Raw genomic sequence first — 71,773 nt, 5'->3', positions numbered from 1 at the left:
ATAAACTATACTTTTTCAGCCACCAAGACTTTCAGTCATGGCAGCCAAGCAAACAGGACAATAAAGGTGTGGGTACCTCCCAGAGTTCGTCATAACAGGCTGTGATAGTACAGAAGATTAGTCGGAGAACAAAATAAACAAATAAACAAAAGAAGAGGCAAATGAGTGCTGATCTTTCATTTCATTTCATTTTATTTTATTTTCAATAAATATGATAGTGGCCTTCTCAATTTACGATTCAAATATGCCATCATGCCCTGTCTGACTTTTTTATATTTTTTATTTATTTTCTGCCACCGGGTCACACCGACTGAAAAGCCAATCTAACTATAACCAATGAACTAATTGATACCTTGCTCTCGGCTCGACTCATTCCCTTGTCAACATTGACACTGACACGTGGGTCCACGTCATTAGTCAATACTGCTTCGAGAATATTTGGACCAAATTACCCTAATTGGTTTGTCACTGAGACGATAATTGCACTGAGGTTTTGGCTGCATCTTTCCAATATCAACTTGAAACCGACCGTCGATGCAACGAACCACCAGGAATTTTTACACACCTCAGAAGAAGGCATGGTGGGTCTTCAGCATCTGCAGGCACCACCACAACCCTTAACAGGGCTTCCAACCTGGGGATGCATCAAACAGAACAGTGCCATTCCGATAGCTTTTTCAGCTCACAGATCAGTTAAGGCCTCAAGGGCTTCACAGGACCAAAACGCCAGGCTCCCTACAAGGATCCTCAAGTAATTTACATGGAATGTCAAATGGTCCCAGCAACACAGTTCTTACGAGTACGAGACGAATGTAAGAAAATGGGCAAGGTGCAGCAGCGCGAACAACGTCATTGGCCCTACAGCCTTCTTTTGGTGGAGATGTTGGGTATAAAATAAAACAAAAAATGCATGGAGATGGAAACGGCTAAGAGTTAGGCAATTCGGTTTGTACAGAGACAACCGCAGCACTTGGCTGCTCCATGCTCTTCAGACGGCCTTCAGCTCAGGCTTGACAGATCTAGTTTTGGTCGCCACACCACTCTTTGGCGACCATTGTACTCTGTTAGCATCTTTAGAAGTCCCAATGCTGTGACGATGTGACCAGGTAGATGTTGCATTGGTATTTTTCCCCTCAGGTGTCTGTGGTGTATCACTGCAGCTCTTTCTCCTTGAACTTGTAAACTTTGGTGATTTGGCACGAGTAGGAGGCACCTTGACAGAACAGAAGGCAAAAATTAAATTCACCACTAGAACCATCGAAAAGTATAATACTTCACACAATGTATTCATGCCGCAAGCAACAATCATGTATTTCTATTTTTGTCAGGAAAAAACGTTCTCAAATACTATTTGCTCAAGGCTCAAACTAATTATAACCACGTCATTATTGGACAATCAGCTTGGTATTAGTGGAACCATGTGTTGTTCAAAAAAGGGGGCACAAAATCTGCCCTTCATTTTAGAATAGTGTGCACATTCCATTCTTGGAATTACTATACCCTCAACAATAACCATGATTATGACATGCAAAAATCAATAAAAGTCTCAGACTCACAACTACACTTTTTTATTGAGAATTAGAAACATGAAACTGGAATTACCTTCTTAAGTTCAGCCTTTGGTGGGGGCCCTTCTTGATAGAAGCTTGGCATGGGTTTCGCTTTAATCACCAATGACTTCCTTAGTTGTTTTAAAGCAACGTCTTGCTCTTCCTACCCAAATAATGAACATTATAAGATTAGTTAATGATAGATAAAGGTAGTATTAGTGCTTTCCATATAGACAGGACTAGAAAACAAAACTAGCACAAACACTTACTAAAGGAAAAGCACAGATGGACACAGTATCAGACTACTGTACAATTTGAAAGAAACAGCATATGGTGGTCAATGGCATCAAATAACAATACCTAACTTAGCCCAACATTAACTAGATCTAGATGCATATGATAGTAGATGTCATTCAACCAATCATATCTAAATGAACACATCATTGATTAGATAATCACAACCAAGTCTTGAATTTCTGTTTTGTCTACAACGTGCAGATATTGCTTGTGTACAACTTGGATTTCATTTGAAAAACTTATTGACATTTCAGATTGAAAGACAGAAAATGATTACAATAGCAGGCAGGAAGATTATATAACAGGTGTACATGTGACGAAACTATATAGATGAAATATGTGAAATTTAATAGATCCCATATTCCAATTGCTTGTAGGAAAGATTGAAAGGCATTTGAAAACTCAACAGTTACATATAAAGGAAAACTGGAAAAAGAACAAAGGAAATGATGAAATAAGACTGGTGCGTAAGTAAAACAGAATGAAGTACTATGTGTTGAGCGAGAATCTTGAGTTTCCATAAATTTTATAAAGAACAGGTAGCATAAAGCTCACTTGTGTGTACCCAGAAACAACTCAATTTGAATACTGTCCTTATTGCTCTTATTTTCAAAGCAATAATTACTATATCGATCAAAAGAATAATATACAAAACTCAAGTGACCTGACCTACAATAGTCTGATTGCAAGAGAGAGATCAGAATTCAGAAGCAAGTTCTTACCTTTTTCCTGGCCTCAGCCTCGTCCTTCTCTGCTTCCAAAGCTTGATGTTTCTCCTCTAATTTTGTGTAGAACTGGGTAATTAACAACACTGTCACTACCAGAACCTTTTTTTGGAATAATAGTGCTTGCTAGTTGTGAATAATCAGCATGAATTAAGCGATCATCTGGAAATAATGCAAGAAACTATATACACACCTCCTTCCTCTTGTCAGCACGGTTAGCACACACAAATGATGGGGCAACGGGAACAGTTGTCTTAGTTCTGCCAGCTCTTGTTGATGTTGTAGTTCTTTACACAAGCTCAGGAAAAGGGCCACATGCAACTCTGAACGCTTGTAAAATTCATGTGTTTCTCAATTTAAACATTTAACTATGAAAATGGGCATCATCTTGAAAAAATATTGAGCATAAGAAAATATTGTAAGTTCAGTGGATACAGAAAAGCACCGTTTAGACGATGCTTTCATGTTCAAAGAAGATAACTGTATGAGTATGAGTGTTCATCATTATTTACTGTGAAACATCAAAGAATTTGGTGCTTAATTTAAGAAAAAAACAGTATGTGATTTTATGGTCATCAATGAACATGAATATTCAAATCTATTATTCCATCCTTACGTAAGTAGGTGTGAAACATCCGAAGCTTATATACCGAAAGTTAAAAAATTAGGTGCATAGCTATGAAACAGCATAAAAAAAGGGATGAGGTGCTCAACAAATCTTAGCACACAGAAAAAGGATACGAGGAAGTCACAGAACAAGAGTCCTCTTCCACAGGGAGAAATGCCTGTTCAGGCTGCAAAGTCTTCCTAGGTGGCATCGGCGTACTCTGAAATAAATAGCCAGAGTAATTCTGTTAGTATAGCCTCCTATTTCACAAAAGTATACCGCAGAATATTTTCAGACAAGAGAATAAATTAGCCATGTTCCCAATTAAATAGAAATGACATGGGTTCAGTTTGTGCAACAATTTTTTAGATGATCCTGTGTGGTAGAAAACTTAAACATGGAAGAAGTCCATGATCAGGTAGCTTCAATGCTTAAGATAGAATATGTATGATCTAGCTAGTAAGAATTAGCCCAAGAAAAACACTTGCTCAATAATAAGAAATAACAGAATCAAAACAAGAGGTAATGATATAGGCAACACCAAAATTTAATGAGAAATGTGCAGAAGGCAATGACCATACCTTCTTTGTCATACTTGCTGGAGAGATGCTACTTTTATCACCAGATTTATCCTTATTTTCTGATGGATTGGTCACACCGCCATTTACTCCAGATGACCTTCTTTGAGTAGAAAGAGAGAATGGTTGGGGAACAACACGTTTAGGCCTCTCCGATCCAGAACTGGCAGTCGCAGACTTTGCTGGGGACTTGGGGGGAGCAGACTTCTCTTGATCAATCAACTTCAGTGAATCTTGATTTACACACTTGTCTTCCTGTGTGTCACCTTCAACATCAGGGTCCTTAATGGAACTAGTTTCCTGGCCTTCTGGGCTATCATAATCATGACTACCACTAATGGTTTCGTCGCATCCATCAGTGTTGCCATTCGGATGGCATATAACAACACCATCTGATTCTTCATCTGTAGACATTTCCACAGCCTCTTTCAACATTGGACTGCAGAAAAGAATATAAAGATTAAATACGCATGTAGTTCTGCAGCTGGAGGCCTAGAGAAATTCAAGTAGAACTGTAGAAGAGAAGAATTGATATACAATACATGGCTTGAGCAACCATCATGGACAAAAAGAACAAATCATAAATATTATTCACAAATACCATGCTCCCTACGTTCGAAATTCTGCAATCACATTCTCACGATAACTGAAGGACCTGCTTCTTTTAGCACATTCTGGCAGCCGATTACCTACGCACATATATTCAACTATAACCATGCCAGCAGTCTTTGAGGTATGTGACTACAAAGGTATACCCGGAAACAAAACTATTTATTATCCAAACTGAACACATTTGAAGAGAATAGCCTTAGGAAAAGTAAACATTAATTAGTATGCTCCAGACATTTTTCAGTGAAATTCAAGGCTAAACAACCATCGGATATGTAAAAAAGGAAAAACATAAGCAAACTCGGCAATCCTAACAGGAAGCTGCAGGTACAATATATTAAATGCCAGGATTTTCGAACATCAAATGAGATACCTAAGGAATGCATGTGAAACATTTCATGTATGCAAGAGTTCAGAATCGCATCCACAATACAACTTTGAAGCACCGTGGAATGATTTCAGCATGTTCAACAAGTTGAGGCATAGAGTGTCCAGATTTGCCTCTTCAAAAGGAAGAAACAGCAGCTCAAGTTCAAATTTCGTGCTTGATAATTCCCAGCAGTTCCACACATTCACATAAATGGAGAAATGTTGCAGAGGCCCCCACTGGGCCACTTGAAGAGCACATTGCTTGGGGAAATACTATGTGTGATAATCTTCTACTAAGATTAGTACAAGCACCGACAGCGATGAGGGACGCAATGCAACATGAACTAAGACACCCAGCTTATAGAGCAACACTCGACCTTTTGTATCCCCGCAAGCTCCAAATCTCCAAGCTCACCAATCTATCTCCTACTAGAGCAACCAAACCCTAACTCGCCAGCCCAGACCAAGTAAAAAAATACCACCAAAAATCACTAAAAACCGTGTGAATCACGGAGACCTCCGCCAGATCTGCCAACAAGCTAAGACGATGAACTCCGACAGCGACATTGCTCCAGGGACTACACCCACACCCATAGCCCACCGAAACAAACTGATAACGAAGGGAATGCAGCTGAAGGCAGTGGCATTACGTGCTCTCGGGCCCATTGTTGGTGAGATCCCAGCGGCGGCGCGCCGCCGCCGGATCCCCGCCGCTGTCGCCGGTGGCCGACATGGAGCGACAGCGCAGCGTGAGCCCGCCCACCCGCCGCGCTCGGCTACGCTAGCAGCTAGCTTCCCCGCGTCTCCCGGCCTCGACCACCCACGGCGCCCGCAGCGCCGTCGGCCGTCGCCTCCTACTCCTCCCTCGCCGCGCAGCCGCAGCCTCGGTGGCCCGAATGCGTGCGTTTTTTTGGTGGGGTGGCTCCCTCGCTGTGTGCGTGGCTCTGTGTGTGGATCCCCCGTGCACGAGGGGTCGTCGGCCGCTTCATCATTCCAGTAGCGGAGCGCAGTGGGGGAGGACCGAGGAGTGTGCCGTGCTCGCCGTTCGGGCCCACGTGTAAGTGGCGGCCGAGGGTACCTGGGTTGGGTTAGGTTAGGTGGTTCAAAATGTGATGCAGTAACGGTAACAGTAAAGTACTCGTTTTCACTGTGCTGGCAGAGGCAGGTGATCAGTCTTGCTCTTGCAAGCTGGAGCTGGAGCCCCTGCCCCGCAGTGCCGCAGAAGATCCGGACCCGTAGAAGCTGGGGAAGGAAGACGACGGCGAGTCGGCGACCGGTCGGTCGGTCACCGCTTCACCAGGGACTGAGGGAGTACCCGATCCGGTCCCCGTTTGCTACTGTACCGTGACCAACATCGGATGCTTGTACCTGACAGTTAGGCCGGTCAACCGTAAGCCTCGCCGCAGCGGCAGCGGCAGCGCCCCCATTCATCGCTGCTTCCGGACGTGCTCCAAGCCTCCAAGTATTTTTATTAATGCCATCATTGCCATGTCTGGTTTGGGCCACCGACGTGTTCGGTAGACGCTCAGCACACCACAGTATGTGGTCGGAGGCTCCGTTCGCGATTGGAACGAGTTTTTTTTTTTTTTGTTGCAAAATTCGTTCTCCTCGAGGAATCAACATGCTTCAGCACGAGCAACTAGCCTGTTTCAGAAATCAGAACGTAAGAAATGTTCAGTCGACAAGGATGTGCTATTAGTAACTCTAAAATCTGGATGTTGACATTTTACTTTTTGTTCCACACCATTGCTCTTCATATAAATATATGTGGATATGGCATTGTACCGTGAAGACGTTGCTTGTATTTGTATATGTTTTCCAGGCTTTACATTGCTCTACAGGTCGATCGAGTCAGGTAGAAGGAAAGCCCATCATGCTTTTTATCAGACCAGTACAGGTGAGGAGTGCCAATTAACCTTTGATGACGGCTTATCTGCTTGGATTATTACAAAAAAGCAACTCTTTACACCAAAGCAAAGCTTATACCAATTTTCCATTCATACTATCTTGTGGTACAATCTAGTGCTAACTTTAGCTTCTTTAAAGCGAGCCGTTTGTGCCGGTATACTGCACGGAGGACCTTGATGGTGAAGCTTGAGCTACCACACAAGGTTATTTCTTGCGTGGCAGTTTTTCTGATTTCGTGGGCAGGTGTTCACCCGTTTCCATAAAATAGGGCTACTACCTCCGTCTCAAAAGTTTTGATGCTTAGTTTTATCCTAAATCAAACTACTTTTAATTTTAATCAAATTTATACATATTATTATTAGACATTTATGATATCAAATAGATATGCTTTGGAAATATGACTTATTATGAATGTAATGATACTTACTCCCTTGGTCCCAAAAAAATACGCTTATTTTTTCAAAAAGTTAAACAATTTCATGTTTTCTCCAAATCTACAAAAATATACTAATATTTATGATGCCAGATAAGTAACATTTATGATACTAGATAAGTACTATTAGATTAATACTAGATATATTTTAATAGTAAACCTTTTTTGAGACATAAATATTGATATTATTTTTTCTATAAATTAGTAAAAGTCAAGTTTAAGAAAAACTGACTTTGTCCAAAACTATATGAGCACACTCTTAGGATGGAGGGAGTATTTGGTAATATAAACTTGGTAGTTTCTTATATAAATTTTGCAAAGTTGAGATAGTTTGATTCAGTTTGAAATAGAATATAATGTTTTTCTTTTGGGTACAGAGGTGATTTGAAGAGTGCCGCTAGCTCCTCACTCAGCTGAGGATACAAACATTAGAAGTGATCAATCACTGACGTCAGACTTCACTGCTTCTGGTACAAATGATAATACACCAGGGAGTGTGCGGTTTCTGCATGGAATATGCACTGCAAGTCCAGCAGCAGCACGGCTCGTATACATGTGACCTTGGTCTGGTTTGTTTTAATCTAAAAAGAACTAGTAGATTTTTACTAATTTCTTTTTTGGAATACATCTAGTTAAACTAGTTTGAAGTTCTGTTACTTTTTTCTAAAATGAAAAAAAGATAAAAAGTTTGAAGTGGTGTTACGTTACAGCGAGTTGTGCCGGTCGCTAGGTCTCACATTGGGTTGGGCCGGCTGAAATGGCAAGCGAGCAAGTGGTGGGCTGGCAATTCTTAGCCGGGGACCAGCTAGGTCCTCCAGGTATTGTCACACACAGCCGGACTAGGCGGCCAGGCCAATCCCAGGCCTGCTATCGTCGGTTTCGGCACTTATTTTGGCTCGACTGATTCGTTGCGAGAGGAAAATAAATGTCCGTTTCATTTTGTTTCTGCAACGCTTTTTCGTCTCCGCCACGCTGACGACTCCCATCAGCCCCGCGGGTGTGGGTCCGTCCATCAACCACCGCGCCGGCCGCCGGCACGGCACCGTCCGCGTCCGTTCGTCAGGTGCTCGCGGGGCTCCCGCGGCTGCGTCCAGATCCACGTTCACCAGCGCCAACTCGCCCAGCTCCGAGTTTGCCACTGAGAGGCTGTTTGGTTGGATGATTTGAGCCCGTCGTCGCTTCGCAGTGTTTGATGTTTGGACAGACCTGCCCGTAATAGATGGCAGCGTAAACGGAAACAGCGCAGTATATCACTGTTACCCCCTCCTATCCCAGCGGTATTCGCTCCGTTCCCGGAGTCAAGGTCAAAGCGACAAAATCAGAGTCACGTTAATCCTTGCTCTGTAACGGTTCGCGCTGGTTTCAGTTTCGATTTACGCCGTTGCCTGCACTGAAACAAACAGCACCTAAATGGTGTGGTCTAGCTCTAGCCTGTGCCTGTATGTAGAGGCCGTCACGTCACGGCAAGCTTTCCGCTCGCACGAGCAGGCGAGCTCGTGCTTCCCGTGCAATGCACCACCGGATGTCTGTAGACTGACAATGTATGAAGGGTAGGTGCAGAAATGCAGCGCTGCCGTATCGTGTAGGATCGGATCGGTCGACTCGTTTCGCCAGCTCGTCGTTTTTTACCTAGTTCCGTGGATTCGTCTGCCCATTCGAGTCAAGACACGACACCGGAGAGGCAGAATCCACATAGGGCTAGTTTGGATGCCAAAATTTTTTGGTAAAACGCTACTGTAGCGTTTTCGTTGTTATTTGACAATTAGTGTCCAATCATAGTCTAATTAGGCTTAAAAGATTCGTCTCGTGGATTTCGTCTAAACTGTGTAATTAGTTTTATTTTTATTTATATTTAATGTTTTATGCATGCGTCTAAAGATTTGATGTGACGGAGAATCTTGAAAAATTTGACGTTTTGGAGGGAAACTCAACAGACCCCTATGCATCCCCTCCGAGTAGCAGTAGGCCAGTACTGCTACTGATAGTAGTGGAAAGATATCCACCTCGACTCCAGCTATCAACAAGCGAGATTGCTAGCTAGGCGCAGCTATGTCAGCCTGGCTCGCCCACTGGACACTCGACCGCGATCAGGTGCGGAAACGGAGATACTCCTAGGAGTATCAGCAGCAGTCCAGTACAGCACTGAGAACGATGTGATGCAGGGAAAGGAGAAGTCGTTCTCGCTGCAGCAAAACCCAAGAAGATGCAAGATGACCGAACAAACAGCGAATAAAAGCAGTACTGTAGCCAGTTTCACAGCAAAAAGAGGCGCACACCCTTCCTAGGGTTAGGGCAGTTACTCCTTGGTGCGTATCTTTACGCTCCAAATCAAAAAAAGAAAAGAGAGAGAGAGAGGGACGACGGCCTGAGAAACCTTGAGCTCTCCCGCCTCAAACCACGCCTACGAGTGGCGTCTAGTACGTGTCAGCCAGCGGCTCGGCCACGCCACCAGACCTGCCTTGGCGCGGGGCGTCAGGACATGCAACGCGCGGCCTGCAAGGGTTTCAACTGTTTTATAAGCCCAGATCAGCTCAGCACATCAAACCATATATAGCTTATCCGAAACGATACGAAAATCACGACAATAATAATAATAATGAAATAAAGATCACTATTACAGCTCATGAAGCCCCGTAGGCTACCAGACGTAGGACGAAAGCAACATACAAATCGTACGTATACAATGGATGCTGTGCATGTTGGTCACGAAATGCACACCGAACGATCCTATTTCAGATCTGGAATTCAGAGGACCCCCCAGCCAAGAACAGTTTGAACATACAAAAACACAACAGTAAATCAGCAAAGGTAGGTAATTCTCGACACAAACTTTATCACCACATAAACCTTAACAACTCAATGAGCACAACTCCATCAGCTACAGAAATACACCCTTCTTCTAGTAATAATAACACAGACTCCTTCGTCATCGTCGCCGTCGCCGTCGCCGTCGCCTCCGCCCTTTCACCATGGGTACCGACTGACCAGTGTACCCCCGCCCCCCATATCAAATTTACAAGCTAAGTACCCCAGACAACCAACTCGACTAAGGGAAGACCAAAAAAGAGTAAACATCTAGCACCAAACGAGAACGAAACCCTAGATTCCTCCGGCGCCGACAGCCGCTCTACTTCTTCGCCTTCCGGGCAGGCACCTTCCGCGCCGGGGCAGCAGACTTCTTCGCCGGAGCGGCCTTCTTGGCAGGGGACTTCTTCGCGGCCGCCGCGGGCTTCTTGGTCGCCGGCGCCTTCTTCCCCGGCGTGCCCTTGGCCGACGTCTTGGCGGCCTTGGCAGGGCGTCCGGCCTTCTTGGCTGCTGGCTTCGGCTTGGCGGCGGCGGCCTTCGGCTTCGGCTTCGCGGCAGCTGGCTTGGCCTTCGGCTTGGCGGCTGCCTTCGGCTTGGCTGCAGCCTTCGGCTTGGCGGCTGCGGCTTTCGGCTTGGCAGCGGGCTTCGTCTTAGCAGGGGCCTTAGGCTTTGCGGCGGGCTTCGCCTTGGAAGGGGCCTTGGGCTTGGGCTTGGGCTTGGCGGCGGCCTTGGGCTTCTTCGCGACGGTCTTGGGCTTCTTCGGGGCGGCCTTGGGCTTGGGCTTCGGCTTGGCGGCGGCGGGGGCGCGTGCGGCCGGCAGCTTGTACGAGTTCTTCACCTTGGTGAGCTTGCCTGCGGCGACGAGCTTCTTGAGCTGCACGAGCAGGAGCTTGCGGAAGTTGGGAGGGAGCTTGTCCTTGTGCTTGTCCTCCACGAACTTGGCGATCGCGTACTGGCTGGACCCCGTCCTCTCCTTCAGCGACGTGATCGCCTCCGAGATCATCTGCGCACCAACCATCCACAATTGCGTCAGATCCAGACGCGACGGAGAGCCAAAGCACGACACGGGAGGAGGAAGCCAACACGGCTAGCAAAGGGTTCAAGGGAGGGCTGCAATTACCTCGGCGTACGGCGGGTGGGTCGGGCTCGTCTTCTTCCTGGGCGCGGCGGCCTTCTTGGCCTTGGCCGGCTTCGCCTCGGCGGCTGGCGCAGCCGGGGCCTCGGCGGGGGCCTCGGGGGCCGCCTCCGCCAACGGCGCGGGAGTCTCAGCCACGTCGGTCGCCATCAATGCAGCACTTGGACCTCGACGAGGAAGGAGAGCGCGGCGAGCTCGGGTGTGCAGAGGAGAGAGAGAAGGAAAGCTCTGCGGTGGTGGGTGAGGAGGTCGGGGAGGAGGAAGCGGTGCTTAAATAGTGGCGACGACACGAAGACGAGGAGAGCCCAACGCCGCGCGCTGATTGGTCCATACGGCCGCGCCTCGGATCGCCCCCATCAGCGCCCCACATTGAACCTTATCCGTTCGATCCTCCCACATCCAACGGTCGTCACACCGCCCCCCGCGGTGCCGCGGATTCCTGCCCCGCAGCCGGCCGCCGAGCGCACGAACTCGGCTCAGAGTGTGCTTCTCCTCCCGATTTGCGATCGAATATCTCTTCGCTTGATCAACCGATCCGTCTCAAACTTCGTATACACGTAGTAACGGAGCATAGATTTCAAAAAAGTGTAAAACCAATGGATTCCGTTGAGTGTACAGAGAGATATTGGCTCGGGAATCCGAACTGGTCCGGCCGGCGCATTTGTGTGAGTTTGGACGGGATTTCCGGCCGGCGACACGGGGTGCACCGGCGAACAATGCCTCTTCCCGGCACGGCCGTGTAGCAGGCTAGCAGAGGAAGCCGGTGAGCCCCGGATCTCGCGAAACCGACGTCGTTTCGACGGGCTACGGCCGGACGGAACGCGACGCAACTGACACACCCCGGAGCAGTCATCCCGGGCGGTGTGTGACCTTCAGCCACCTTTGCGCCGTGCGCCGGCGCGGTCGCCGGCCGTCTCGCCGGAGCGCCGCCGCCCTCCGGCGCGCCCGTCCATGGGGAAGGTGCTCCCGCTGCTGCATTTGCGTTGCCACGCTCTGATCCGGAGCTGATCGCTCGAGAGTGGTCCGAGCTTGCTGCTGCCGTTGGGGGGAGAAAGCATGACGGGTGACACATGCTTCCTCGTTGCACTTGCGAGCCCAGTTTCGTTCGTTCGTGAAATCTTTCGAATTGCTCGACGCACGAATCCGTTCGAATCTGATTTCGCGATGGGGAGATGAACTGGGTGTGTTTCGAAAGTTTTCGTTACGGAGGTCGCGGAGGAATCCGTCCTGGAAGAGGTCAAAGCAGGCAGGGCCGTGGTAGTACTAGTACCCGTCGTGCCTGATGGAAACGGACCGGCCAAATTCACGCTCCAATACGTGGTATACAAGCACAAAACTTTATACTTTTGCTGCGCTCAGATGCGTACAATCTTCAGGCCCAGGTTGGTCAAGGATTCACCGATAAAAATTTGGAAGTTTAAACCGGATGCTAATCCTGTTTTTCACGAAACGGGAGCAGGAGACCGCTGTGCGGGTGTGTGGTCTCGGTTCACCATGAGCCTGGAGGAGAAAGGCTTTGCAACACGGGGATTCGCTGCTCAAAAACGTCACGCGAACGCGCTGCAAAACTGCAGTCGGCGACGGATCGTGAGCCAGATCGAACGAGTGGTCGTGGCAGATGAACGCACGGGATATGGATCATCGTGGACAGATGTATAGGGCTGTGCCGGTGTATCGTCGTCCTCCGTGCACCGAGCTGCGCGCCTTCATCCATGGAGATTAGCCAGGGTCTCGACTCTCGAGCTCGCACAGTAAGTACTAGCTAACTACCGTGGTGAAATGATGGTAATGCCCTTGGATCGATCTGGTTCGTCGGTTTTGGGCGGATATGATGAAGGGAATTGGCCGCTACACAAAAACTGCCTGGTTGACAGTTCCATGCCACTCTAGTTGGCTCGACTCGATTGTTGTTCTACGAAGAGCATCGCTACCTCCTATCTTTTACTATCGGTTTACAATCTTGACGCGAATTGTTGCTGAAGATTACAAAAGGACACGATGAAACGACTAGCTTTCGTACTCGGCTCGGCAATTGCCCAGAATTAGGTGGAGTTGTCATCATCAAAACTCAAAAGGGGCTAGTCGTAGCTACCATTCGGTTCACTGATCGAGCAACCATCTCTGATCCATCTACACCTTCACCCCAGGCGCAGCAGGCCAGTGACGATCGAGGTGAAACTGGCTCGAGTTCACTGTGGCCTGCGATTCCGCGGCGCGACCTGCCTGCCTTTCATTCCCCGGGCCGGGCCTTGGAGTCTTGGATCTATTCTAGATGGCGCCCTTGATGATTTCGACGCGTCTCCCCGTACAAAACGGCAGGGGTTGGACATGCGTAAATCTTGCTGCGCCGCGCCGATGTGTATGTGTACGTCTACGTCACCGGCCTCCGACGATCCGGCGACGGAAATCAACTCGTGTCGGCGTTGCGTTGGGTTCGTTCGCCTTTGGCTCGTCTCGTCGGCGTGTGGCAAGTGAACTGAGCGCCTGAGAGTGAAGCGGCCGGTTCGCCGTGAGCCCTGAGGCGACTTTTGTTGGGTCGGACAAGCACACGAGAACTCACTTGTTGCATACTAGCTCAAACACATGACGCCAACGCTTCCTAGTAAACGGGCCGGCCGGGGATCAGGTAAAACGGTGGACGGCACATCACATGATCATGGATGGCGTGCTCGATCGCCTACTAGCTAGGGGCTGTAAGTACAGGTGTATCCTCATCACAGCAGCGGCTCGTTTTTGTGAACCGTGCTGCATGCACGCCATGGAAGAAGCTTGCTTGCCGGCATCGGCATCCATGGGGTTTGGGGACACTCCAGCTACGCGTGAATAGTTCGCTGGCTATCACTGTGGTGGATTGCTTGTAGTAAGTACCACTCAGCTTTGGGCAGGCCGGATGGGGGAATCTGGCTGCTGGCGCGGACAGCACTTGACCTGGTTGACCGTTCCATACAAACAAAGAGCTAGCGTCATTATTCCCTGCTATTTCTATCCACGGCCACTCATTTTTAGCACGCCAAAATCCAAATGTTACCAAGCAAAACCCGCTCAAACAGCTGGCGTGTTCTGTTCCCGCTCGACTACCAAATTTCGGACGGGAATCTGTTGGAGCGTTTGAGGAGCCAGGCAGCTTTTAGTTTGTTTGTCTCACCGGGCAAGCAACGCCCCGTCGCATGCCGGTCGTGGTACGTGCCGGCGATGAGGTTGTAACCTCACCTGCGACTTGTCGTGAGCTCGGCAGCAGCGAGGACCCTCGTGTTATGTAATTCATTCAGAATCCAGTACGTTTTCTCGTGGAGCGTCGCGGGGGAAAAAAAGATCAGCTAATAATGGATGGATGACGACCACTGACCAGGGGCGGGCACCGGGCACCTGGCGGATGTGTGTGATTGGGCGAAGCAAGTTCACCGTGCGCACGAATGGCCCGGCGCGCGGGCACCCGCTCACTCCATCTGTGGGCGGTGACGAGGACGTCGCAGCGTCGCGGGAGGGGAGGGGATGGATGGATGGACAGGAGGAGCTGTTCCAGGTGCTCTTTAGCTACCCACAGGCCACAGCCCGCGGCACAAGCACAACTTGTGTAGCCCGGCCGCGTCGTGTTTCTACTGGCTTTGGCGGTGCAGGCCCTGTTCGGCTGGCGTGAAAAACGGTTGATGCTGATGTTGATTTATTATAAAAGAAAAATACTGTTATTTTATTGAAACGATACGATCACTAAGTTGAAGCGAACAGGCCGTAGGCGTCAGCGACAGCCTGTGTATCGTCGTCGCCGATAGCTGGTCCGTGCTCTCTCTTTTTTTTTTTTTTTTGAAAGTGGGCTGGTCCGTGCTCAGTTTCGCCTCAACGATCAAGCAGGCAACTCTCCCACATCGTGGATTGGACTCCGGAACCTGTAAGACCAACCTGCACTCCTGGAGCGATCATTTTTCAAGACTTCATCATTTTCCATTCTTCAAAATGGCCCTTCTCCTAATGGAACAAATGGGACAAGGATTCAGCATGCGTGAGGATTTCGGCAAGGAGAGACCTCCTCTGCCGCCCTATATATGTTCATCCTAGACATCGACACCATGCACCATGTACTCTGCTCAGAGGATGTAACGCAAGACTCCGCCTATCGTTATATGCTGACGATGCGGCAGATTCTCCAACTCATCCACAATGTTACTTGTTAAGTGAGTAGTAGCTCACGTCCGATTTGCCGGTCTCGGACTTTTTTTTTCTCGATCACGTAAAAGGTTTACACGTCTTCGTATTAAGGTAGAGAAAAAGTTTGATACAACACGCCATCGGACGTCCTAGGGAGTCAATAAAGATTTACATGAAAGCTTAGATCCTCTCTAGTGTTGTGTAAGCTAGGTTGTTAAATTGGACAGAGGTCGACTTAAATTTGCGGCGCTCGTAAGGGAGCCTATGCCCTAGCTGCCGGGCAGCGCCGCCGCTTGCGCGTGCCTAAGTCGCCGATCGCGGACTTGGATAGTATCCTCGAAAGTTTCCATGGGCAAAGGGTCGGTTTCACAATAATCTCTATATAGGAATCCTGCCTCCAAAAGCAGGCCTGCGGATCGGGCCACGTCGGCCGTTAGCCCATTAGCCGTCCGATCAGGCAGACGAGCAACGTGGTCCGTCCGATGGTGGAGCGGTTTTGGGCCTCTACCCGTTTCTCTGCCCATCCGGCGGCTCGTGAATCTTCACGGCCCGTTGGCTCGTCCTGCTCCTCGGACGGATGAGCGGGGTGCAACAAGGGCGGCGCGGTGATCGGTGAGGAGACGCGAACACGTCTAGCCACACGGACGTTGTCGCCAGTTCAGTTGTGGATCGATCGAGTCCCTCGTCCATCAAGCCAAGACTCCGACCTAAAATCTCTCGAGCCTCATGGAGTCATTGCGCATCGACCTGTTCGCTCGGGTAGAGGGCGGCAGCGCGGGTGCTGCAGTGGCGGTAGCCAGCAGGCCACCGGCGTAGGCGTTCCCCACGGCGAATGCCACTGTGGCCAAGCGACGAGGTGGCCAGGGAGCTCCATTCCTCCCTTCCCCCGGGCAGCACTAGTAGTAGCAGCGCTCCATCAAGCGCAGCAGCAGCAGCACGAACACGCGATCTCCGCCGTCGCGTCTAGGCTCACTGGACGATCGGGGTAGGAACCAACGGATGCGCAGCCACCTCCTTCTGCTGGTAAGCGTCACACCTACTGACCCGCCCTTTCAATGGTGTGCCTTGTGTGAAGTTCAACAAGGGCGTTGCTCTTGATGAGCTATATTCAAGGCCAACAATAAAGTCTACATTCCAAAGATTCAACCTACAAGTGACAAGACAACCAAGACAAAGCAATCCGAGGCCCCCAAGCCACAAGCACCACTTTCACGGTGCTATGCTAGTGACTATATGTGTTGTTGAGGTAAGGATGGCAAGATTGTGGTTAAGTATGTTGGTGCTCAAAAGAGGAAGGAAATTATGAGGAGTGTTTGGGTGCCCAAGTTTTATCTGACTAACCCCCTAGGACCCAAATCCTTTGGGGTACCTAAAACAAAAGCTTGATTTGTCTTTGTAGGAATATTCCTCCGGTAGAACAAGTTGGGTGTTGGATAATGGATGCACCAATCATATGACCGGAGAGAAGAACATGTTCACGTCATTCCAACCAAGTCATGATCAAAGTGGGAATATTGTGTTTGGTGACAATGGAAAAGGAGAAGTTCTCGGTTTGGGTAAAATTGCTATACCAAATGATAATTCTATTTCAAATGTTTTACTTGTGAATTCGTTGAGATACAACTTGTTGTCCGTCTCACAACTTTGTGAGATGTGTTATAATTGTCTCTTTACGGATAAGGGTATGGAAGTCTATAGAAGGGAGGATTCCTCTATTACATTTATAGGTCATTAAAAGGGAAACTCTATATAGTTGATTTCACATCAAATAGAGTAAATCTCAAGACTTGTTTAATATTAAAATCTAGCATGGGTTGGTTATGGCATCGCCGACTTGCCCATGTTGGGATGAGAACTTGGCCAAACTTTAAAAAAGCGAACACATCCTTGGACTAACAAATGTTTCTTTTGAGAAAGATAGGATTTATAGCCCATGCCAAGCGGGAAAATAAGTTGGAGCTAAACATCCCGTCAAGAATGCTGTGACAACCGAAAGGCCATTGGAGTTGCTTCACATGGACATATTTGGATCCATCGCTTATATAAGCATTGGTGGTAACAAATATGGTTTTGTAATTGTTGATGATTATTCTTGTTTTACTTGGATATTCTTTTTGCGTGAAAAGAGCGAAGTCTATGGTATCTTCAAGAAGTTTGCAAGAAGAGCCCAAAATGAGTTTGATGTCAAAATCAAGAGAGTTAGAAGTGACAATGGGACGGAGTTTAAGAACACCAACATTGAATATTTTCTTGATGAAGAAGGAATAAAGCATGAGTTTTCGGTTCCATACACTCCACAACAAAATGGTGTTATGGAGAGGAAGAACCGAACGCTCATAGAAGCCGCAAGAGCAATGTTGGATGAGTACAAGACTCCAACCAACTATTGGGCGGAAGCGGTCAACACGGCATGCTATGCCATCAACCGCTTATATCTTCACAAGAAAAGAGAAAAGACCGCGTACGAACTTCTAACCGGTAAAAAGCCTAAGGTGCACTACTTTAGAGTTTTTGGATCCAAGTGTTTTATACTTAACAAGAAATCCAAAAGCTCTAAGTTTACATCAAAGGTTGATGAAGGCTTCATGCTTGGTTATGGTACTAACGAACATGGATATCGTGTTTTCAATAAAACCACCGGTTTGATTGAAATCGCGGTAGACGTGACTTTTGATGAAACCGACGGCTCTCAAAAGGAGCAAGTCAATGTTGAGTTTGTAGGTAATGAAGAAGCTCCACACAAAGCAATCAAAAAGCTTGTCATTGGTGAAGTAAAGCCCGTCGAAGACAAAAATGAAGACCATGTTGTGCATGTTGATCTTGATCCAACCATTCATCATGTTTCATCCAATGAACATGGTGAAGCTTCCGCAACAAGAAATAATCAAGATGAGAGATCAAATGAAGCACAAGGTCATTCTCATGAAGATGGTGTCAACAATGAGCAAGCTCAACCTCAACTCAACAATGAAGAAAGAAGTGAAGTCAACCCTCCACAAGCTCATGGTGGTGATCCTCCAATCGATCATGACCATGATGATGATGATGATGATGGCCCCATCCAAAGATCAACTCAAGTGCCACATCCTAGAGTGCATCAATCCATTCAACGGAACCATCCCGTTGATAACATATTGGGGAGCATTCGACGAGGGGGTGGAAGAGGCACTCGATGATCCGGATTGGATGATAGCCATGCAAGAGGAGTTGAACAACTTCACTCGGAATGAAGTCTGGTCCTTGATGGAAAGGCCCAAGCAAAATGTGATTTGAACCAAGTGGGTCTTCTGCAACAAGCAAGATAAGCATGGTGTGGTAACAAGGAATAAGGCAAGGTTGGTGGCTCAAGGATTCACTCAAATTGAAGGCTTGGATTTTGGGAAGACCTATGCACCAGTGGCTAGGCTAGAATCAATTCGTATTTTACTTGCCTATGCCGCTCATCATGATTTCAAGCTATATCAAATGGACATAAAGAGTGCATTTCTCAACGGGCCCCTATCCGAGTTGGTGTATATAGAGCAACCACTGGGCTTTGAAGACCTCAAGTATCCAAACCACGTCTACAAGCTCAACAAGGCGCTCTATGGGCTCAAACAAGCCCCTAGAGCTTGGTATGATTGCTTGAAGGATTTTCTAAAGAAGGTTTTGAGATAGGAAAGGCTGATGCTACTTTGTTTACTCGCAAAGTCAATAATGATATCTTTGTTTGCCAAATATATATCGATGTCATAATATTTGGTAGTACTAATGTGGCTTTTTGTGAGGAATTTAGTAGGATTATGATAAATAGGTTCGAGATGTCCATGATGGGAGAGTTGAAGTTCTTCCTTGGATTTCAAATCAAGCAACTCAAGGATGACACGTTCATAAGTTAAACCAAGTACACCAACGACATGTTGAAGAAGTTTAACATGGATAAGGCCAAGCCCATCAAGACACCCATGCCAACCAATAGACATCTTGACCTTGATCAAGGAGGAAAGGACGTCGATCAAAAGGTATATCGCTCCATGATTGGATCCCTTCTTTACCTTTGTGCATCTAGGCCCGATGTTATGCTTAGCGTGTGCATGTGTGCAAGATTTCAAGCTAATCCAAAAGAATGTCATTTGATGGCCGTTAAGAGAATTTTTCGGTATTTAGTGCACACTCCTAATCTTGGCTTGTGGTATCTTAAGGGCTCCACTTTTGAGTTACTTGGCTATTCCGATTCGGATTATGCCGGTTGTAAGGTAACCCAAAAGAGTACTACCGGGACTTGCCAATTTATTGGCCGGTCCTTGGTGTCTTGGAGTTCTAAGAAGCAAAACTCCATTGCTTTGTCCACCGCCAAAGCCGAGTATGTGGCGGCCGGTGCATGCTGTGCCCAACTACTTTGGATGAAGCAAACACTCAAAGACTTTAGATGTGAGTTAACCAAGATTCCACTTTTGTGTGACAACGAGAGTGCCATTAAGTTGACAAACAACCCTGTAAACCACTCTCGAACAAAGCACATAGACATCCGGCATCACTTTTTGAGAGACCACAAAGCCAAAGGAGATATCACCATTCACCATGTGAGCATCGAAAAGCAACTAGCCAATATCTTCACAAAGCCCCTAGATGAGTCAAGATTTTGTGCTTTGAGGAGTGAACTAAATATCATTGATTCTCGTAATGTGGCTTGATGTCTTGTACACACTTTGTTTGATCTAGTTAGGAGAAAAGAATTAAGAAAATATTGTGTGACACTTTCAAAATCTATTTTATAATTTTCATGAGTGACTATTGCTTTATGTTGGTTGAATGAAATCTAGTCACTTGTGAAAATGTTAGTGTCCATCATTTTTTTGCCCCACATGGTATAGTGAGTTCAAGTTTAGGTGTTTTTTCAGTTTCCCTATGTCGGAAGTCCCGACGTAGGTCGAAACTCCCGATGATTGGAAGTCACGACTGGCGTCGGGACTCTTGGCCGCCAGAAGTCTTGGCCCAATGCTAGGAGTCCCGACGCAGATCTGGGTTGTCCATTTTGACCGCACCACATCGTTTGATCTAGGGTTATTATCTCATTTATACCCGGTTCGGCCCGTATTACTGTGGTTACCACACTCCCGTCGCCTCGCAGCTGCCTCCTCATGCCGCCCTCGCTCCTCCTTGCGCTGCCGCGTCGCGCCCCACCCGCGGCTTTGGCCTGCTCTGGGCCAACGGGAGCTCTGCCCCCATCCCTTTTGGTTGCGCCACCGGGGGTCCTATCGACACTCCTGTTCTCTCCGTCCCCTTTCCACCGCCCATGTTTTGGTCTTCTTCCTCGGCTCGGTGGTGGAGATTCTTTTCGTGGAGGTGCTAGTGCTCGTTAATTTGTTCGTGGCCTACGGATTTCGTTTTCCTTCATCTCCTTTCCTCGTTCAAGGTACTACCGTGGCGCCCTAACCCTAATGTCAATGTACCTTATGATTTGCCTCTATTCCTTCTCCCTCTCTACTCCTCTATCCTCCTTGTGCGAATGTGTGTCGAGATTTGAAGCCCCATGAATGGTGTAGTCACCATGTGCGTCGGAAGTCTCAACGATCGTCGGAACTCCCGACGTCGGCCGAAACTACCGGCTGTCGAAACTTCTGACTCTGGTCGGGACTCCCGACCCAATGGTCACCACTCCATTCATGTTTATTCACTTCTCGATATTTGTTCGCTTCTCGTTGTCTTGTTTCTTAGTTCCCCTTCGTGTTTTTCGTAGCCATGGACGGTAGCAGTCCCTCACGTCGCAAGGAGAAGAGGTCCAAGAAGAATCAAGACCCTGCTGCTGTCCCTAGGCCATTTGGCCGCACCAAAGCGACATGTCCCCGTGCTGGTGCTGGTGGTTCCCGTGTTGCCCGTCGTTGTGATGATCAAGGCTCATCTGCTGCCGCTCCTCCTGCTCTTGTCCCTATTGGGGATGTTCCTATTGTTGATGCAGAAGAAGAAGCTCTTGAGCATGCTAGCCGCACCATTGTTGCTCCACCTGTTGAAAGGTCCTAATGGCTAGAGGGGGTGAATAGCCTAATAAAAATTTCTACAACAACACTTAACAAAATGATTAGACAATTAAGAGGCGAAGCAAGTATTACGCTAGCCTACTCAAAATGCAAGCAACCTACCACAATTCTAGTTTAGATAGTATCTATTCACACAATAGCTATGACACTACTCTATGTTAGTGTGCTCTCAAAGGCTAACTAAAGAGCCACACCAACCAAGCATGCAAGTTCTCACAACTAGCTACACTAAAGAGCTTGACAACTAGTTTGCAGTAAAGTAAAGAGAGTGATCAAGAAGATTATACCGCCGCATAGATGAAGGAACCAATCAATCACAAGGATGAATAACAATGAAGACCAATCACCTCGGAATCAATGATGAACACAATAATTTTTACCGAGGTTCACTTGCTTGCCGGCAAGCTAGTCCTCGTTGTGGCGATTCACTCACTTGGAGGTTCACGCGCTAATTGGCTTCACACGCCAAACCCTCAATAGGGTGCTGCACAACCAACACAAGATGAGGATCACATAAGCTACGAGCAATCCACTAGAGTACCTTTTGGCTCTCCGCCGAGGAAAGGTCAAGAACCCCTCACAATCACCACGATCAGAGCTAGAGACAATCACTAACCTCCACTCGACGATCCTCAGTACTCCAAGCCATCTAGGTGGCGGCAACCACCAAGAGTAACAAACAAATCCCATAGTGAAACACGAACACCAAGTGCCTCTAGATGCAATCACTCAAGCAATACACTTAGATTCTCTCCCAATCTCACAAAGATGATGAATCAATGATGGAAATGAGTAGGAGGGCTTTGGCTAAGCTCACAAGGTTGCTATGTCAATGCAAATGGCCAAGAGAGTGAGCTTGAGCTAGCTATGGGGCTTAAATAGAAGCCCCTACGAAATAGAGCCGTTGTACCCCTTCACTGGGCACAAAATGGGCTGACCGGATGCTCCGGTCATGTTGACCGGACGCTGGACCTCAGCGTCTGGTCGCCCGATGACAGCCACGTGTCCCGATCTCAACGGTCACTTGAGTTGACCGGACGTGTCAGTTAGAAAGTGACCGAACGCTAGATCTCAGCGTCCGGTCGTTTCTAGTAAGGTTCGAAACGTGACATTTCACGACCGGACGCGTCCGGTCATGCCCGATCAGACTCACCCAGCGTCCGGTCATTCAACGTCTCCTCTGTGCACCTCACGTCAGCATACGTCAGCACTGACTGAACGCACTCAGCTAGCGTCCGGTCGCAGAGTGACCCAGCGTCCGGTCGTTTGACCGATGCCAGCGTCTTCGCTGATACATCTGACCGGACGCGCCGGTCCAACCGTGGCTAGTGTTTGGTCACTCCCAGTGACCTCCGTCTTTTCTGTCTAGAGCGTCGGTGGCACCGTCGGACTGTCCGTACTCTATGAGTGGACACTCCACCGGTGGAGTTTCTTACCCTTTCCAAACTTCACCACCCTTGATCAAATGTGCCAACCACCAAGTGTATCATCTTGTGCACATGTGTTAGCATATTTTCACAAACATTTTCAAGGGTGTTAGCACTCCACTAGATCCTAAATGCATATGCAATGAGTTAGAGCATCTAGTGGCACTTTGATAACCGTATTCCGATATGAGTTTCACCCCTCTTAATAGTACGGCTATCAATCCTAAATATGATCACACTCTCTAAGTGTCTTGATCACCAAAACAAAATAGCTCCTATGGTTTATACCTTTGCCTTGAGCTTTTTATTTTTCTCTTTCTTCTTTCCAAGTCCAAGCACTTGATCATCATCATGGCATCATCATCATGTAATGATCTTCATTTGCTTCACCACTTGGAGTGTGCTACCTATCTCATGATCACTTGATAAACTAGGTTAGCACTTAGGGTTTCATTAATTTACCAAAACCAAACTAGAGCTTTCACCTGTTCGCACCCCGACTCATGGCCCAGGTTTTGTCAGTGAGCTCGGTCCCTTCTTGGGGTTTTGCCAATCATGCGGGAGCCCACCATGGCTCCTAATCCTGCTGGTGGCTGGACACCTCCTCTACCTATTGACTACCATCATCAGGTTTAAGACATCAGGTCCATGAGAGGCAGAAATCTTTATGCTGGGGAATAGAAGGATCTTTGGCTTGAGTATCGCTTCTGGCAGTCGTTTCACTTTGACTTCTATGATTCTATCATCTTTTGGAAGTTCTGAAGAAGAGGGAGCCACCGATTATTCAGATGAAATGCATTGATGCCTATTCTCTTAGATTTGAAGCCCCATGAATGGCGTAGTCACCATGTGCGTCGGAAGTCCCAGCGACCGTCGTAGGTCCCGACCGTCGAAACTCCTGATGTCAGCCAAAACTCCCGGCTATCAAAACTTCTGACTCTGGTCGGGACTCCCGACCCAATGGTCACCACTCCATTCATGTTTCTTCACTTCTCGATATTCGTTCGATTCTCGTTGTCTTATTTCTTAGTTCCCCTTCGTGTTTTTCGTAGCCATGGACGGTGGTAGTCCCTCGCATCGCAAGGAGAAGAGGTCCAAGAAGAATCAAGACCCTGATGTTGTCCCTAGGCCGTTTGGCCACACCAAAGTGGCATGTCCTCATGCTGGTGCTGGTGGTTCCCATGTTGCCCATTGCCATGATGATCAAGGCTCATCTGCTGTCGCTCCTCCTGCTCTTGCCCCTATTGGGGATGTTCCTATTGTTGATGCAGAAGAAGAAGCTCTTGAGCGTGCTGGCCGCACCATTGCTGCTCCACCTATTTGCACCCTAACTCGTGGCCCGGGTTTCGTTAGTGAGCTCGTTCCCTTCCCTGAGGGTTTTGCCAATCATGCGGGAGCCCACCATGGCTCCTAATCCTACTGGTGTCTAGGACACCTCCTCTACCTATTGACTACCATCATCGGGTTCAGGACATTAGGTTCATGAGGCAAAAATCTTTATGCTGAGGAACAGAAGGATCTTCTGGCTTGAGTATCGCTTCTGGTAGCCATTTCACTTTGACTTCTATGATTCCATCATCTTTCAGAAGTTTCTGAAGAAGAGGGAGCCATCGATTATTTAGATGAAATGCATTGAATGCCTATTCTCTTAGATTGTTCAAAGAGCCCGAGCTAGAGCAGATGGTTCATGATATGCGCTCCCTAGGGCTGTCCTACTTGATGGAATTTAGGAAGCATTGGAACAATGAGATTATCTAGTCAGTTTTATGCTTCCTATCCCATGAGAAAGACCCTACCTAGTGCCATTGATATTATCCATTGGACCACTGAAGCAAAGCACTATAAGGTGGATTTCATTACTTTCTCTCACCTTCTTGGTTTAAGTCACGTCGACCGCACTGCACCTGAACTCACTGAGTATGAGGATGTGGCTTTGGAGGAGTACCAGCATATGTATCTTGATGGACATCCAGCTGATGGACAGACTGTGTATCTGAAGCCCTACTACTATGTTCTCAATAACATTCTGCGACAGATCTTATATCCTGAAGTGAGGTGACTCCACTTTCCTTCATGATGATTCTCAGAAGGTGCTTCAGCGCTTTGGTGATGAGTCGATACATTTGGAACAAGATACATGATGCCACTGAGGATCCTGTGAGGCACCTTCCCTATGCCCCCTACATCATGCATGTGATTGAACAAGTGTCCGACATTCGGTTTCCCATAGACATTCAGCAAAACCTCCTCAAGATCTCCAACAAGACATCTATCATAGCTGTGAAAGAACTAAGGAAGAAGGCTGATGTAGCCAAAGCCAAAGGCAAAGGTGCTTCAGGTTCTCGCTCTCGTCATGGTGCTTCACCACCTGCTACTGCTCACTCTTCTAGTGCTGAGCCACTCTCTTCTTCCTCCTCTTGGTAAGAAGCCCAACAAGTTCAAGTTCCTCATGACCTACATGTTTGGACAATGTTGTGCTAGTGCTCAATGTGAGCATGATATGCAAGAGAGGCTCTATTGTTTGGAACAATAGGCTGGTATTGTGTCTTCTCCTCCATCGTCGTTTGTGCCTCCCCGTGATCCTTTGGCACTCTATGATGAGGCTTGTGTGGACATATGAGGATGCTACTGCTTCTTCGCCCTCATGGCAAGAGCAAGGCTACTGAAGTAGATGAGGACTACATGGAAGATGATGATGCCGACCGACGACGATGGTGGTGATAATGGTGACCAAGATGATGATGAGGACTACTGAGGACGAGTAGTCGGTTCTTCACTGTGGCCTACCCCTTTTGGCACTTGTTGACAAACGGGGGAGTGTTAGGCTTTGATCTATCTTGTAATAAGTTTCTGGGTCACTTAGTTTCGAGACTTTATAACCTTTAGCTTGTATGAACTATGTCATGTGGTGGCTAGTATGTGATGGACAACTATATATATGTGTTTGTGATGCACGAATTGTAGGACAAGTAATGGTTATCTATCTACCTTATTAGCTTGTGCTTGTCTTTACTTGTGATGGTGGATGTATTTTGGATGGCCATGTGTTGCTTCAAGTTTCTACTTTGAAATCTTGGCCATCATATTCTTTTTACTTGTTGTGTGAATATAACATGTCATATTGCATCTCTTTTCATGGATATATATTTGTTAACACACACTTAGTTGCACCCCATAGATTGCAAAATTTAGAGGGAGCTTTTGTCTTTATGTATGCAAATCATGTATAGATGACTCTAATTGAAATTCAAATTCATGCATACATCAAGGGGGAGCTCTTCATAAGTTTTAGGTTTCAAAAGCTTTAAATTCTTTCATTCTTATAAAAGTCTAAGTTGGTTGTCATCAATTACCTAAAAAGGGAGAGATTGAAAGTGCATTTGCCCCCTATGTGGGTTTTAGGTGTATTGATGATATCCAAATTAGGGACTAATGTGATCTTAATGAGATATGTCACAACTATTAGTCCCATGAAAGATTCATAAGAGTTGATAAAGATGAAATGATATCCCTCAATTCTTGAAGTTGTAAAGGCGGACGAACTCAAAGCTGCTCTCTAAGGGTTTTATTCTTGTTTTTGAGTTTAGGATCTGCCACGTACTATAAAGAGGGATGCAAACTTAGTTGGTCTGAGGAAGATAGAGTGCTCAAGCATAAAAATAAAATCAAAAGAGAGACACTCTAGCACTCCACGAGCACTGTAGAATATTTTTTAGTGACTGTTGGTGTCGAAAGTCATGACTCATGCCAGAAGTCCTAATGCCCTAGTCGCTTAGCCTATGCCGTGACTAGTGGCCGTCGGAAGTCCCGACGTAAGCTGGAACTCACGATAGTCAGGAAGTCACGACTCACGCCGTAAGTCCTGATGCCTAGTCACTTTGCCTGCATGGTGACCATGGCCAGTCGAAAGTCCCGAACGTGAGTTGGAACTCTCGACCCAAGTTAGGAGTCCCTGACACCTGGGGTTTTGCTATTCGGTTGACAGCGCCCTGTCGGAAGTCCTCGACAGTACGTCGGGAGTCCTGATGTACGTCGGGAGTCCCTGACAGTCAGAAGTCCCGACTGTTTATCGGGAGTTTCCGACATTGACTTGCTCATGCTGACTTTTACCCTACATGAACAATGTTTTCTGTTAAGGTCGGAAGTCCTCGAGATCTACGTCGGAACTTCTAATGTAGATCTGAACATGTTAGATTTCTACTATGAGTATAAATAGCCCTCTCCTCTCTTCTAACCATTACGGACTCATTCACAGCTCACCAACCTTCGTGTTCAATAGCTCCCAAGCAACAAAGGCACCCCTCACCTCCCTCCTTTAGTTCCAATCTTCGATTCCCCTAGGGTTTTGAGTGAAAGGAGAGTGGATTAAGTGAGAGAATCACTTTGGCAAGTTTGAGCACTTGATTTCTTCATCAAGCTGGTTGGATTTGCATGTCTATTACTCTTGGGGCTTTGCCCTAGCTAGCTAGATGTTGCCCAAGAGCTTCCATCTCATGGAAGAGCCTTAGGCAAGTTTGTATTACCCTTAATTTCTTAGTGGAAAGTTCAAGTGACCTTTGTGGTTACCCTGAGAGAGGCAAGGAGGTGAAAGAGACTCCAACCTTTGTGGTCACCTCAACAATGAGGACATAGGAGCTCCTTTGTGGGGTTGCCGAACCTCAGGATAAATCTTTGTGTCCCATGTGCTTGTTGTTGTGTTTGCTCAAGATTACTTATATTTGTATGTCTCTCTGTCTCGAAACTTCATTTTAGGGTTTGGACTCGATCTACGGTTTGGAGGCATTTCAGCATCAAGGGAAGTGGCCCAACATCTTCACCAAACCATTAGGAAGTGGGGGTATAAGATTATTTATCCGCAAAGTTAAATTTGACACTGCTTTTGTAGTTCATGTAGGCGTTAGGGACTTCTAATGTTTGTGCCAGAACTTCTAACAACGTCGGGAGTTTCGACCCAAACTATTGGGACTTCCTGACATTGATTGACAAATTTGAACTTAGCATTTACAGTTAATTTTTAGATATGCCTATTCATCCCTCTCTAGGCATTGTTAGATCCTTTTAGTACCTAAAGAGGAGGGAACTAATGATCATCAGTACCGATTCACCCGAGCAGTCAAATGCGTGACTACGGCTTCAACCAGCCCCTAGGTGCGTAGGCTCCTGCCTCGCCATGACCACTAAGGTTGAAAGATCCTAATGGCTAGAGGGAGGGGTGAATAGACTATTAAAAATTTCTACAACAACACTTTATAAACCTGGTTAGACAATTATGAGGCGAAGCAAGTATTGCGCTAGCCTACTAAAAAGCAAGCCACCTACCACAATTCTAGTTTATATAGTTTCTATCCACACAATAGCTATGACACTACACTAAGTTAGTGTGCTCTCAAAAGCTAACTAAAGAGACACACTAACCAAACTAACAAGCTCTCACAACTAGCTACACTAAAGAGCTTGACAACTAGTTTGTGGTAAAGTAAAGAGAGTGAGCAAAAAGGTTATACCGCTGTGTCGAGGAAGAAGACAATCAATCACAAGAATGAATAACAATGAAGACCAATCACCTCAGAATCAAATGATGACACAATGATTTTTTACCGAGGTTCACTTGCTTGTCGGTAAGCTACTCCTCGTTGTGGTGATTCACTCACTTGGAGGTTCACAAGCTAATTGGCATCACACACCAAACCCTCAATAGGGTGCCACACAACCAATACAAGATGATGATCACATAAGCCATGAGCAATCAACTAGAGTACCTTTTGGCTCTTCGCCGAAAAAAGGTCAAGAACCCCTCACAATCACCATGATCGGAGCCAGAGACAATCACCACTCTCCGCTCGATGATCCTCGCTGCTCCAAGACGTCTAGATGGCGGCAACCACCAAGAGTAACAAGCAAATCCTGCAGCGAAACACGAACACCAAGTACCTCTAGATGCAAACACTCAAGCAATACACTTGGATTCTCTCCCAATCTCACAAAGATGTTGAATCAATGATGGTGATGAGTGGGAGGGCTTTGGCTAAACTCACAAGGTTGCTATGTCAATACAAATGGCCAAGAGAGTGAGCTTGAGCTGGCTATGGGGCTTAAATAGAAGCCTCCATGAAATAGAGCCATTGTACCCCTTCACTGGGCACAACACGGGGTGACCGGACGCTTCGGTCAAATCAACCGGACGTTGGACCTCAGCGTCCGGTCACACGATGTGTGCCATGTGTCCCCTCTCTTCAAATGTTGATCGCTCGATCTCAACAGTCAAGTGATGACCGGACGTAGCAGCTCAAAGTGATCGGACGCTGAACCCCAGCGTCCGGTCATTTCCCGTAAGCATCCAGAGATGACTTTTCACGACCGGACACGTCCGGTCATGCTCGACCGAACTCACCCAGCGTCTGGTCACTTGGCGTTTCCCCTATGCATGACCATGTCAGTGTGATTGGACACAACCAGCCAACATTCGGTCATTTTAGCACCAGCGTCCGGTCGATGACTGACGCTGCACTTCTTCTGCTGCTACTGACCGGACGCGCTGGTCCTTCAGAGACCAGCGTCCGGTCACTTACAGTGACCATGTTCACCTGAGTTTAGGGCACCGGTGGCACCGTTGGACTGTCCGCACTCTACGGGCGGACACTCCACCAGTGAAGTTCCTAACCCTTGCTCAAATGTGCCAACCACCAAGTGTATCACCTTATGCACATGTGTTAGCATATCTTCACAAAACATTTTTCAAGGGTGTTAGCACTCCACTAGATCCTAAATACATATGCAATGAGTTAAGCATCTAGTGGCACTTTGATAATCGCATTTCGATATGAGTTTCACCCCTCTTAATAGTATGGCTATCGATCCTAAATGTGATTACACTCACTAAGTGTCTCGATCACCAAAACAAAATAGCTCATACCATTTATACCTTTGCCTTGAGCCTTTTGTTTTTCTCTTTCTTCTTTTCAAGTGAAAACACTTGATCATCACCATGGCATCACCATCATCATGTCATGATCTTCATTTGCTTCACCACTTGGAATGTACTACCTATCTCATGATCACTTGATAAACTAGGTTAGCACTTAGGGTTTCATCAATTCACCAAAACCAAACTAGAGCTTTCAAAGGTGTGGGTCTCGCCTCGCCCGACCCTGGGGTGCGGGCTCTGACTTGCTCTACCGTTGGGGTGCAGGCTCTGCCTCGCTCGACCGCTAGGGTATGGGCCCCGCCTCGCCTGACCGCTGGGGCATGGGCTCCGCCTCGCCCGACCCCTGGGGCATGGGCTCTGCCTCGCTCGACCGCTAGGGTGCGGGCCTCGCTTCACCCGATCCCTAGGGCGCAGGCTCCGTCTCACTTGACTAGGGCCCACACCACCTCCAACCACTACGTGTCAGAAGGTACGACCCCAAGGTCAAACTTCTAACACCGGGCAAGAAGCAGGCATGTCTCGATGTGACCCATGGCCTCGACAGGCCATTCTCGGAAGATCACATCGCCAACAATGATGAGTGCGAGGTCACTGCGCTACCTACTCCCCATACGGCCACTGACCAGCACGTCAGTTCGTTGTGTTGTCCGCCGAGACAGGATGGGACACCACGACCAGCTGATGACGTCGGGACATGGCACCAGTGGTGAACAAGAGCCCAGCATGGAGCCATCCCTATCACCATCTACAACATCAGTAGGACTCGCATAAAAGGAGAAGAAGGACCCGGCGGTCCGAGAAGCCTTTTGCTCCCTTGCTTTTCTCTTTCTTTCTCTCTATAACCGACACCTTTCTCTTCACCTATAAAAGGGGGAGCCGGACTCCCCAACTGGGGAGAGGCAAAAAGAAGAAAACACACACACACACATTAGACACTTGGGAACTTCTCCCTCTCTCACCTATTTATAACCCCTACTACAAACTTTTAGTGCCAGTAACACGAGCAGCACCAAACTGGACATAGGGACATTCAGCCTGAACCAGTATAAACCCTTGTGTCTTCCGAGGACACCATCCGAGCCAGACGCACAATCTAGAAATTTACTAGTTGGTGACTCAAAACACCGACAAGGATACTGCTCATCACTCCTTGACACATGAGATCCTGTAGGATTTCTTCAACATGTGCATCTTGGTGAATGATTCGAGCTTCGACCCAAATGATGTGCTTGAGGATGAGACCACCTGAACACTAGAATTCTCTAGTGGGTGCTCGGCGACATTGGCTTACAAGTTCAATCCATGGAGCAGTGTAAGTGTTCGTTCTCAAGGATCACCTAGAACAGGGGTAAAATCTTTTGTGTGGCTGCTCCTTCAAAAACCGCCTCTGGACTGCTAGCGAACTACCCTTGAGAGGTTGGGTAAACAACTATTTCTATCCCCTTTGCCTTAGAAACTTAGAGACAACTGTGCACCAAATCGGTTTTTGTGGAAATACATAACGAGCCCTTGAATTGGCTCTCAACCAGAGCTACGTATCTCTTTGTTGGTTAGTCAATCAAATACGAGTAATAGCTTAATTCTTACTAGTCAGCTAGGCAATCGGCCTAATGTGGCTTAGTCGGCGCATATCGCGCATGTATCCAAATTTTTCTTATTATAATATATGTTAGCATAAACCTTGGATCTACAAAATAGAGCAGTTGAGATCTCTTTATGCTTGGTGGAAGAAACATTGTAAAAGAGTGGTAAAAAACAACCTTACCATTATGATTTACATTTTGTGGAACATTTGGAATGAAAGGAACATAAGAACTTTCCGTTATGAATCGATAGCCCCCGTCTAATCCACTACAATATAGAATTACCACACCAGCCTAGATATGAATGTGATCTCTCAACCTTCATTTACTACCTTTTTCTGGAGAGGTTTCTCTTTTGGTTGGGTTTTTTGTTGTGACTTTTAGTAGTGCTCTTTCTTTCTCGTTGCTCTAGCTATGGTCTGTTAAGGCCCTGATGTTGTACTCTCTCCACTCCTATTACTTTATCATGGCAAAGCTCATGTTGTCTTTTTAGGAAAAACATGATGATCCATGGGACATGAATATGTGACCCAGGAAGCAATATCCGATCTATTCCTAGGCGATGGTGCATCCTATCTGAATGTAGGAAATCACAAAGATGGTATGTATCATAACTCTACTGTTATACCTAGATCAACCATTGGTCAATATTTTTGTTGTACAGAAGAACAAATTTAAATAAACAGAACAACTAATTGAGGATTGAGTGTTTTTAAGGTGCATGAATTCATGATATGTAGATCACACGACCTTACCACGTGATTCATGATTTGTGCTTTAACAATGACTATCTCCTATGATAAAGTTATGAATAGGGTTCCATGTTATGGTGGTAGGGTTTTTCTAGGAAAATGTTTGACTTAGAGGGAGACGGTGACGCAAGGCTAGATCACAATGGCTGTCGACTGCAAGAGGTGAAGGAGATTGGTTGCTAGGGGAGGGGAGCATCACGAGCGTGGGTTAGTGATAATGGGACAGCGGCGATAAATTTGATTTGTAGATACACAGCAGGAGGGTGTGGTGGAGCATTGACCAACAATAGCCTAGGTAGTGGTGGGGAAGATATCAACTGAAGAAAACGGTTGCTAGAAAGTAGATTAGATTGAAGGGTATGTGAGCCATTTGACCTATCCCATCCACCATCCTAAATATTATGTGTTAGATGGGTCCGAGACCGAGAGAGATGGCGAATGCAGGGGTAGGTCAGTAGCGACTATCAACTGTAGGATGTGGAGGAGTCTTGTTGGTAGGGTTAAGAGTGGGGAATCATGACTCAAGTTACAGTAGCAATAGAGTGTACTATGGTGGTGGATCCAATGGCAGATGCAACCAGATACAAGGAAGGCACATAGGAGTTAGTTTTGTCTTTTAGTAGTGTCTTTCTTTCTCGTAGCTCTAGTTGTGTAGTCTGCTGAGGCCATGGAGTTGTACTCTCTCCACTCTTGTTATTTTATCATAGGAAAACTCTTGTTGTCCTTTTGGGTTAAAAGCATTGTGATCCATGGTACATGAATATGGTGACCCAAGAAGTAATAACCTAATCCATTCCTAATTTCCTATGTAATTGGATCTAGCCATTCGGCACATCAGACCTAATGTATGTTTCATAACTTTGTTGCTATCCATGGATCAACCATTTATCAATCTTTTTGTTGTATGTAAGAGCATAGTTAAATAAAGTAACAAAAGAAGTTGCTTGAACACCTAGTGTTTTTGAAGGTGCCTGAATTCATGATTTTAGATTGTACCACGTTACCTTGCGATTCATGCTTTGAAAATGGCTAGCTCCTATGATGAGGTTAGGATTAAGGTTTTAGGTTACGATGGTGGGTATTTTCTAGAAAAATGTCCATCTTAGAGGGAGGCAGTAATGCTAGGGCTAGAGCTAGGATTTGAGCATTTTTGGGGAGAGGGAGGGCGTTGGCAATACCGACGATAATCACATATGATGAAATAAATGTGCACGCACACATATATATTGAATTTGCAAAGAGCATCGATAATAACCAAATTAACATTTGTTTCATGATATAAAATAAAGCTAAAAGTCTAAAATAATATTGAAAACTGTAGAGAAAGGAGAGAAAATTTTAATTAGCCCTAAGTATCTAATCTCTAGCCGACTAATCTAATTCATAGGCAAAAAGTCATAGAAATAGCAGGAGATAAAAGAAAGATAATCCTAAACCATAGAGATGCCATTGGAGATTAATAGGGAGGTAGGAATAATAAGACAAGCATTAATTAACATCATTAGCTAGCTAATACAGCAGTGTATTATGCAGGCCAATTGGGATGTTGTGTAGGAAAACAACCATAACAATAATAACAATAACAAAGTAGAGGAAGAAAATAACATAGATATATATTAGTCATAAATCATATAGATGTCATTAAGAATTAACACAAATAAGAGAGGGCAAATAAATAAATCATTAATTAGCAATTATCATTATTTTAGCTAATCAAAGGTACAATGGAGCATCTAGGGGATTGGGGTGCTAGGCCCCCTCCTTCCTCCCCTGAGTAATACGAGGCCCAACCACAATGGCTGGCCATTGCCCCATTGTGGGTTGTGGAGGTGGAGGAGGTCGTTTTGGGTATGGTAGGGGAGGAAACATCAAGAGTCAGGTTAGTAGTGACTGAGTGGGTGGGTAGATGGGTGTGGTGGATCCAATGGTGGGGTGTTGGTAGATAATGGTAGGAGGGCGTGGTGGAGCATCGACCAACAATAAATTATGTATGGATGGGGCACGGAGCAATTGAAGAAAACAGTTGTCATGAAGTAGGATTTAATTGAAGTGTATATAAGCCATCATATCGATCTTATCCACCACCCAAAACATCAGGTACTTGATGGGCCAAAACCATCAGTTGTGGCGGGGTACAGGACGAAGCAATAATGATTGCCGATTGTGGGAGGCAGAGGGAGCTGACCGGACAGGGTAAGGGTTGGCATCATTATAGTTGCGTTTCACCGGTAGCAAAAGAGTGTATGACTATAGTGGATCCAATAGTGAGTCAGGTTACATTAGTATCAATAGAGTATACTTGGAAGGAGAGAATGAACTATTCATTGATATGTTTATGGGCATGAAGTCCATCGTCCATGTAAGGAAACTAATTAAGAGAATGAACTAATCATAGATATTTTTATGGGCATCCATGCAAGGAAAGAGAGATTAAGAAGTTGGCATGCAACGAAAGGAGAGATATTTAGGGGGGGAGAAAGGAAAGTCCAATCCGCCATGCAAGGAAACTAATCTGGTGGAAGAGGCTAGTTAGAAAATACGTTAGGAACTAGCGCAGTGAGTGAGCGTTGAGTAAAGATTGTGCAGTGGAGTTAGACATGAACATCCCTCGGCTGGATCGGGTTAGGCCAAAAAACCCGACAGAAAATGCTTAGCCCAAGTTTGACCTGTGGCCCCAAAAAACTGTGGAAACATCAACCTGATCCTGCCCTTGGCCTGATCTCACGTCCTGCGGGGCAGCCTGTCGGCCCAAAGACACATGTAATACCTTAGAGTAAAGGAGATTTCACATAGAGTTATAGATTACAGCTCATAGATTCGATAGATGACAGTTTGATAGAGTTAAACTCATACACAACCAGACACATTACCGTTCATAGATGACAAATTTTAGTCTCACACTCATTGTCACAATCACAAACAAACTCTCACATAGACACATGCATCACACGATAACATAAACATATTAAGTCTCTCCAATAACAAAGGCACACAACCATCACATGATAACATAAACATATTAAGTTTCTCCAAATGATATCATCCATATATGTTTTTTGGTTAGCTCATTGAGAGGAATGCAATGATGCAATACATTCTTCCATTTGGGGGAAGTTGATGGTTATGGCTAGGTCAGCTCCTCGAAAAGCTATTTTGTTTGTCCGGGCTCCTAATGATATGACCCAATTATGATTTATGACCGTCTCGACGATATAAATATGATGGCTGAGTCCGTTACGTTCTTTGGACAATTTTAGGTGTCAACCAGGAGGTTCACCGACTACTAGATTGGAAGTCTCCATGCTTGAAATTGGGGATGAAAGCTAGGACAACCTTTTAAGAATGGTATTTATATGGTGACTCAATGGGTCCAATAGGCCTTTTTTGTTGGCTGGCAGGAAGATTGCAGGAGGGATTTTTTTGTCTCTGGCATGATAGGTCGTCCCGTGGGTAAAAAAATTGGTCCAAATCCTATCTGAAAATTATAGTTTGTGAGAGACTTAGATCTAACGTCGACCAACGCGTAGGCCTGGCTGAATCGGGTCAGTTTGTGTTTATCGGGACGGACAGCCTATGAACGGGAGACTATAACAAACCAAGATTCACCGTGTTTGGAAGGCCAAAGCAGAACCAAATTAAAATGCCAGTTCTTTGCATGGACTTTGACGCCTCTTTCGTACATTTTGCAATTAATTAACATCCTCGGGGATTTTGTTGACGCTCAAAAATCTGAGCATCAACCATTTTGCTATTTTACTTGGAAAACCAGGAGAGTGGAGTTGCAATGGCGCTGAGAGACCTACCCCCCCAACTACTGCGGCAGTGCTAGCTCTTCAGAAAGTAAACAATTGTGGCAGTGTTGTGCCACACAACAATTGTGGCAGTCAAGGTGTTCCCTTGATAATACATACCAGCTAGCAGCAATCCTTCAGATATATACCACCACAGCCAGCAAAAATATCAAGAGTTACAAGAGAGTTGTATGATGATATATCCTTCTTTTTTATCTGAACCAGCTAGCTCATCATCACGAATTTGCTTTCCTTTATTCTTGTTGGAAGCACAAGTACCTTCCTTATCAGTGACATGGGTTTAGCCTTGGGTCATTGGGTGGAAGCTGGTTCAAGATCATTCAAAGATAAGCTCAGTTTATCATCTCAAGAAATGAAAGCTGATCTGGCCCAAACACAATGGCCCAACAAGACAAACAATACTGCACCACTAACAGAAGCCAAGCCCAAACTTCGGCCATTGCCACATACACGTACTGAACTATTACCTGCATTCTTCTTCCCTGCTCGTCTCTTCATTAACTTCTCCACGGATCTCTTGCTCATGACATAGAACCTCTCTGATATTTGACGTATAGGCTAATAGGCTTTTGTTGATGACATGTCATCAAGCCTGTAAAACCCTCTTACATTGACTTTTGTCAATTGTAGATGCGCTTTGTTAGATCCATCAGGAGCTCGGATACACCATATCAAGTCCGAATCCGTTTAGAGGATCAGTTGAGATATGTTCATATCCAAGTTCAAATATTCAACATCCGATAATATATCCATATATGAACCCTCAAATCCCATATTTATGATGTCAATATCCATTCGTATCCTATCCGACGTGACTAATACTATCATGTTCGAATTTGAACCCAAATAGAAATACGAAAACACATGTAATAGCAGCGATATTCGTCCGTATTCGATCCATTTGCACCCCTACTGAATTCATCACCAACTAGCATCAACTAGCATCACCAACTAGCATCACCTACGTAATAGAGTACTGGACATTGACGGTCATCAATTCTTTGATGTCACCTAATTAGAATGCTAGACATCATTAGTCTAGAAAACATCAGTTTCATTTGCAGCACTGCCGAGAACAATCTGAAAACCTTTTTTTAAGAATTCTTCAGTGAATTTTCTTGTACATGTCACTACTGGAAACCGGCAATTTGCTGAGTGCCTACGGCACTCGGCAAAGCTTAAAATACACTCGGTAAAGGCTTTGCCGAGTGCCGCACTCGGCAAAGAGCAGTCGGCGAAGAACCCGTCGGCAAAGGTTTCTTTGCAGAGTGCCACATATCGGGCACTCGGTAAAGCCTTTGCCGAGTGTCACGTCAGCACTCGGCAAAAAAAACCCGACGTCAACTCTGACGGCCTCTTTGTCGAGTGCCACCTCAGCGGCACTCGGCAAAGAATTTTTCCTTTTTTTTTTGAAAATTCTTTGCCGAGTGCCATACTCTTGCACTCGGCAAAGAATTTTTTTCTTTTTTAAAAAAAATCTTTGCCAAGTGCCATGGCTCTGGCACTCGGCAAAGCTAGGAAATTGGGTCTCTGCTTCCCAGCTTTGTCAAGTGCCATGGTCACGGCACTCAGCAAAGCCCTCTTTGCCGAGTGTGACACTCGGCAAAGAGGGAAAATGCTATTTTTTTTGTTTTTTGCTTTCCATCAGCACAAACAAAGAAATCACATATATATCAACACACAGCACAGGATATATCACATACACATCCATATTCCATCACATACACATCCATAACCCATCACATACACATCCACCATCCATAATACATCACATACAAATCCATTGTCCATAATCCATCATACATTCGCATCATCCATGACAATATCCATCACAATATATATATGTCTCTAGTAGTAGTCCAACATAAGGCTAAGTCTAACACAAGTCCATGCAACATGAAAAGAAACAAATAAACGATACCTACTGCCAGCCTCCCCACCCGAAGTGTGAACTGCCACCTTGAGGAGGGTTAGTTGTCCACCCGGCCTATGGAGAAGGGCCACCTTGAGGAGTCAGGTTCGAACCCGCCGACTGTTGCTGCACAAAGGAGAAGCGAATTCATGAGTATCTACAGGAGGACCGCACAAGCTAAAGGAATAAACAACCATATATACTCACCGGAGTCCCTACAGGAGGAGGAGGAGCCACAACTAGAGCGAGCAGCGACTGGGGCACGACCACACCTGGCAAGGTCTGAAGACTCGCCATGAAGCTGAACATGTCCTGCAGCCTCTGCGTCTTGGCCGCCCTCTGGGCTTGTACAACCTCCATCTCCAACCTATGGGCCTCCGCCTGGGCCGCCTGCTGGGCCTCCAACCTCCGCAAGTCGGCCTGCAACATTTCATCCGCAATGTTTAAACAATGCAAAGGCAAGGTAGATGTGTAAAAGCAATGAACGACGAATAAAACAGTACTAACCTGGAGTTCCGCCATCTGTTGCTGTGAGCTCTGCTGCCGAGAGCGTATGGGGAGGGAGGAGCTCGTGCTCCTTGCTCGAATCTCGGCGAGGTTGGGAATAGAGGCGGAGTCGACTGTGTTGTCCGCCATCCAGTACCGGCCGTGCTGCTTCCCTCCTCCCAGCCTAATCAGGAGGTCTGTGTCCAGGGGCTAGGTGGCCGGATCGAAGTCCTCCCCATGGCGCTCGTGGGCCGTCGAGGTGTACTCGCTAAGCTTGATGTGGACGCTCGCGCTGGTGTATGCCTCGGGCCCGTCCGCCGGGTTGTAGGTGACTTCTAGGGCCATCGCCTTGCCCTTGTGTGCCAGGGCGTACGCCATGAACTCGTTGCATTCCTGGCCTTGGTGCTCCTGGAACTGCGAGGAAAACACAAATATGATTACAAGTAATGAGAATTGAGCATTAGAATAAATAAATAAAGATGAAAACACAAAGAAGATTACCCATGTCTGGGCGTACGTGCTAAGGCTCCGGTTGCCTTGGTGGTGTGGCACCCCACCCATATGCAGACAGCAGTCCCGACGGATGTTGTGCTTCTTCGCCCACTCCTCCAAGAGCCACTTGTCCACAATGGCCTCCCAGCAGAGGCAGTGCCTGGCGCACCAATCAGGACATTGTTGCATGCCATCAAGTTATTGATATGTTAGAAGATGAAATAAAGCCTACCTATTCTTCATGGAAGGAGTCAGTATTAATGTTTTGTACTTACCAAGAGGTACTGCTCCTTGGTGAGCATCCTGGTCCTGGCATCGGCCTTCCTCACCACCTGACCAAGGACGTCGACGCTGTAGTTGATGATGCACTGGAGCCGCGTCTCGTGGTACAGGTCCGAGAGTCGGGACCTACAAACCTTGTCCTGCACTCGTGCCGCCCGGTCCTCAAACCCTTCGTTGCACCTGAAGAAGTCCTGCATACAGTCATCATGTATCGTTTCATTATTTCAAGAACGACCAATGAATGCGTAGTATTGACCAATTTAGTGCGATGAAGACTCACCCAGAACTCGGCCTTGATCCGCGCTGCAACAGTGCCGAACTCACTATCCTCGGCGGCGTAGAAGTGGTCCCACATCTAGGGCGGCGAAGTCATCGAGGCGTAGGTGGCCATGCCAGGGTAGTGCTGTCGAATCAGAAGGCCCAGGGTGCCATTGATGTGTTGGCCCGTTCCGGACACAACTTCCCAGTTGTTGCAAGAGTCATTAAGAAGAATTGTTAGTCTCCAGTTCGATTTTCAACATGTCATATGAAATAGTAGTGAAACAATACTTACTTATTACCGCTGGGTCGAATCATCGGGCGCCGGTGAAGTGGGATCGGCCGCGCCGGGAGCTATGAGGGCCCGCGCAAGTAGACTCCCGACGAGGTAGAGCCAGAGGCAGTGCTAGTGGAACCCCCTGGTGTCGCTATCGCCGCCTCCCCGTGGTCCGATGAGTCAGAGGAAGTGCCACCCCCTCCTATGTGTAGGCCCACCGCCTAGTCATCCTCGTCCACCGACGGGGTGGTAGCCGGCTACACCCTCGTCCTCGGACGACCACGGGGGCGGCCGCTCCTCGTCCTCCTCGTCGGCGGCTCCAGCAAGGGGTCCTCCTCAGCATGGGGTGGTGAGCGCTCCCTCATGTAGAGGGAGTTGACCCCCCGACGGGCCTGCCTTCCACCCAGCATTTTGTTGAGTGCCTACAATTTCAAAGAGTAAAGCAATTAGCACAGTTAAATTACAAGTACTTATAAAGAGATGCAAAATGAACGAAACATAATTGCAATAATAATAATAATAATAATATAGTATTACATGAATTAGAAATATTCTTCATGATCGGCAGTGGCTGGATCATAGGTGTCGTCATCACTATCAATATTGTCGCCATGTTTGTGCCATGTCATCTGTTTCGCGGACTCCTCTGTCATGTATAGCCGTTGGATCCTCGGTATGACAGGAAGGTACCATAGGACCTTCGTGGGGATACCAAGTTGTTCCTTCTTGCCATCACTAGTGTTGACCTCCAGATACCTAGAGGATTTGCACTTTGGACAGTGCGTTGCTTTCTCGTGATCTTTCCTAAATAGGACACAACCATTCGGACAAGCATGGATGTGCTCATATGGCATCTTAAGGGCACGAAGAAGTTTTTGTGACTCGTACAAGTTCTTCGGTAGAATGTGACCCTCCGGAAGCAGGGATCCAACAACTGCCAACATACCATCGAAGTTGTCTCGACTCATGCTACACCGCGACTTGAACGCCATTAGGCGTCCAATGGCATCTAGTTGCGAAACCATTGTCTTTTCGTGAAGGGGCTTCTGTGCCGAAGACAGCATATCGTAGTACACCTTTGCGGATTCCTCTAGCTCGTCCTCTAATCCTTCACCGAACCGTGCCTCCTGAAAGTCATCCATCGAGTCTGCTACCCCCACATCTCCATCAAAAGCCTCGAGGCATGGTCTCACCACCTCCTCTCTAATACGATCGGCTTCACCATGCTGGATCCAGCAGGTATAGTTTGGCGTGAATCCATACTTGCAAAGATCTTCCCCCACATTCTTCCTATTCTTTCTTACACGGTTGTCACATTTGCTGTAGGGACACGGCATCTGACTCGACCCTCTAGCAGCCTCGCCAAATGAATGCTCCAAGAAAGCATTAGTCTTAGTCATCCATTCTGGGGTCATACTTGCGTGGCCCATGTACATCCAATCACGGTTCTCCATCCTCTGGCATATACATATGTAAGCGAGTAATATAACCATCAATTGCATCTGCACGGCGTTCCTACCATCTAATAGGTGAGGATAGGTCCTAATCCCACCCACGGATGCGTAGATGAGGTCAGTTTCAATGCTCCGCTCCTATCCGAGACAGAATTTTGGTAGCACCTCCCCGATGTTCTCCCGATACACGTCCCGCAAGGGAGAGTGTATCCGGAGAACAACAGGGAGGTGGTGCCGAAAGTCTATCTCGGACCAGAGCGAACCATGGAAACTAACCTCATCTACGCATCCACGGGCTGTCCAAAATACGTGGACAATCCGAAAGAGATACGGTCGTAGATATGCAAAGATCTGCATACCTCCGACCGTATCTTTTTCGAACGGGAGACGCCTAACTGGGCTATGTGACCATATAAAACATGCATGCAAAGGAGGAGGGGGCTATACCTAGGGTGGCGGTGGAGTCAGGCTAGCGGGGCAGTGGCGTGTCGGTGCAGTGGCGAGGCGATGCGGTGCAGGCAGACCAGCAGCGCCGATGAAGACGATCGGGGTCGCCGAGTCCCTCCCACGGGTCATTCTCCTACATAAAAAGGCAATAGGTTAGAATTCATTGAAAATTTCGGCAGCACCTCCCCTGCATGGGGAGGTTTCCAAAACCTGTAAGAAACGTAGGCGCGATGGCCAACAACCACATATATACCAAACATAGGCACGAAGGCCAACAAACATATATATACCAAGACGAGCCATGTACTTTAGTTCTCTTTCCATGCAGATGAAAGTATCAAAGTAGTACAACAACAAGTACTACTACCACTACAACTACTACCAACACTAACACTACTACTACTAACACTACTACTATCACTACTTACTACTAACACTACTAACTACTAACTACTACTACTTACTAACTACTACTAACACTACTAAGTACTACTACTAACTACTACAGGTGTAGGGCATACCTTCACGACGAGAATGGCAGCGACGAGGGTCAGCGACGACGGCGGGGATGACCACAGCGGCGTGAGGGTCGACGGGCCTAGGCCGGCACCTTCCTTCTCCTCTCCTTCTCCTTCTCCTTCTCCTCCTCTCTTCTCCCCTCCTCCTCTCTTCTCTCCTTCTTCTCTCTTCTCCCCTGCCTCCTCCTCCTCTCTTCTGCAGTGGCGCGGTGGCCGGGGCGGGGTGGCGCGGTGGCCGGGGCGGGGTGGCGCGGGGCGGGGTGGCGCGGTGGCCGGGGCGGGGAGGCACGGTGCGGCGGCGGCGGCTGAGGGAGAGAGAGAGGTGAGAGGGAGAGAGAAATGAGAGAGCGAGACAAAGAGCGCGCCGGCCGGGCGCGATTGAAGGAAACGGCGGCTTTGCCGAGTGTCGTGATCTGACACCCGGCGAAGTTTTAAAAAAATTTTAGCAGCTCTTTACCGAGTGCCAACTGGGCGGCACTCGGCAAAGTTATTACTTTGCCAAGTGCCAACCCTAGGCACTCGGCAAAATAAATTTTTTTTGTTTTTTGCCACCAATTTTTTTTGAAGCTTTAGTACACTACCACAAACAACATGTTTAAATTTGGGACATTTTCATTGCCTTTTGGCATATTTCTATAGTTTATTTTGTTTTGTTGAATTTTTCCAGAAAATGTAAGTTTGAACTGCAGGTGCATCGAATAATGGATTACATTCGTTCAAAAAATGTTATCCTTGTTTCTTAGTGTAAATTTAGGCTAAATCCAGGAACTGTCTCGAAATTTCGATCAACGTGCTCACGGGGCAACGCCGCCAACTTGCGTGGGAGTGGTTTTTTAATTGTATAAAATGCGAACGAATTCCGAAAATCATGAAACTTGTCAATTTGTCGCCATATCGTATGCATATGCCGTGGAAAAAATTTGAAAAAGTTTCGAGCACGTTGTCACGTACGATGCTCACAAATCAGGACATCTCCACATGTCATACAGATACACCGTATCAAGTCCGAATCCGTTTAGAGGATCAGTTGAGATCTGTTCATATCAAGTTCGAATATTCAACATCCGATACTATATCCATATATGAACACTCAAATCCCATATTTATGATGTCGATATCCATTCGTATCCTATCCGACGTGACTAATACTATCATGTTCGAATTTGAACCCAAATAGAAATACGAAAACATATGTAATAGCAGCGATATTCGTCCGTATCCGATCCATTTACACCCCTAGTGAATTCATCACCAACTAGCATCACCAACTAGCATCACCTACGTAATAGAGTACTGGACATTGACGGTCATCAATTCTTTGATGTCACCTAATTAGAATGCTAGACATCATTAGTCTAGAAAACATCAGTTTCATTTGCAGCACTGCCGAGAACAATCTGAAAACCTTTTTTTTTAAGAATTCTTCAGTGAATTTTCTTGTACATGTTTTACAAATACTCAACAAAACACATGATGCCTTCTCCATGAATCATCTTCCAATGTCACTGATTGACCAACACCAATATTAAGATCTCGAAGTCTAGCACATTTGTACATATAATAGAACTTCACTTCACACTGTTTTTTGCAGCTGTTTGCCCTTTCCATTTCAATGGTGACTGACTAGACCGTGCTGTGCTGATGGCCGCGTCCTCGCAGCATGTCCCATTTGGCCATTTCGATCCTTTTCTTCTTCTTGCTCTTCACCAATTTTCGATCCTTTGCACATCGGACAGGAGCGCAGCCAGCAGGCAGGCTACTATATAAACAACCGACTCAGCGAGCCATTCGTTAGAACCCGAACAAACGCCAAACCAAACCTCCCCGCCCTCTCCCCTTTCGTCCCCTCCCCGCAACGGCCCAACCGCCATCGCCATGGCGTCTTCCTCCTCCAACCCCTCGTCAACTTCGTCCTCCACCGCTTCAACTCCCTCCGCCGCTCGGCCCAGCCGCCCTCACGCCGGGCGCGGAAGAGGTAGACCCGCTTGGGTCCTCTCCGAGGAGGAGTGGCCTCGGCTCGGCACCGCTCCGCCCACCAACCCCGCCCGCGCGCATCGGAGGGGAGGTCGTAGTCGGAACTCCGCGGGTGTCTCCCAGCCCCGGAACTCGGGCGTGTCCCAGCACGTCTCGCCGTCGCTGCAGTCGGGGTGGGAGAGCGCAGCGCACCCAACGTCCACGTTCGCCTCGGTGACCGAGGGCTCGTCGTCGTCTGCGTCGGCATCGTCCGAGCCCTTTGCCTCGTCGAGCACCATGGCTTCAACCCCTACGGACACCAGGGCCGCCTCCGCCGCCTCGTCGAGCACCACGCCGTCACCCGTCATCACGCTGGTGCCCAACGCGTCAGGCTCCGCGCCCGCCGTGGCGACGAGCGCCGACACCGCGCCGGAGCCGAACGCGTCCACCTCTTCCGCGCCCGACGTGACGAAGATCGCCGACCTCGCGCCGGAGCCGGACGCGTTCACCGCCCCCACCTCTTCCGTGCCCGGCGTGAAGACGAGCGCCGGTCTGGAGCCGGACGCGACCACCTCCACCACCCCTTCTGCGCCCGGCGTGGAAACGATCGTCGACGCCGCGCCGGAGCCGGACGCGTCCGCCTCCACCCTCTCTTCCGCGCCCGGCGTGAAGATGATCGCGGACCCCGCCTCCACCCCCTCTTCCGCGCCCGGCGTGACTACGATCGTCGACCCTTCCGCCACGACTTCTGCACCCGGCGCAGCACGGACCGCCTCCGCCACGACTTCTGCACCCGGCGCAGCACCGACTATCCCCGGCCTTCGAGACAACCGGGTTGCTGAACATTGGGGCGTACCGCCACGGTCCGTGGAGCGTTGTCCCGGGCAGCAAGCGTTCGGCGGCAACGGCATGTCTGCCGTCGAAGCCCTCTATCCGAACCCGTTGTGGGCGTGGCGAGAGGAGGAGGAGGTCCTGCCGCGCGTCTCGTTGTGTTGGGAGTGCCGCCTCCGACCCGCACGGGTCGAGGCTAGACCTTGCGGCCATTTGGCCATCTGCGTCCGGTGCTACTGCTACGCCAACAGCAATAGGTTCGTCTGCCCCTTCTGTGGCTGGCCTATTACCTGGATACTGTAGCGTTCAGATACGTATCGATTCTTGCTGGTAGCATATTGCGAATTGCAAATGCTGTTGCTCTGTGAAACCTATCGATTAGTATAGTTCTAGTTCTGGGCAAAGTTCTTGGCAACATTTGGATAATCTTGGTTCAAAGTTCTTGGCAACATTTGGATAATCTTGGTTCAAAGTTCTTGGCAACATTTGGATAATCTTGGTTCAAAGTTCTTGGTAACATTTGGATAATCTTGGTTCAAAGCCACGTGGGCTGGGATGTTGATCTTTGAAACATCCATAGTAACATTTGGACAATCTTGGTTCAAAGCCACATTGGGTATAACATTTGGTTCAAAGCTTCTTTTCATCGATTGCGTCTCTGGTTCAACGCTTCTTTTCATAAATACTCTCTACTCTCTTGTTCGAGCGCTGTGCTGAGTCTGGTTCACAGCTTTGTTTTCGTCAATGCATCTCTTGTTCGAGCGCTGTGATGTGAGTATGTAATAGCTCAGCCTGGCAGCTTGTTTCACACTTCAGATCATCAGATGCCGTCCATATGCGTTTCACAATTCATATGCGGTCCATAAGCGAGCTTGTGCAGATTAGACTTGGCATTAACGGGCCATTTGAGCGAGCTTGTGCAGGGAATTTGACATTGGCAGCACAAAAGAACTCTCGTTCCAGTAGCATGAACGTGGAACGCGCGATGCAGTTTCAAAAGAGAAGTGAAACTTAGCAACAGGCATTACATGCAATGAGGTATATGGCAATCAAATTGAACGTAAAAAACAACGTAACAGTTAATAATGGTTCACAACCAGTACGCTCATTACATAGTAGTAGGTATACAGAGTTTTAACTTGGCAGCTCAGGCTACATGGAAACAAAAAATCCAACTGATAGAACAGAGGCCCATATTTGGCCCTCACTTTAGAGGAATGAACCGCGAAGAGTGGGTAGCACCGATACCGGGCCTACCGTGCTTGACTGGCTTGTACGAGATGGAGAACTCTGCGAGGTAGTGGCCAATCATCTCCGGCTTGATCTCAACCTGATTGAAGGTCTTGCCGTTGTAGACGCCGACGATGCTCCCAATCATCTCAGGCACAATGATCATGTTGCGGAGGTGGGTCTTCACAGGCTCAGGCTTCTCACCGGCGGGAGCATCCTTTTTCTGCAAGCATGAAAGTCAATGCATCAGTGTCACAGTAGAAACATTATAACAGTGAAAAGGATGACCACAAATACATCTTAAACGTCCACCCGGAAATTCTTCTTGGTACACCTGACAGAAGTGAAGACACAACTGACCATAATGCATATAATAAGAACACATTTCAATACCAAAATCCTTGTTTACACACCAACTTATTTCCCAAAGATTAACTGGACAGAAATGCTAACCTACAAACTGAATCAAGCACTCAAGCTACTAAAACCTTCTACAAAAATGTTTTAAACTAAAAACACAAGCAGCAATAATAACAATAGAAGGGTAGCAAACACACTACAAGCAAAGAAAGATGTGACATATAAAGAAGCAACTGGTAGAACAAATGTAGCTTGCGCACACCAAAATGGTTGCAATTATTCCAGCAAAGTAAGTTGTCTGAGAAGCCAAACTGGACTACCGAGTACATGTAGGACAACAAATTCTTAAGAATACAAAAAAGAAGCAGCAATATCTTGCATACGACAACTCAATAGCTCAATACAAACTAGATTTGGTAACTGAGTTTCCACTAGCTTCAGACAGATGTAGCAAAAGAATAGATAAGTTTCAAGCAAATCTTTATATACCTCAACTGCTCCAACAAAACTAAAAGTCAGGTCATCAACAGTTCTAAGTGATTAGCATCATAACAGAAGGGCATATCAAGTGTTCCAGTGACAATGCGAGATAGTAGGGACAATGTAAGAGCAGAAATTTAACAGCCATGCTTCTGGACAATGGCCTACATAGCCTTATTAAAAATTGCGCATTTCAGTAGGACACACGAATCAATCTTCTAGTACATTATAAAAGAACCTCTGAAGTAACAACTTTAGCGGATCAAAGGAGCACACTAGTTTATTCAGTTTGGTTGAGTAGTCACAAATTCCCAAGAAAACTGAAACGGATAGACAGCAGGCAATAACAGAGTGAAATGCTAAAATGCATCATTCAATGGAAATAAGCAACAAGAAAAATTAGGAGAATTAATCATCCAATGCCTATCTATACAATTTAGCTATCCATCTAAAACATCAATCAGGCAGACATCTATGCTTCTACCTTACTTGAAGCACCAAAAAAATGCTGGATACATTAATATTTATATTAAAGCAGGCATCCACAGGTCTACATTGCGGTTCTAATGATTAGAGACAAGTAACTGGCATATATAGCTCCAAAAACAGGGCTTAGATACAAGTAACTGGTGATTCTAACAATCTGCCCCACAGCTCCAAAAGACATTTCACATCATGGTAAAACATCAATGCATGTATTACCACTGCGGATTTCATTCAAGTAACTGGCATATAACGCTGCTATACCATAATAATAATATAGTAGGTCTTAGCAGATGTGATGTGCCCCGGAGTAAACAATCCAACCTATCTAAGGGTATGTACGAGAGTAAACAAAGAGAAAATTGAGCTCGTGACAAACACAAACAGATCTAGAGAAGCCTAGCACCAAGCAATTCGCAATCCAACTCTAATGAAAGCAAAACAAATCCAGCACCCACCGCTTTGCGGAGCTTCTTGATGAGCGCCATGGGCTTCCTCTTCAGACCCCTCTGGAACCTGCGCGAATCCAACACATCAGATCGGAAGACCAAACCCAAAAAAGTGGCACCACCACGATAAGGTACAGTAGTTACCTCCGCCGTGCGCGCGCGGGGAAGAGCTGGACGAGGTCGTCGGTGGACATGTCGAGCAGCGCGTCGAGGTCCACGCCACGGTAGCTGTACTTGCGGAACGTCCTCTTCTTCGGCCCCGCGGCCGCCACCTCCGTATCCACGTCCACGTCCGCCTGCCACAACGCACACCATGGTCAAGGGGTGGAGATCAAGAATCACCTAGGATTTTCTTGGAAATCCGCTCACCATGGTTGGTCGAAGGGGAGAGCGGGAGCTCGAGACGACGTGTACTGGTAGCGGAGGCGCGCTGCTTGGAGCGGGAGAAAGCGGCGGCGGGTAGGGTTTGGAGTGAGCGTTCGTGGGGGGCTTATATAGTAACCAAGAGTGCCACGTGGCGCACGCGTGGTTGTTTGAGTGGTAAGGTTGCTGGGCCTAAATGAGCCGGCCCGGCCCGTATAAGAATTCCAGAATCCGGAGAAGCCCCTCTTTGTGACACGGTTGCACCATGGGCCGGTAGGGAGCTACTCAGTTACTACTACGTGTACTTGCGTATCCACAATTGCACATTTTCACGTGTGACATACTTGCTATGTTGACTTTTCTCTTACCAAAATACTCGGAGGCGGGCGTCCGTCCGCTCGCGTCTTCCATTCTGCCTCGCCCGTCTCTCTATCTCTTTGCTCCGTCTCGCCCTCTTCATCTATAGGCCCCATCTTCCCCTAAAAAAATCTATAGGCTCCATCTCCACGTCTCTCTCATGTTCGCTGGCAGCAGTAGAGCTCCGCGCCATCACCATTTGTTCCTTCATCCACCCAAGCCGACCATGCAGTCTCCTTCCTCAGTTCACGCAGTGCCTCTCCGGCCTCTTCCCCAACCCAGTGATGTCAGGATGCGTCGCCGCCGCGGGCCACCGCTACCCTGGCGATGGCGGCTGGGCAAGGTGTCGGGGCGCCTCAGGTCGTCTCCAGCCAAGCCAGGGGCACCCATGAGCGCGGCGGGTGCTAGCGGTGCTCGCACGCCGTCGGCTCCCACTCTGGCGGTCGGAATCGACTGGCCTTGTTCTCTCTATCCTATGCTGCAAACGTATGTTTCAATTGTTGCAGATGTTTTAGAGATATGTTGCAAGTGTTTCGTATAGATGTTGCAAAAGTAGATCGGGATTATTGCATATGTTACAATGGCTATACACGTATGTCGCAAGCATCTGTTTTTCAGACATATGTTGCAAGTGTTTTTATTTAGATGTTGCCTATGTTTCACACATATGTTTGCAAGTGTTTTTGTCAGGATATTGCATATGTTTTGAATGGCTTTTCAAGTTTTTAGGTGTTTTCACAAGTGTTGCAGATGCATGTTTTAAGTGTTTCATCTTTCTTTAGACGCATGTTGCAAAAGTTTCATCCGGTTGTTTTAAAAGTAGATCGAATGTTGTACATGTTGCAATGTGACTCACCTATCATAGTCGCCTGCTGCAACTGTTGGGGCATTGTGCATGCGTGTAGGAAGCGCCAAGCCGAGGGATGGAGCGTTGCACGGCTACGGATGCGGGAAGCGGCTCACTGGCGTGCAGCAGCCGCGGGCGTCCGTCCGGACGTCCGGGCGCTAGTACTACCCTTTCTCTTAATATGAAAGTTTCTTACACTGTCTGGCTAGCTTACCAATTGTTACTATAAGTTAGGAGTAATAAGAAAGAATATATATATAAAAACTTAATTTTTGCTTCAACAGCTACACATCGATTTTATCAAAATCTATACAATGATGACCCATCAAATTTTCTTTCGACCACCGGCACAACCCCATAAAGTATGGTGAATAAAGAGATCATGTAAAATACGATCCTACTGAAAAATTCTAGATAAAAATTTGAAATAATAATAATTTGATCTTCAGAAGAATATAAGAATAGTAATAAAAACCCTAATCAATATATATAATCTAGTTATTAAATAACTACATTCAAATTCAGAAAATGCAAAAGATATAGTAGTTTGATGCTAAAACGAAGCTAGAGTAACTTGAGGAGGTGCATATATGGTGAATTTTTGTATCACATTAAGTGTTTTTCATTTTTCAGAACGTGCACTTCCCACCACACACACACGCCAAATACAGTATCTATACGTCTAAAGTGAGGAAGTTTTTTTTAAAAGGCGGCAAAAGCTTTGCCGGATTTTTATTAGACGAGGATAAAAAACAAACACAAAACAAAACGGGATTACAACTTATTTACATGGAGATCATGTTCTCAGCGACTTTGGCACACAAGCCGTGACATAGCACACTACTCAACCAGGTCTAGCAAAAACAAGAAAACAAGTACACTTCGTAAATAGCGCATCTTGCTAATCATCTCCGACGATTGGTCTTGTTGCCATTTGATACTGTTGAATTTCATCCTTGCACAGTAACGCTACTTGGATTGGTTGTAAGGATTTTTGTTGGAATGTTCTTCTTTTTCGCTCCTTCCAAAGGTTCCACCAAAAGTAGATCAAGATGCCATCTATTCTTTTCATTTGTCTTCTATCAAATTTAACTCTACATTTACGCCAGTAACCATGCAGAGATCCGGTCATTCCCACTGAGTCTAGTATGGATAGGTCGAGCCTACTGTTTTAAGTAGGACCAGACGTGCTTTGAGAAGGGGCAGTCCTTGCATAGGTGAGTTGGTGTTTCTGGTTCTACTCCGCATAGTTTGCAGATAGGATCATTCGCCCAATTGTGTTTCATTAAGTTGTTGGCGGCGAGAATCTTCTTGTGAAGGAGTGTCCAAACAAAGAATCGGCATTTTGGTTCCGCTACTGCTTTCCAAATTGGCGTCAGTTTTAATCTAGTGAAAGAGCCTTCGAATTGGATTTTGTATGCACTCTTAGGTTGTGTATTCTCCATCTGGTGTCCATCTCCAATGTATGTTGTCCTCGATGTTCTCTTGTAATCTAATTTCTTGCACTCGTTCCCAAAGTGCCACATATTCCTTTATTTCTTGTGGCATTTGGATTGTAAGTATATGTGAAATCCACCGGTTATCTTGCATTGCCGTTTTGACCGTAATCTTTTTTCTCTTTGCCTTTTGGAATAGCGTCAGTGCCAAACTCTTTGGCAAGCCCCCCTCGATCCATGATGATGTCCAGAAAAGCGCAGTCTTTCCATCTCCAATCGTCACCACTGTGGAAGCGGCAAAAAGATCACGGTCACACCAATTGCACGGCAAATCCAGTCTGTTCCATACTCGTTCTTTGTGTTTCCACTGGAACCATAGCCACTGCAATCGCAGCGCACGAGCAAACCGTTCAAGGTCCAAAATCCCGAGCCCCCCTTTTTCTTTCGCCTGACAGGTTGTTGGCCAATTGACCAGAGAATGGCCCCCGTATACTTTGTCTGGAGTTTCTCCCCTCCATAAAAAGCTTCTTCGTAGCCGATCAATCTTCTGCACTAGCCATTTGTATCACCGGGAAGGCGGTCATGTGGTAGATGGGCTTGTGATGAGAGCACTGTCTTTACTAGCGTTTCCCTACCTGACATGGATAGGAGTCTCCCTTTCCAACCAGGCAATCTTACCCCTATCTTGCCTATCAAAGGTTGGACTTCAATTTTGCGTAGTTTTCGGGTGTGAAGTGGAAGTCCAAGATATTTCCCAGGGAACTTGCAAATTTTCCCAGGGAAATTATGAAGTAAGTGAGGTACAGAGTTGATGTCCACTCTAATAGGGAAAATTTCCGTTTTTGAGATGTTAATTTTCAGCCCTAACCAGTCACTGAAAAAGGTCAATATTTTGTATAACCAATCGAGCTCCTGGACCGATGGGTCCGCAAAAATGGCCGCGTCATCGGCATAGAGGGAGCAACGAAGGTTTGCCGGCTTGGGGAGTATCTGTTTGAGTATGCCTTTCTGAGCTGCCACTTCGATAATGCGCTGCAATGGATCAATTGCCAGGATGAATAATAACGGGGAAAGGGGGTCACCCTGCCTCAAGCCGCGTGCGTGCAAGATCTCCTGGGTTGGCTGGCCGTTAACCAGGACTTTAGATGATGCGGTTCCAAGCAGCGTTGCTATCCAATCTCTCCATTTATTGCTAAATCCCAACGCCTCCATAACCTCTAGTAAAAAACTCCATCCTATAGAATCAAAAGCCTTTGAAACATCTAACTTTATGAACAGAGCTGGTTTCTTTCTTTTGTGGAGGAGTTGTATGACTCTTTGCACATATATAAAATTATCATGTATGCATCGTTTCTTGATGAAGGCATTTTGGGCGATTGACACCAAGGAGTTCATGTGTGGAGAGGCGGTTGGCTAGCAGCTTGGTTATTATTTTGACCATGCTGTTGATTAGGCTGATTGGCCTGTAGTCCGACACTTGTGAGGCTACTTGATTCTTTGGCAATGGTCCATTATTGCTCAAAACTGTTCGACTGAGATTCGACGAACCCAGTCTCTCATGTATACATATAAAGTTAGAGTAGCGTTGAAGCATGAATGCAGAGTCCGATTCCGAAATAAATTGAAATACAAAACGTTTTTATGGTCCACATCTCTCTCTCTCTCCTGTACCCGTATGGGTTAGAGAATTGTGTTTCAGCCATGGTGTGCAGTCCGCCCACATGACACGATTATTAGTTAAATCTCTAAGCCCCTCCGATTAGTATGAATTGGAGCAGCATGCATCTAGACCCAGTATGGAATTCGATGCCAATACGAATTGCAACGTATGATGTGATCGTTGAACATTCATTTCAGAGTCGCAAGTCATTCAGTTGAACACGCAATAAGCTACATGTTCCATTACAATGTACGAATATGTTTACTGGTTAGATGTATAATGTAGGCCAGTCCAATCCAAATCCAAAATAAAGTGAAATACAATGTAGTGGTGTTTGGTTGTCCTTGGCAATGACAAACAAAACGTCCTAAAAAAGATTGTGCCTGGTCATGTACGTATCGCATATTCGCATCGCATGTGGTCACCTCTTTATCCCCGTGGAGGGATTACCGTTCCCCCTCATCGTGCCACTCTCTCTTCTCCGATCCCTTCCCTCGCCGCTGTTCCCCAAACCAGCACTCCAGCGCTTCTGGGGGGACAAAAGCCGCCACCAGCGACCTTCCCTTCTCTCGCTGTGATTAGATTTGGGTGTGGATTAGACTCAGGGCTGGCTGCTCAGTGCTCACCATACAAGGCCTGCTGGCAGCCTGCTATGCATCATCAACGCGACCATGGACGCCGACTACGGTTGAACCGGCCGGCCTGGACGCCGCGCGTGCGGCTCTGTCGTGAGCTGCCCACACCACATCGACGCCACCTCACGGACGGATTCGCCATGCCAATGCCATAGGCCATGGATTTGCATTGTGAGTGCGCGAGGGTCGCGAGTACGGGACTCTGTGTCTGCCTGCGTGTATCACCATTCACCCGAGATGTTTCCTACGGTGCCGCACGTTTATCTGCCATGATCACCTGATGCTAGCTAATTGCCACGGCCGCTTAGGACGCGCGCGCTTACGTGTCAACCGTGTCGAGTTTGGTATCCGCTCTTACTCGTGCAAGCGAATCAAGCGTGTGAGGTTGCGCTAGGTCCCCGACGAGACGAACCGAGGCCACGCCCCGACGAGCGACGACGCGCGTTCGCGGTCTCAGGTGATGCGGCCGGCCGGCACAGGTCACGTTCTTGCCAGTCGCCACCACGCCCAGGCGCCCACGGAGCGAGCCCGGCTGCCCAGGCCGTCGAGTCATCCCTCATCCGTCCAGTAAACTTGCTCGCCCAATCACACAAATGCTTTCACTGCCCGCCCTGCTGGTTACATTTCCGCTGATGTGCCGGGTCGAAGCTCTGCACCGGAGACGACTTGGCTTTTCGCTATGGACGGGGTGGGGGCACGAGGCAGTGCGCTAGCTAATTTTGCCACGAGCCACCCAGTCCACGTACACACACCTCAGCATCGATCTTCTTCGTGCCGCTACACCAGAAAACTGGGTTCAGAGTGAATTACACCCACACGAGATTAGCGTGGCCAGCGCATGTGGTGGGGCGAGGAGCGTTGCTTGCTCGGAGGGTCGGTCACGGTGAGACAAACTCTGTTTTTAACCTGGCTGCCTCCTCAAACACTCCAATAAACTCCATAGCGAAAGCCTTGGATTCGTACTTTGACGTGTCTGTGTGAATCACCCAGATTGGTTCACTGATGTTTTTTTTTTGGGCTAATGGCGCAATGGTCGTCGTCACGTACGTGTGCACGGGCACAGCAAGCTTGAGAGCGTCTGCAATTGAAGCCGGTCTCGCAACATTTCATCCCTCTGCGACTGCGACGTCCTTGTCACTCACCGACGAACGAGCGGGAGCGAGCGAACACCGGCCAGCACCAGCACAGATGCCTGAGTGTGCTCCGGTTCATTCCTCCGACCGACTAGTAGCTTTGCTTCTCAAATCACAAGCCTCATATATCCAGGGTCATGGCCAAACTGGCCATATATATATATATATCCTGCAACCGTTTATTTATTGGAGTGTCTTTGGGCCATTGGGTTTCAAACACATATGGACCTGGTCAACTTTTAGGTTGTTGGATTGGATGAGCCGATGGCATGTAAACTACAGTCTAATCTTTATTTTGTGTCCTTCTTCAATAGATAATGATATAATTAAGATGTTCGGACGGACGGACGCCTCACTCACTCCCTCCCGCACGCGCCGGACACCTCCCGCCGCTCACTCCCGCACGCGCCGCTTGCCCAACGCCCCTATCCGCCCGCCTTGTCCACGCGCGCCCGATGCTCGTTGCGTTGTTTCCTCCATGCGTCGGCGTGCCCATCCACCCACCCCACTCCATCTCGCCTCCACCGGTTCCCTGCAGCGTCGTGCCCCCGCCGCGCCACGCTCCATCCCCTGCGGCCTCCTCTACGCTGCCTCCTCCACGCCGCAATCGCCACCGGGCCCAGTCTGCCTCGCCCCGCCTCCACCGTGCTACCTCCTCACCACAGCCGGCCCGCTCGCCACGACCGCCTCCACTGAGCTGGCGGTGGCCTCCACCAAGCCGGCGAGCCTCCACGATGGATGCTCCAGCAAGTAGGCGAGGTGGACGAGATTTGTGTGACGCCACGCCCGCTGGCGAGTTGCCCGTGCCACTGCCGCACAGAGAGGTACATGCGCTGGCGTCGACCTCCACGCCGGCGTGCCCCCATTTGCCCAAACAAAGCCCACGTTGCAAGAGTATATTTTAAGTGTTTCAGATGTTTCATCTGGATGTTGCAAGTGTTTCATCTCGATATTGCAAAATTAGATTAGAATGTTGCACATGTTGTAGTGGCTATACACATGTTTCAAGTTTATGTTCCCAATGTTTCATCTCGTTTTCCAGACGTATGTTTGCAAGTGTTTCATCTAGATGTTGCATATGTTTTCATACATATGAAGTGTTTTTCATGTGTTTTTTTTTTCAAGTGTTTCATGCGCATGTTTTGAGTGTTTCATGCACATGTTTTGAGTGTTTCAAGTTGTTCTGTACGTATGTTGCAAGTGTTTCATCTGGATTTTTCAAAAGTAGATCGGGTGTTGCAACTAGTGTTTCAGATGCATGTTTCATGTGCTTCATCTGCCTCCAGACGTATGTTGCAAGTGTTGCATCCGGATGTTTCAAAAGTAGATTGGGTGTTGCATCTCTGTCCTTACTTTTTTGCTGCCTCACCTTCGCCTCGGTGTCTCCTCCTTTCCTCCTCCCAGCGCTGGCTGGGGATCCGCTGCCCTTCCCCCCTCTTCTAGATGATGGCGTAGCCACCTGTTGTAGTCACCTACTACAACTGCTGCCCGTGTACATGCGCGTGAGAAGCGGAGGGGGCACGAGAGGGCACTCCCTACATGCTGTCAGGCTACGTGGGCCCCGCGTAAGTGGGCGCGGGATGTAGGTGCGCGGGGGGAGACGAAGTGCAGGCTTGGGCATCCGGACGCGGGCATCTGTCCGAGCGCTAGCACTGTCGTTCTTCGATCGGTCTCTTCCCCGAAACCACCCAAGTTGCTTGTGGGCCGATAGATGCTCCACCTAGACCTGTTCATTGGTCGTTCTACCCGACGAACCCAACCCGACCCCCAAAATTTACCCGGTCTGACCTCGATGTCTTCCCTGCAACCATCAGAGTTGTTGTTGGCCAATGCTCCGTCTAAACCTATGACTTGGATCCCTGTAAGCACTCCTGGTCGTGTCTTAATGATGTTACTTATACTTTGATTTCTTGTCCTTTTTCATATTAATCTCTTATAGCATCTTATATAATTAAAAAGTAGTTTTTTATCGTTTTTCTCTCTCTTTTGTTCCCGCAATAACCCTCTAAGGCCCTCCTTGAAACGCGGGATTTTTTCCCGTTCCTGTGTTTTTTCTGCGATGCCGAGCCGAGGCCACTCCTCCTCGGCGATCGTCGTCACGCCGGGCGCGGAAGAGGTGGACGCGTCCGGCTCCAGCACGGTGTCGGCGCTCGTCGCCATGGCGGGCGCGAAGCCTGACGCGTTGGGCACCAGCATGATGCCGACGTAGGGAAGGGGCTTGGACCATGCCGACGTAGACGGCGACGAGCCCTCGGTGGACAACCTCGACGGAGCGAACGTGGACGTCGGGTCCGCTGCGGTCTGCCACCCCCGCTCCTGCGACGGCTTGCGAGAGACGTGCTGGGATACGCCCACGGAGTTCCAGGGCTGGGAGACACCAGCGGAGTTCCGAGCCCGACCTCCCCTTCCCCTCTGGTGCGCGTGAGCGAAGAAGGTGGGCGGGGGAACGCCTTTGGAGCGGCCCCAGGCGGTGGGGGTGTATGTCGGAGGTCGTTGGATGGAGCGGGAGACGCCGGGCGCGGAGGCGGAGGTGATGGCGTCCGGTGCGACATTGGGCGTGGACGCGGAGGCGATGGCGCTAGGTGCGACGCCGGGAGCGGTGGCGGAGCCGATGGCGCCAGTAGCGACGCCGGGCGCGGTGGCGGAGGCGTTGGCGCTAGGTACGACGCCGAGGGCGGCGCTCGCTGCTGGGGCGGCGGCAGGGTTGGGGAGTCGAGGCCTCATCCTCTCGGAGTCGGAGAGGACCCCAGCGGCGGAGGGAGTTGAAGTGGTGGAGGAGGACGAAGTTGACGAGGGGTTGGAGGAGGAAGACGCCATGGCGGTTGGGCCGTTGCGGGGGCGGGGAGGGGATGAAAGGGGAGGGAGAGAGCGGGAGGTTTGGTTTGGCGTTTGTTTGGGTTCTAGCGAATCGCTCCTGTCTGCTGGCTGTTTATATAGTAGCCTTAGCCTGCCTGCTGGATGCTGCTCCTGTCCGATGTGCAAAAGGAAATTGATGAGGAGCAAGATGAAGAAGAAAAAGATCGAAATGGGACATGCTGCGAGGACCCGGCCATCAGCGCGGTCTAGTAGTATTGGCGTTGATCAATTAGGCACATTGGAAGATGGTTCAAGGAGAAGCCATAATGTGTTTTGTTCAGTACATGTATGAGAAACATGTACAGAAAAATTCATGGAAGAATTCTGCAACAAAGTTTTTCAGATTCTTCTCGGCAGTGCTGCTAATGAAAACTGAGGTTTTCTTGACTAATGACGTCTAGAATCCGATTATAGGTGACATCAAAGAATTCGTCACCGTCAGTGTCCAGTTCTCTAGTTTATGCCACCTGATGATGAATTCAGGGACCAATTTTGTCTTCAAGAATATCAGATACAATGTTCATGACTTTCTGTATATATTAGGCCGAATTTTTTCTCCCAAAAGGGGGCCATGGGATGTACTCATCTACATGGTTGGTAGAAACGTTGGCCTAAAGCCTTATGCTGTATGCCATGTATCGAGTATCCGAGCTCCTGATGGATCTAACAAAGCGCATCCAGAATTGACAAAAGTCAGTGTAAGAGGGGTTTACAGGCCTGATTACATGCCATCAACTAAAACCTATACGTCAAATATCAGAGAGGTTAGCCTGAGCTGAGGATAAATCTTTGTCATGAGCAAGAGAGCGGTGAAGAAGTTACTGAAGAGAAGAACAGGGAAAAAGAATTCAGTGGCTGAAGTCTGGGTTTGGCTTCTGTCAATGGTGCAGCATAGTTTGTCTTGTTGGGCCACGTCAGCTTTCATTTCTTTAGATGATTAACTGATCTTATCTCTGAATGATCTTGAGCCAGCTTCCATCCAGTGCTAAACCCATGTCACTGATAAGGAAGGTAACTTTTGCTTCCAAGAAGAATAAAAGGAAAGCAAATTTGTGATGATGAGCTAGCTGCTTCAGATAAAAAAGAAGGATATACCATCAGACAACCCTCTTGCAACCCTTGATATTTTTGCTGGCTATGGTGGTTTATCTAAAGGATTGCAGCTAGCTGGTATGTACTTGTCATGCATATTTTAGATGGGTTGATGGGAGCACCTTGATTGCTACAGTTGTTTACTTTCTGATCATACAATTCTGAATTCTGTAGGAGCGTTACATACAAAATGGGCAATTGAATATGAAGAGCCTGCCGGGGAAGCATTTGGTGAAAATCACCGATAAGAAACAGTGTTTGTGGAGAACTGCAATGTTATTTTGAAGTATGGCATTTCTTTCTCATGGATATGCTTATCCATGCATCTTGCACTTCAACAGTGTTCGAGTATTGTCGCGCGTGGCAACATTGGATAAGTGTGGTGATGCTGATGATTGCATCTCTACTTCTGAGGCTGCTAAACGAGAATCAAAACCTTCTGATGAGAGATTAGGAATCTGCCTGTGCCTGGCAAAGTAGACTTCATAAATGCCAGGTCTGTTGTTTTTCTCTGACTAGGAAACATTTTATGCTTGTTAGATCTTCTTAATCAATCGCATAACTTCCCCTGTGCACCCTTTCTGCAGGGCTTTCTGGGAAGAACTGATCCAATCGATGTCCCTGGAGCAAGGTAGTGCCAGATGTCCTCGCGTTCCTCTCTTTTGCAGAATACTTCTGCCCCAGAAACTTCAGGAACTTCGTTTCGTTCAAGTATTCAACAAAGGCCAGACCATTAGACTAACACTGGCATCACTCCCAGGAGATGGGTGATGGGATACCAGGTGGTTGCCGTTCTTAAATTCGTAACCATTTCCTATGCTTCGTGAGTGCGGATAAAGAGTTACAGTTTCAGGTATAACAGTAGGTGGTTAAAATGCTCTATCCGTACCTTACTAGATTCGCAACTATTCTAGTTCTAGGATTGCTTGGGAAACTAATCCGGGCCTGGTACGAAACGGCACCAGAGAAAACAGAGCGGCGTAGATCAAAAGAAGGGCTCCAGGACCCGAAGCAAAACGGGCGGAGGGAGTATATAAAAGAAGCCGCATGTGCTTGACCTCCATCATATATCCATCTACAACACGATCGATCTACAATGGCTGACGAGGAAAAACGACCCGACTGGTCCGACCTCCCCACCGATCTCCTGGAGAACATCGGGAGGAGGACCCGCGACGCCGTCACCGGCCTGGCCGCGTTCCGCTCCGTCTGCCGGGCATGGCGCGCTGCGGTAGGGCCAGCGCCGCGCCTGCTGCTTCCCCGTGCGGGGCCGTCAGAGGACGCGCTCGTCTTCCCCTTGTCGCGCGGCTGGTCCATAGTCGTCGACGCCCGCGACGCGTCCTGCCGCCTCTCGCACCTGGCCACGGGCGCGACGGCTGCCCTGCCCAGGCTCAACGCCGTCCGCCGCGCCGGCAGCGACGTTGTCACGCACCGGACATACCTGCGCCGCCCCGACTTCCACACGGCGGTACGCACCTGGATTTTGGGCAGAAACTACCTCCAATTCACTGATTTCTTCCGCTTCGCCGTCCATGTCCCGCCCGGCGCTCCTCCGACGACAGCGGCGGCGGCGGCGAGCATGACGATCATGATGTCCCACATGATGCTGGTGCCACCGGGAGCGGGTATGTTATGCTGCCGCCCCGGAGACGCGGCTTGGACCTTGGTGAACACGCCCGTCCCAGTAAACCTCGCCTACTAGGACTTAGCCTACCACGACGGCAAGATGTTCGGCTTCGACGGCCAGATGACGGTGTTCGACGCCGCGACGCTCCACGCCCTCTGCATCGTGCAGCGTCCACCGGCGACGCCCAACCTTGCCAACAAGATGTACGGCATCTGCACCGAGAAGGAAGAGTTCAATTTCGTCCACCTCGTTGCGTTGCCGAGCAAGCTGGTTTTGGTCAGGACTAGCGTCAAGTCTTCACGGCCGGTGGCCTTCGACGTCTTCGAGTTAGGCTCGACGCCTGACGGGCTCGCCTGGCTCAAGGTGAGAGATGCTGGCAACTACGAACTGTTCCTGGATGGATACCACACAACCTTTAGGGAAAATAGTGGCGCCAACAGCGGAACTCGAATCTACTATGTTCATGACGTTGCTACAGCAGGCTATGTTAACGAGGAGCGCTGGCCTCTTCCTGTGGCCTACTGCTACAGCATGCAGGATAACAAATTGGAGTGCGTCTACATGCCACCGGAGGATATTCATCAGCGCTCAACTAAGCCTAGCTGGTTTGTTCCCTAGCTAGCTAGCTAGTAGTCCCCTCTTAGATTAGATTATTAGATTAAATATATACAGTATTTAGTGTAGTTAGTGGTATTTTAGTTTGTTCTTAGTGTTTGCCGATGAGATGATAATATGTTTCTCTTCCTCAGCAACATGTGTTTTCGGTTTTACAAATTTACTGTAAAATATGCCCATGATTACTATGGACAAAGGCCACATGGATATATTTTGTATTTATAAAATGACTGCAAAGAATGAAGGTTCTCATTTACATTTAGTATAAAAGTTCTAGTATAATAGATGCAAAGAATGAAGGTCCTCTTTTAGATTTAGTATAAAAGTTCTAGTATAATAGATTCTTCAGCACCTAGCTACTATTGTAGAATATTAGTGTAGCACGAGTATACTTCTTCGCAGTGGTGAAGCTAATAGAGCAAATCTATAAGGGGGTGCGCTTGCTATGTAGGTACTTGAATTTGTATTGAAAACATGGCAAAATTTTTGATTTTCGTATTGTGTTTCCTTTTTTATGTGGACGCTTAAGCACCCACAACCCATAACCGTAGCAAGACAATATCGATTGTATCTGCTTTAGCGTTTCCTAAGCAGAGATAGAATAGAATGACCATAATAAATAAAGACTTTCTAGCGCTCGGACGTCCATCTGGGGCGCTAGCGTCCGGACGCTGCAGCGCACGTAACCGCGCTCGCTTGTTTTTGCGCGCCCTGCTTCCCACCCCTACCATCACGCTCGCTCTATTTCACTCGATGACTGTCGCGCCCACACACGGGGAACCCATGTGGGTCTCATTTACCTGCCCTGCCCGCGGATGCACACTACGGAGGCGTCTACTGGCCTCGGGCCCCGCATAGTGAGCCACGGCTGCGCCCCAGTAGAAGCTGCAGGCATCTGCAGAAGGTGGGTCCCATTACAACATGTGCAACATGCCAATCTACTTTTGCAACATCCAGATGAAAACACTTGCAACATACGTCTGAAACAGCTGAAACACTTGCAAAATACGTTTGAAACCCCTGAAAACATTTGAAAGCCATTGCAAAAACATATGCAATATCTAGATCCACTCTTGCAACATCCAGATAAAACACTTGCAACAAACGTATGAAACACATAAAACACTTGAAACGTATGCTTGTAACATGCATGTTATGCAACATCTAGATGAAACACTTGAAACATACATTTGAAACACCTGAAACACATGCTTGCAACATGTATATATAGCCATTGCAACATACGCAACATCTAGATGAAACACTTGAACACATACATTTGAAACACCTGAAACACGGCATCGCCGACGACCATGGCGTACCTTGTGGGGAACTACTGTAGCCAGCAAGCGGCGCTTGAGTGCAGTGGAGAGCGAGGATCCTCGATGGTGCAGGCTCGACGGCGAGTGGCCCCCGTAGTGGAGGCAGTGGCCATGGTCAGGTGGGTGCAGCCTCCCGTAGCTGGAGAAGGTCGCGGTACGCTGGTGCCGTGCCCACAGTGAGGCGCCCCTGCACTGGAGAACGTCGCGGTGAGCGGCACCGCGCTGGAGAAGGTGAGCGATGGGTGACGTGGTGGAATCTACCGTGGCGGTCGATGGCGTAGTGCGGCAGTGAAGAATGCCTCGACGGGCGAGCGATGAGGATTGGGGAATCGGCCTCCAGTAGCTATTTTTTAATAGAGAAGCGTGGGCCTGTTGGGCCAGTCCGTTGCACAGGCCTAGGAAGCCGTCGTCCAGACGGCCGAGCATCCTAAAGGGAGCATTTTCGTAATAAATAAGACGCTTATCAATATATACTCTTGATTCAATGCACTCCCACTCTTTCTTGTTTGGGTGGATCCTGTTACCTCCACTCTAACCATAACAAACCAGTCTTACAATGGCCCCGCTCGCTGGTCTGAATCTTGGCTAAAACTGGCTGAAAACACTGTTCTGGCTGAATTGTTGTGAGAGAAAAACACTGTTCCGGCTAAAAAAACAAGTCGAACAAGCCGAATATGGGGTAAGCCGAGCGGTGCCAATATAATTTTAATCATTGAATTGTTTGTTTCTCTTGTTACAAAATTGGACCGTCGGCTCCTATTCTCTACATATATGTACCCCATTGTATTATATCAGTATTAGAGCAACTCCAAGAGACTCTATGTTCCTTCCTAAATGCTAGGAATAGAGATTTTGGTGAAAAACTATTTTCCAATAGCTTCTCTAAATGGTTATCCAAATATAGCCATCTTCTATTCTGGATTTTTCGCTAGCCAAAAAATAGAATACGAGAATGGCTCTCTAGAGCGTGCATCTCATATAGAAAATCCGTTGGAGAATGTAAAGATATAGATAGCGATTTTTATGCAAATGACTCTCTAAATGATGATTTAGACAGTAAGATTTAGAAAGGCTCTTGAAGATGCTCTTATTACTCCTAAATGGAGCATAAGTGACCCATCTACCTGGTCGTGGTGATGCCGCTACGACTTGGACTTTAACTAACGATTTTAACGTCCTCTTTCCCGCAATAGATTCCTTATAACTCCTTCTCTAAAGTATTCTTGTTGATGATTTTAATGTCCTCTTTCCCACGACAGATTCCTTATAACTCCTCTACAGTATTCTTGTTTTTCCTGAGCTCAAACTCACATCGACTTTCAGTGAGTTGGTTTCACTTAGCCAAGAAGCTCCACCCACAATAGTATATCTATGTTTCATCCTTTTAAGCTAGATAGACACAATGTTTCTACCCCTATAGGATTTAAGCACACGGCTGTACCAGTGCTACTAGATACTTGTCGGGGACTGAATGCTGGGTACCCAAAGAGGTGGAACTAATAAACCATCAAACACTGATGCTTCCGAACAGACGAGAGCGCATCTACACTTCTCGCCCATACGACTGAAGATTGGCTGTGTCTCACCTGACCCCAAAGGGTTGGCTTCGTCTCGCCCGACGTCTAGGGGTTGGCTCTGCCTCACCTGATGAAAGGTCCTAATGGCTAGAGGGGGGTGAATAGCCTGTTAAAAATTTCTACAACAACACTTAACAAACCGGTTAGACAATTTTGAGGCGAAGCAAGTGTTGCGCTAGCCTACTAAAATTGCAAGCCACCTACCACAATTCTAGTTTATATAGTTTCTATCCACACAATAGCTATGTCAGTACACTAAGTTAGTGTGCTCTCAAAGGCTAACTAAAGAGCCACACTAACCAAACTAACAAGCTCTCACAACTAGCTACACTAAAGAGCTTGACAACTAGTTTGCGGTAATGTAAAGAGAGTGAGCAATTTGTTTATACCGCCGTGTCGAGGAAGGAGCCAATCAATCACAAGAATGAATACCAATGAAGACCAATCAAATGATGAACACAATGATTTTTTACCGAGGTTCACTTGCTTGCCGGCAAGCTAGTCCTCGTTTTGGCGATTCACTCACTTGGAGGTTTACGCGCTGATTGGCATCACATGCCAAACCCTCAATAGGGTGCTGCACAACCAACACAAAATGAGGATCACACAAGCCATGAGCAATCCACTAGAGTACCTTTTGGCTCTCCGCCGAGGAAAGGTCAAGAACCCCTCACAATCACCACGATCGGAGTCGGAGACAATCACCAACCTCCGCTCGACGATCCTCACTGCTCCAAGCCGTCTAGGTGGCAGCAACCACCAAGAGTAACAAGCGAATCCCGTAGTGAAACACGAACACCAAGTGCCTCTAGATGCAAACACTCAAGCAATGCACTTGGATTCACTCCCAATCTCACAAAGATGTTGAATCAATGATGGAGATGAGTGGGAGGGCTTTGACTAAGCTCACAAGGTTGCTATGTCAATGCAAATGGCCAAGAGAGTGAGCTTAAGTCGGCCATGGGGCTTAAATATAAGCCCCCACGAAACAGAGCCGTTATACCCCTTCACTGTACAGAACACAGGCCGATCGGACGCACCGGTTAGATCGACCGGACGCTGGACCTTAGCGTCTGGTCACGCAATGCACGCCACGTGTCCCTCTCTTCAAATGTCAATCGCCCGATCTCAATGGTCAATAAGATGACCGGACGCAGTAGCTAACAGTGACCGGACGCTGAACCCCCAGCGTCCGGTTGTTTCCAGTAAGCTTTCAGAAACGATTTTTCCTGACCGGACGCGTCCGGTCATGCTTGACTGGACACAGCCAGCGTCCGGTCACATGGTGTCTTCCTCTGTGCTGCCACGTCAGCATGATCGGATGTAGCCTTCCAGCGTTCGATCGCTGAGCGACCCAGCATCCGGTCAGGAGACCAAAACGCACACCCTCTACTGCCACTGACCGGATACGCCGGTCCAACCGAGACCAACGTCCGGTCACTTATAGTGACCTCCATCTTTTCTATCTAGGGCACCGATGGCACCGTCGGACTGTCTGCACTCTATGAGCGGACACTCCACCGATGAAGTTTCCTACCCTTGCTCAAATGTGCCAACCATCAAGTGTATCACCTTGTGCACATGTGTTAGCATTTTTTCACAAACATTTTTAAGGGTGTTAGCACTCCACTAGATCCTAAATGCATATGCAATGAGTTAGAGCATCTAGTGGCACTTTGATAACCGCATTCCGATACGAGTTTCACTCCTCTTAATAGTATGGCTATCGATCCTAAATGTGATCACACTCACTAAGTGTCTCGATCACCAAAACAAAATGGCTCCTATCATTTATACCTTTGCCTTAAGCCTTTTGTTTTTCTCTTTCTTCTTTTCAATTTCAAGCACTTGATCATCACCATGGCATCGCCATCTTCATGTCATGATCTTCATTTGCTTCACCACTTGGAATGTGCTACCTATCTCATGATCACTTGATAAACTAGGTTAGCACTTAGGGTTTCATCAATTCACCAAAACCAAACTAGAGCTTTCAATCTCCCCCTTTTTGGTAATTGATGACAACCCTTACACAAAGATATAAATTGAAATTCAATTGAATCAATGTTGCTTGTCCAAGCATATTTACCATGTGTAAAAGAATATGGACAAGTTTTATGAACCCCAAATGGTAGCAATTGCTCTCCCTACATATGTGCTAAGAGTTTGGATTATAGCTTGGACATATGCTTAGATAGGAAATATAGAAGACAATGTCTACCAAGTGATGCTAAGGTATAAAAGATGGACCTTTGAAGTGTGATACCAATCGGAGTGCAACATTATACCATCCTTAGCATCATTGTTAGCTCTATACCACTTGGAAACACTTGGAAATGAAATTACTAGATAAACTTATGCATGCTAGATTTTCATTTCATCATTCAAACCTACAACTAGCATACACCACACAAGCATGGATATTAAAATTTAAACCTTGTTCCATGCAAGCAAACATATGAAATGCACATTCAAATGCACCATACAAGTTCATGAGCTTGCTCCCCCTACTTGTGTGCTTAAAATTTTAATTGATTTCATTCCTTTGTCACATCTCTCCCCCTATGTTAAATTTTCCCTCTTTGTTGTCTTTTCACCATCTTAGTACACTAATATATCTTTTGTCTTTCTCCCCATGTACTAATATCTTTGTCATTTCTCCCCCTATCACTTATATCTTTGTTTCTCTCCCTCTTTGTCATCAATGACCACAAAGACTTAAATTATAGATAGGTTAGGATTATCAATGTCAATCAATGTGGTGAGGATCATATTCCCAAATTTGGTTCAAACTAGAATGTTTGCCAAAGATATTTAACTCGGTTTGATCCAAGGACAAGCTTCTTCACACCTCCAAATAAAGGTTATCGTGTACCATGTTGAGTTAAACACTTAGAGCACATTTTCTAAATCAAACACTAGGTTTACAAGCCCACAAACATGTCATATGTTACCACTAGATCAAAATAAGCATAGAAACAATAGTGGTACCATACAATCATCAAATTCATTTGATTTTCATGAATGAGCCTATTAAATGTGAAAGATGTCTAGATGCACTAAACAAGTCCTTAGCAAGGATATATGCCATGCCAACCAACTTTTACCTTGGATTGCTTGAAGGAGAGGCATGTCATATAAGTGGGGGGGGGTACATCAACACATATTTGAGAAATCCAATATGTTCAACTCATTTCTTAGCTTGCAAAACCTTTTCTCATCCAATGGCTTGGTGAATACATTGGCAAGTTGATCTTCAGTGCCTACACTCTCAATGCAAATGTCTCCTTTTTGTTGGTGATCTCTTATGAAATGGTGGCGGACATCAATGTGCTTTATTCTTGCATGTTGAACCGGATTGTTGGTCAACTTGATTGCACTCTCATTGTCACATAGCAACAGCACATTCTTGAACTTGATTCCAAAGTCACTCAAAGTGGCCTTCATCCAAAGAATTTATGTACAACAACTACCGGCGGATATGTATTTAGCTTTGGCGGTTGATAATACAACACTATTTTGCTTCTTCGATGACCATGAAACAAGTGATCTTCCCAACAATTGACATGTGCCCGAGGTGCTCTTCCTTTCAACCTTGCATCCCGCATAATCCGAGTCGGAGTAACCAACTAGCTTAAACTTTGCTCCTTTGGGATACCACAAACTAACATTTGGTGTATGCTTCAAGTACCTCAATATTCTCTTTGTAGCCTTCAAATGACTTTCTCTTAGTGAGGCTTGAAATCTTGCACACATGCATACACTAAACATGACATCCGGTCTTGATGCGGTTACACAGAGTAGGCTTTTAATTATAGACCGATATAATTTTTGATCCACCATATTTCCACTTGCATCACTATCCAAGTTGCCATTTGTTCCCATTGGTGTGCTAATGGCATTACTATCACTCATGCCAAACTTCTTGATCATATCTTTGATATACTTGCCTTGACTCACAAATGTACCATTCTTCAATTGCTTGATTTGAAGACCTAGAAAGTAACTCAACTCTCCAATCATGGACATTTCAAACTCATTAGCCATCATTTTTCCAAACTCATCACAAAAGTCTTGATTGATTGATCCAAATATGATGTCATCAATATAGATTTGCAACACAAATAAATCTTTTCCAATCTTCTTGATGAAAAGAGTGGTGTCTACATTGCCCATCATGAACCCTTTAGAGAGTAAGAAGTCCCTCAATCTCTCATACCATGCTCTAGGTGCTTGCTTCAAGCCATACAATGCCTTCTTCAACTTGTACATATGGTCGGGCTTCTTGTCATCTTCAAAACCGGGAGGTTGCTCAACATATACTTCTTCATTGATGTAACCATTGAGAAATGCACTCTTAACATCCATTTGATAGAGCTTGATGTTGTGGGCATAAGCATAGGCTAGCAAGATTCTAATTGTTTCCAATCTAGCAACCGGGGCATATGTTTCTCTAAAGTCAAGACCTTCAACTTGTGTATAGCCTTATGCTACCAATCTTGCTTTGTTCCTTACTACTATCCCGTCTTGATCTTGCTTGTTTCTAAAGACCCATTTGGTTCCAATCACATTGTGTCCCTTTGGTCTCTCTACTAATTCTCATACTTGATTTCTTGTGAAGTTATTCAATTCTTCATGCATAGCATTCATCCAATCAACATCCTTTAATACTTCATCTATCTTCTTTGGTTCAATGGATGACACAAAGGAGAAATGCTCACAAAATGAAGCCAATCTTGATCTTGTTTGAACACCTCTAGAAATATCACCAATTATAGTGTCCAATGGATGATCCCTTGCAATATTTGTTGGTTGGAGCATTAGAACTTGATTGCTTGCATTTGCTTGATCATTGGGTTGAGATGATGTACTAGCCACTTGATCTTGTTTATTGTCATGAGAGCCACTTGTACTAGCTTGATTTGTATCATATTACACATTTGAGTTAGAGAGCACTTGCACTTGATCATCTTCATCATCATTCACTTGCCTAGGCCTCAATTCACCAATATCCATGTTTTTCATGGCATTTGAAAGTTGAATGCCTCTAACATCTTCCAAGTTCTCATTCTCTACTTGTGAACCCTTGGTTTTTTATCAAATTCAACATCATGAACTTCCTCAAGAGTACCACTATCTAAATTCTAAACTCTATATGCTTTGCTTGAAGTGGAATAACCAAGTAGGAATCCTTCATCACATTTTTTATCAAACTTGCCCAATCTAGTGCATTTCTTTAAAATATAGCATTTGCAACCAAAGACTCGAAAATATGCAATGTTGGGCTTTCTACCATTCAAGAGCTCATATGATGTCTTCTCTTTCAATGGATGACAATAGAGGCGGTTGCTACAATAGCAAGCCATGTTGATAGCTTCGGCCCAAAAAGATTGACTCACATTGTACTCGCTAAGCATAGACCTTGCCATATCAATGAGTGTTCTATTCTTCCTCTCAATAAGGCTATTTAATTATGGAGTGTACTTTGTCGAGAATTGATGTCTAATTCCAAATTCATCACATAACTCATCAATTCTAGTGTTTTTGAACTCACTACCATTGTCACTTCTAACTCTCTTGATGGTTGTTTCAAACTCATTATGAATGCCCTTGACAAATAATTTGAATGTTGCAAACACATCACTTTTGTCCATAAGAAAGAATACCCATGTGTATCTAGTGTAATCTTCCACTATTACAAAGTCATATTTGTTACCACCAATACTAGTGTATTGTGTTGGCCCAAACAAGTCCATGTGCAATAATTCAAATGCTTTACTAGTGCTCATCATGGTTTTCTTAGGATGGGTGTTTCCAACTTGTTTGCCGGCTTGACAAGAGCTACAAAGCTTATCCTTTTCAAACACAACATCTTTCAAGCCTCTAACCAAGTCATGCTTAACTAATCTATTCAATTATTTCATTCCAACATGACCAAGCCTTATATGCCATAACCAACCTATGCTAGACTTAGTGAACAAACATGTAGATAATTTAGCTTCACTAGCATTGAAATCAACCAAGTATAGATTCTCATATCTAAAACCTTTGAAGATAATATTAGAGCCATCTACACTTATGATCTCTACATCATCAACCCAAATATGCATTTGAATCTAAGATCACATAATTGAGCCATGGATAGCAAATTGAAGTTCAAGCTCTCTACTAGCAACACATTGGATATGCTCATGTCATTGGATATTGTAATCTTACGAAGCCCTTTGACCTTGCCTTTACCATTGTCATCAAATGTGATACTATCATAACCTTTATTGCCATTGGTGTTGATTGAGTTGAACATTCTTATATCACCGGTCATGTGTTGAGTGCACCCACTATTAAGAACCCAATGCCTTCCTCCAGCTTTGTAATTTACCTATAAAAGAAGATCAATTCTTTTTAGGTACCCAAATTTGCTTGGGTCCTAGAAGGTTAGTTACTAAGCTCTTTGGTACCCAAATGGCTTTCTTCTTTGAGCCCATCCATGGTTTACCAATGAACTTAGCCTTCACACCATTTATACCCTTAGTAAGCACATAGAAAGAATTAATCTTAATTGAGGATACATTAACATTTTTGCTCTTGTTCTTACACTCATGCTCTTTATGACCAACTTGCTTGCAACTAGTGCAAAACCGACCATTATTCTTCACAAAACTAGTCTTGTGAGGAGCAAAGGCCGCCTTGCCTTTCTTGGGGGTATAGTCCAATCCCTCTTTGTAGAGAGAAGCTCTTTGGCTACCTAAGCACATAAGCAAGCGGTCCTTACCACCATAGGCCTTAGCCAAGGTGTGAGTGAGCTTATTGACCTCCTTCTTAAGGTTCTCATTCTCAACCATTAGTGAGGCATCATAAGTGAGACCATCACTACTAGATGAGGTGGAAGTAGAAGTACTACAAGAAGGGTTAGCGGGAGGAACAATGATAGCCATAGATAATGATTCATCAATAATATCACAAGTTAAGCCTACATTATAAGTTTCAACATGCTTCTTTTTATTTTGCTCATCAAGCAAAGAGGAATGGGCCTTTTTAAGCTTTTTGTGAGCCTTGCCAAGCTTCTTATGGGCTTCCTCTAGCCTCTTATGAGATGCATTGAGCTCATCAAAGGCTTGTTTAAGGGCTTTTAGTTCCTTACGCAAGCTTTTGCATTCCCTTCTCTTGATATCAAAGTGTTCTCCAACATCTTCTAGCATGTCAAATAGTTCATCCTTAGTAGGTTCATCATCATCACTATCACTTTTATTTTCATTTTCATTTTCATTATCATGTTCATCATCACTTCCATCATCACAAGTTTGTACCTTAATGGCCTTAGCCATGAAGCATGATGGAGTGTCGAAGAGAGAAGGCTTCTCATTGATAGCAATGCTTGCAAGTGCCTTCTTCTTGGTGGTCTTGTCATCATCACTATCATCATCATCACTTGAGGAAGCATCACTATCCCAAGTGACCACATATGAACCACCCTTATTCTTCTTGAAGGTCATCTTATCCTTCTTCTCTTTCTTTTCCTTCTTAACCTTCTTCTTGTTCTTCTTGTTGTCATCATCATTATCGCTATTGTATGGACATTGAGTAACAAGATGATCTTTGCTTCCACATTTGAAGCACTTCTTGACTCTTCCTTGTTCTTAGATGAAGATTTCTTTCTTCTAGCATGATACCCTTTCTTCATCATGAACTTGCTAAATTTCTTGACAAAGAGAGCCATCTTCTCATCATCATCATCATCATCATCACATGAGCCATCATCTTCACTCTATGTATCTTGCTTTACCTTGCCCTTGGATGATGTGGCCTTGAATGCCACGCTCTTCTTCTTCTCATCTTTCTTCTCCTTCTTTTCTTCCTTCTCATCATCATCTCTATATGTGTCATCGGTCATTATATCTCCCAACACTTGGTTTGGTGTCATGGTGTCCAAACCACTCCTCACTAGAATAGTGACCAATGTGCCAAATCTTGAAGGCAAACATCTCAAGAACTTATGGGAGAAGTCCTTGTCCTTCACCTCTTCTCCAAGTGTTTTGAGATCATTGACAAGCACTTGAAGCCTATGGAACATCTCCGGCACACTCTCATCCTCCTTCATCTTGAAGCTTGCAAACTTTTCTTTGAGAATGTATGCCTTTGCACCCTTCATAGCTTGAGTGCCCTCAAATGATTCTTCTAACTTCTTCCAAGCCTCATGAGCCATCTTAATGTTCTTGATTTGCTCAAATGTTCTCTCATCAATTGCATCATGAATGACACTTAGAGCAATGTCATTATTTTGGAGAAGCACTTCTTTAGCCGTGGTGGGATTCTCCGGATCATCAATCTCAATTTTGGTTTCTACCACCTTCCACACTTTTCTATTGATTGACTTGATATGTGTGGTCATCTTTGATTTCCAATATGGATAATTTGTGCCATCAAATTGGGGTGGCTTCTTGGTGTTGTTGATTTGAGCTATTTTTACACCGAATGTTGTTAAGCCTGAAATCACGGTGACCTCGGCTCTGATACCACTTGAAAGGTCCTAATGGCTAGAGGGGGTGAATAGCCTGTTAAAAATTTCTACAACAACACTTAACAAACCGGTTAGACAATTTTGAGGCGAAGCAAGTGTTGCGTTAGCCTACTAAAATTGCAAGCCACCTACCACAATTCTAGTTTAT

General features: G+C 46.7%; 4 protein-coding genes across 4 annotated transcripts; 1 reads left to right on the top strand and 3 right to left on the bottom strand.

Moving 5' to 3' along the window:
* Nucleotides 1–715: 715 nt before the first annotated feature.
* LOC136480413 (protein WVD2-like 1) lies at nucleotides 716–5,707 on the bottom strand. The gene is made up of 7 exons (XM_066477982.1): nucleotides 5,386–5,707; nucleotides 3,761–4,196; nucleotides 3,314–3,399; nucleotides 2,766–2,859; nucleotides 2,570–2,641; nucleotides 1,603–1,713; nucleotides 716–1,213 (listed from the first exon to the last, which is right to left on the bottom strand). The coding sequence occupies exons 1-7, from the start codon at nucleotides 5,466–5,468 to the stop codon at nucleotides 989–991; spliced, it is 1,107 nt and encodes a 368-aa protein (XP_066334079.1). The 5' UTR covers nucleotides 5,469–5,707; the 3' UTR covers nucleotides 716–988.
* Nucleotides 5,708–9,883: 4,176 nt separating this feature from the next.
* On the bottom strand, nucleotides 9,884–11,260 carry LOC136478660 (histone H1-like). Its single transcript, XM_066477012.1, has 2 exons — nucleotides 11,002–11,260; nucleotides 9,884–10,884 (listed from the first exon to the last, which is right to left on the bottom strand). The coding sequence occupies exons 1-2, from the start codon at nucleotides 11,164–11,166 to the stop codon at nucleotides 10,204–10,206; spliced, it is 846 nt and encodes a 281-aa protein (XP_066333109.1). The 5' UTR covers nucleotides 11,167–11,260; the 3' UTR covers nucleotides 9,884–10,203.
* Nucleotides 11,261–43,676: 32,416 nt separating this feature from the next.
* Nucleotides 43,677–44,888, top strand: LOC136454554 (endochitinase A-like). Its single transcript, XM_066454944.1, has one exon. The coding sequence runs from the start codon at nucleotides 43,677–43,679 to the stop codon at nucleotides 44,886–44,888; it is 1,212 nt and encodes a 403-aa protein (XP_066311041.1).
* A 740-nt stretch (nucleotides 44,889–45,628) lies between these two features.
* LOC136478644 (small ribosomal subunit protein uS19-like) lies at nucleotides 45,629–48,058 on the bottom strand. Its single transcript, XM_066477011.1, has 4 exons — nucleotides 47,957–48,058; nucleotides 47,732–47,883; nucleotides 47,597–47,654; nucleotides 45,629–46,038 (listed from the first exon to the last, which is right to left on the bottom strand). The coding sequence occupies exons 1-4, from the start codon at nucleotides 47,957–47,959 to the stop codon at nucleotides 45,790–45,792; spliced, it is 462 nt and encodes a 153-aa protein (XP_066333108.1). The 5' UTR covers nucleotides 47,960–48,058; the 3' UTR covers nucleotides 45,629–45,789.
* Between the last annotated feature and the right edge of the window lie 23,715 nt (nucleotides 48,059–71,773).

This window comes from Miscanthus floridulus, chromosome 1 (assembly GCF_019320115.1).
Source record: "Miscanthus floridulus cultivar M001 chromosome 1, ASM1932011v1, whole genome shotgun sequence".
In the NCBI taxonomy this organism is placed as follows: domain Eukaryota; kingdom Viridiplantae; phylum Streptophyta; class Magnoliopsida; order Poales; family Poaceae; genus Miscanthus; species Miscanthus floridulus.
Note: the sequence above shows the minus strand (reverse complement) of the source record. Positions and strands in the feature narration are given on the sequence as shown.

Coding starts and splice junctions, on each gene's coding strand:
- LOC136480413 (XM_066477982.1), bottom strand. CDS start 5,468: ATGTCGGCCACCGGCGACAGCGGCGGGGATCCGGCGGCGGCGCGCCGC. Junction 2,860..3,313: donor TCTTGTTCTGTGACTTCCTC/GTATCCTTTTTC, acceptor GCTTGTGTAAAG/AACTACAACATCAACAAGAG. Junction 2,642..2,765: donor GTGCTGACAAGAGGAAGGAG/GTGTGTATATAG, acceptor TTAATTACCCAG/TTCTACACAAAATTAGAGGA.
- LOC136478660 (XM_066477012.1), bottom strand. CDS start 11,166: ATGGCGACCGACGTGGCTGAGACTCCCGCGCCGTTGGCGGAGGCGGCC. Junction 10,885..11,001: donor CCCACCCGCCGTACGCCGAG/GTAATTGCAGCC, acceptor GTTGGTGCGCAG/ATGATCTCGGAGGCGATCAC.
- LOC136454554 (XM_066454944.1), top strand. CDS start 43,677: ATGGCGTCTTCCTCCTCCAACCCCTCGTCAACTTCGTCCTCCACCGCT.
- LOC136478644 (XM_066477011.1), bottom strand. Junction 47,655..47,731: donor CCCGCGCGCGCACGGCGGAG/GTAACTACTGTA, acceptor GGATTCGCGCAG/GTTCCAGAGGGGTCTGAAGA. Junction 46,039..47,596: donor TCAAGAAGCTCCGCAAAGCG/GTGGGTGCTGGA, acceptor TCATGCTTGCAG/AAAAAGGATGCTCCCGCCGG.